This window comes from Ahaetulla prasina, chromosome 7 (assembly GCF_028640845.1).
Source record: "Ahaetulla prasina isolate Xishuangbanna chromosome 7, ASM2864084v1, whole genome shotgun sequence".
NCBI lineage: Eukaryota > Metazoa > Chordata > Lepidosauria > Squamata > Colubridae > Ahaetulla > Ahaetulla prasina.
Window position 1 is genome coordinate 63,617,543 of NC_080545.1, and position 72,089 is coordinate 63,689,631.

General features: G+C 38.0%; 1 protein-coding gene across 2 annotated transcripts; it reads left to right on the top strand.

Annotated features, from left to right (window-relative positions):
- Positions 1-1,727: 1,727 nt before the first annotated feature.
- On the top strand, positions 1,728-41,240 carry EMP1 (epithelial membrane protein 1). 2 transcript variants are annotated; one of them, XM_058189533.1, is made up of 5 exons: positions 1,728-1,969; positions 29,431-29,550; positions 37,829-37,934; positions 38,038-38,178; positions 39,308-41,240. In XM_058189533.1, exons 2-5 carry the CDS (start codon positions 29,473-29,475, stop codon positions 39,460-39,462), a joined length of 480 nt encoding a protein of 159 aa, XP_058045516.1. In that variant the 5' UTR covers positions 1,728-1,969; positions 29,431-29,472; the 3' UTR covers positions 39,463-41,240. The 2 variants fall into 2 exon arrangements, with proteins under 2 accessions (XP_058045516.1, XP_058045515.1); XM_058189532.1 differs by lacking the exon at positions 1,728-1,969 and adding an exon at positions 7,049-7,336.
- The last annotated feature ends 30,849 nt before the right edge of the window (positions 41,241-72,089 follow it).

Here is a 72,089-nt window from a genome sequence, read left to right on the forward strand (position 1 = left end):
CAAGATATAGCAGGGAGATTCTCTAGGTCATGCTTTTTTCTATCCAACCATGTCTAAGAAATTTTGCTTGGTGGTTCGAGGGGTTGATTCTCATGGAGTTGCAGAAGCTGCTTAAGACCTAGTTATAGACTTGGGAGAGGAACATGTTTTAAGACAAGAAACCTCTCAGAATCCTATAAAATGTGGACAGTTTGCCAAATATCTCTGTGCAGTGATTCCCTCATGGTAATCCTCAGACAGAAATCAGTTACTACCATGTTTCCTCAATAACGAGACCTAGGGCTTACTTTTGGGGAAACACCATTTCAGTGTGATCAGCCCAGCTGAGTGCCCTGCCTCCCCAGCTTGCGTACAAGAGGCGGCAAGCGTGCAGGGACTGATGGTATCCGATGGCAACTGCACCCCACTGGTCCCTTGGTTGGCACACTCTGGGGCTGCACAACCCATGCAGCACAGGAGAGTTGATTCCCTGTCCAAGCAGCAGACGAAGGCAGAGGCACGGGGGGGGGGGGGAGGCGATCCGGACATGCTGTGTGGGATGCAGGAAATCAGTGAGTCGGTGGGCCAGAACAGGAGGCCAGCTGCGGGAAGTTTGTCTTCACACAGCAGCAGACAGATGCAGAGGCATGGGGCAAAAGGCAGGTGATCCTGATGTGCCGCATGGGCCACAGGTAAACTGAGAGACGTGAAGACAAGCCTCTTACAGCCATCTGCCCACTGGAGCCCATCGACTCTTGACTTTCCCACAGCCTACATGGTGCGTCAGGATCTCTGCCTTCCCTCCCCCACCCTATCTCTGCCTCCACCTTCTGCTTGGACAGGTAATCAACTCACCTGCGCTAAAGGGGCTGCAGCTGATGCCGGACACTGGTGGCCTGTGGACACTCACTTTCTACTGTGCTGGCCACACCCACCCCTTCACTAGGGCTTATTTTGAGGGGTAGGGCTTATATTAGGTGCACGCTTAAAAATCAGGCTAGGGCTTATTTTTAGGAAACACGGTAGGTCCTGGCAATGTTTTCTTTTTCAAGACAAAGAATGGGATGCAAACATATTTTATAGCATTTCTGCAACTCCTTAAGGAAAATGCATCTTTTCCCAAGACTTAGGGCAGCTATAGAGAACAGTTGTATTAACCTGGGAAATAATACAAGGGCTTTAAAAGAGTTGTTATGTTCACACTTTTGCATATTACAAAATACTTCTTTGCCTTCAAATCTGAAATGCTTCACAGTATACTTACAGTACATAAAATGATATAGATATGATGGTAAACTTACTTTTGGCTTGGAAAGAACAAGTCATTGGGGGTAGGAGGGATGTAACACATTCCACACTACAAAACTGGAACACTCTGTCTCCATCCCCCTAGAGTATCAATGAAGCCTCTTATATGTAGCCCTGCTGGTTTGTGCATGACAAATTCAATTTATTACAATGTTCTGAAGGACATCACATGTTTCTGTAGAATTTCTGTAGAATGCCATAGATATCACATGGATGTCTTCAGATGTTGTGCATATACAATAATAAAATAGTATTTCAATTTCCAGTGATCCTATCCTAAAAGCCTTTGTGTTTCAGTCTTTCTGAACTTCTGTAAACAAGTTGACTGTTTGCAACAGTTCCAAAGCATCATCAGATAGTTATTGAACATCTTGTCCGTTTAGCTGCTATTTCCCCAGTTTTAAAAGCACAACCACGAGGACTCAATTTTCATACAAAGTATAGAGAGAGCAGAAGGAAGCAGAGATTTGGTCTTTCTTCAAGACCCTTATTTTCCCATCCCACCTCCATCTTTTTCCAGACCCACATTTACTTCAGAACAGTTGCTGAGAGAGACTGAAAGATGTGGCAAAGGAACAATAAATAGTTCTTTCCTCTCTACTGTTCTCTGGAAATTATAATCTCCAGACCCTGCTCAGCAAAAGAAGAAAAGAAGGTTCGGATGATACGTGATGAAAATAAGGTAGAATGTATCATTTTATGATGCATATGTACTCATCTCTCCCCTTAATTTATGTAACTGTGATGAAATGAAGATATAACGAGTCATACAGCATTCAGGCAAATATATATTAGTGTATGGCAAGCTGTAACTCGAGTGGCCTGTTACCCTGGATGTGAAGGGCACAGCTTGTATTTTCTGTAACTATATTGATTTTCCTATCAAGTAGCTTGTATTCATGTAACCATGCTGCCACTTACTGCCTCCTGTATTTTAGAGTTAAATAATGAGGGCAGGTTTCATATAGTGTGAGCACACCTTCTTGGGGAAGAGAGTTGAAAAGTTGAACTCCTTCAACGGGTGTCTGGGAGAAGCTAATCAAATTAAATGAAGTTAATGAAAGGTTTGCATACATTTATCTGCCCAAGGTTTAAACTAATTCTAGGAACAATTAGGAACTGAGACACTGTTTGATTCAGTGGTTAAGATACCAGGCTAGAAATCAGGAGTCTGTGTCTTTTAGTCCTGCCTTAGGCTGGGTGACTTCGGGCCAGTCATTTTCTCACAGCCAAACTCACCTCACAGGGTTGTTGTTATGGGGAAAATAGGAGAAGGAAGGTGTATTAGGTATGTTCTCCACCTTGAATTATTTATATAAGTAATAAAAGTGGGATAAAAAATAAATAAATGAGTAAAAACAATTGCCAGCTGTATAGAGGAATTTCTAGTGTTAAGACCTAGTGTTGAATCAGATATTCAGAAAAAGATAGAAAAGGCTTTATGGCTTATCGCCCTTTCTTTCTTTTTTTAAATAATTGTTGTTGTAGAAATTTTCAACAGAATAAAAACAATACAAATTTTGAACTGAAAAGAAGAAAATAGGAAAAAGTAACAAGAAAATGAAAAGAAACATAGTAAAAGAAATAGAAAAGGAACAAAAAGAAAAAAGTAATACTGTAAGGAAGTGGCTTCCAATTTTCTTAACAGCAGTTGTATTTTACTCTCTCTTTCTAAGGTTATATCATATTTTCCTGCTTTTCATAATCTACTGTGTCTTACCATCAAATCCATAAGTCATTGGTTATGGACTGTACTGTAACAACCATCCGATGGAAAAGTGAAAGTCAGTAATGAACAGTGGCTCCTCCTTGCTGATTCCTTACCTTGCAGTTCAAATCTTAATACTACCTCAAGGATGAAAGGGATCCGAGCTGGTTAGACATCCTAATTGGAAGATGATGATGATGATGATATTATTATTATTATTATTATTATTATTATTATTATTATTATTATTATTATTATTATTATTATTATTATTATTTACTTTATTCATTAAACCTGAAACTCAGTCAACTGAGTTTTTTGAACATTCAAAAGTGCATCACAAATACCACTGACTGATGCTAATGGTTGATACGGGTTGCTGCCAGCATCCTAGGTATCAACCAAGTACCTTCTTAAAATGTACGGTGTTCCAAGTAACGCCGTTTTTTGCAGTTCCGCTGGTCTTATTACAGGAAGCTGCAATTTGTTGATGTATCTTATAAAATTCTTGGACATGGTACCAAGTGCCCCAGTGACAATGGGCATCACTGTTACATGTTTCATCCATAGCCGTATAGTTTCAATGGCCAGATCGCGATAGTTCATGATTATTTCCAGTTCTTTTTATTATTATTAGTATTACTGTTACTGTTACTGTTATTGTTACTGTTACCGTTACTATTACTATTATTATATACTTTATTCATTAAATATAAAACGCAGTCAACTGAAGATTTAAAGATGTGTCATAAATACATTGACTCGTGCTAATAATTGATACGGATTGCTGCTAGTGTCCTAGGTATCAACCAAGTATCTTCTTAAAATATATGATGTTCCGAGTAGTGCAGTTTTTTGCAGTTCCGCTGGTGTTATTGCAGGAAGCTGCAATTTCTTGATGTGTTTTGTAAAATTCTTGGACATGGTACCAAATGCCCCAATGACAGTGGGTATCATGGTTACATGTTTCTTCCATAGCCTTGTAGTTTCGATGGTCATTATTATTCGATGGCTAATAATAATAATAACAATTATCATTATTATTATTTATCTTTATTCATTAAACATGAAACTCAGTCAACTGAACATTCAAAAAGGCATCAGAAATACCATTGACTGGTGCTGATGGTTGATACGGGTTGCTGCCAGTGTCCTAGGTATATTATTATTATTATTATTATTATTATTATTATTATTATTATTATTATTATTATTATTATTATTATTAGTAGTAGTAGTAGTAGTAGTAGTAGTAGTAGTAATAGTAGAATTTTATTGGAAAATTGTGCAGACTGAACTGAATAATTGGTAATGACCATGGTAAGTTATTACTGGACTTTGAAATGCACATTCTAGTCTAAGATTTTAGGATGGACTGTTTCAAGTAGTTTTAATCATAAGTGAAAGAACCCCCAACAAGCCATCATTACAGGTATATATCTATATATGACAGGTACTGGAAATACCTCCCAGGAGCAGCTGAAGGCAGCTCCTTGAGAGTCAGACAATACATCTCAAACTAATCCTGCAAAGACTGCAGACATAACCCTTGTAACAGACATATAAGGGTCTAGTAACAATGCTTAGTATAGTCACCAGCATTAATGAGGCATGACATCTAAAATAATTGTAATGTATAAAAAACCCCTTCACTTATTAACAATTGTAGCTTTATGTGGTTGAATTGGACCTAGCTGTTCTGGGAACCCTACTACTTTTTGTCCCAAACTTCAAAATGTCCTTGGTCCTCGTGCAACAACACAGGAAAACCTCCTGAAGGTGCTAGTTCACTCTGAATCATTTACAAGCACTGTTTGCTACTACTATGTTATAATTTTGTTTCATTTGACTTTGAAAAAACAAAGGTGAATCAATATAAGGCAGCTTGGTTGTTCTGAGGATCTAGAATTCTATCCGTTTGATGTTTATATGATATCTTTTGTCAGGGGTGAAATCCAGCAGGTTCTGACAGGTTCTGGAGAACTAGTAGCAGAAATTTTGAGCAGTTCAGAGGACTGGCAAATACCACCTCTGGCTGGCCCCAGAGTGGGGTGGGAGTGGAGATTTGGCAATATCCTTCCCCCAGAAGTGGGGAGGGAATGGACATTTTGAAGTATCCTTTCACTGCCATGCCCACCAAGCCACGCCTACCACGCCACACCACGCCCAACAAGCCACGCTCACAGAACCGGTAGTAAACAATTTTTCACCACTGTCTTTTGTGACTTTCTGCTATGGGGCTCTTTAGAAGATAAACAATTAAAAAAATATAAATTAAAAAGAAACAATCCACTGAAATATCTGAGAATTCCAAATCATAGCCTTTGGAAAGTGGATATTGGCATATATGATTGTATTTTGTCTCAGTACAGTAGTTTCTTTTATTTGCATTCTACCTTCCCTCTAGAACTTGCGTTGTCATGGTATCATCACATGACGTATTGCAACTTTCCTCCCCTTCACTAAACTGGATGGGGGCATTGCCAGCATGTGATGTATCCAGCCTAGGGGCCGCGAGTTTGGCAGCCCTACTCTAGAAGCTCAAGGAAACATAGGTAGTATCCTTCCTCCATTTCCCCCCACAAATAACAACCTGGGGGAGTAGATTGGATTAAGAGGTCCAAAGTTACCCAGTGAGTTTTTATGGCTGCAGGCAGACTTGAATTTAGGCTTCCATTTTCATAATTCAGCACATTAACCATTACCTGACATTGGTACGTACTGGCATAACAACAGGGTCATGCCAATATTGCTTATACCATGGTACTCAGTTTTTTTGATGATTGGTATAGGTTGGTCCTCTGTGATTTCTCTAAGGAGATCATCTGTCATTTGTATGAGTTCTCCCTCTGGGCAAGTTTTATGACTGGATGTAAATAGCAAATGAAGATGCAACAGTGATAGTAGAAAGAAATGAGCTTGCTCCTGGAAATGGATTCTTAAAACATGTTTTTTTTTTAATTTACATTTATACCCCGCCCTTCTCCGGACTCAGGGCGGCTTACACTATGTCAAGCAATAGTCTTCATCCTATTTGTATATTATATACAAAGTCAACTTATTGCCCCCAACAATCTGGGTCCTCATTTTACCTACCTTATAAAGGATGGAAGGCTGAGTCAACCTTGGGCCTGGTGGGGCTTGAACCTGCAGTAATTGCAGGCAGCTGTTGTTAATAACAGACTGTCTTACCAGTCTGCGCCACTCAAGGACCCTGTTGCCTAAGGTTCCAAATCTGGAACCACTAGGGAATGATTATGCCCATGGTTTGCCCATGGCCAGATATCAAGTCCACCAAATTCACGCTTTGTATGAGCAAAGGGTCCTTGAGTGGCTCAGACTGCTAAGACAGTCTGTTATTAACAGCAGCTGCTTGCAATTACTGCAGGTTCAAGCCCCACCAGGCCCAAGGTTGACTCAGCCTTTCATCCTTTATAAGGTAGGTAAAATGAGGACCCAGATTGTTGGGGGCAATAAGTTGACTTTGTATATAATATACAAATGGATGAAGACTATTGCTTGACATAGTGTAAGCCGCCCTGAGTCTTTGGAGAAGGGCGGGATATAAATGCAAATAAAAAAAAAATGCCTTCTGAAATTGAAGATATGAGCTGGTGTCACAGTGTTCTCACAGAACTCTATGATGGACACACCCTGAAATTGGAGAACTTGACATTCCAATAAGCCAAGGTTCACCACATTCCATTCCCTCTATACGCCCCCCCCCAGTGCTGGTTTTTAAAAAAATTTTTTTATGAATGGTCAACATTCTCCACACTGAGGCCAAGGAGGGTAGTTTTGGAGCATGACTCATGAGACTATCACCACCCTCTGTACCCAGCAGTTGTGTACTGGATCTTGTTGGCATTTTTGCAACATTTATAGCTGTTAGTGTTTGTTTATCTATTATCATTGGCAACGGGAATTCTTTTTATTCTTAAGCAGACAGAGCTTGAATCTTTGTTCCCTCTTTTATTACTCATCAGGCTGGAAGTCTCCCATTTTTATACAGTCTTCTCTCACTGCTGCTTTTGCTGCACTGAGTCACGAAGAAAGAGACTTTGCAATTGCCAGTTCCCGCCCAACAGCTTCTGGCTCAGATCCAAGAAAACAGGGTGGAGTGGATTAATTTTTTTTTCATTCTCTCTGTAAAGAGAGTCTGATTCATTGAAACTTCTCAAACACAGTTAAAGGACACCACCCAACTGAATATCCCAATACAACAGCTGGGAAAACTTATAACCCCACCAGCTGGGGCACTCCCTACAGTGCATCTCTGGTTTTCGAGGCAGTAGGAGGACAAGCAGAAGAAGCTCTCATCACAGAAGTCCTTTCACTGAGGTAAGTCTGCTTTTCCACAACTCTGACTGCCAATTTCTTCTCTGCCTTTGCGAGATCCCATTTTCACATTGAGCTTGGAACAGATTGACTTTCCTCTCATCCACAGGCACGCTTAGGGTTTCCAGTGGATTTTTCAGTTTTGATTGCTCATGCACGTACTTTAGCAGCTCCACTCCTCTTGCAGGCATCTCAGACAAAAGAAAAGGAAGTTGCAGAGGCTGCTGTTCCTTGCCAAAAGTAAAGCCTGCATGTGGAGAAGAGAGAGTCTAAGGTGCAACTTTTGCATTTACAAATTTCTCTTGTGAGGAAAACACAACGTGTAACGGAAGGAAGCAGAAACAGCTACAGTGAAGAGTCCAATTAATTTCTTCTGGGAACGAGCCCTTTTCTTTAATACAGGAATAAAGAAGAAAGGGGTTGTGGACTGTAACATGTTTTCCAACCTTACTGTGATTAGATAACTTGATTTTATTAATAGGTCTGCTCTGGCATTGGTTCCCCCCCAAAAAAAACCTTAAGCAAAGTAATTTACTCTAAGAAAATTCCCAGTGTAAGGATGGATGTTAAAGATGACTGTAATTTAAGAAATTAGAGAAGGTCAAAATGGAAATGAGAGGAGGAGATGCACCTAGATTTGAGTGACTTCATTGATTACAAAAGTTTTGGAGAGGTGAACCTATAGACTGATATAATTTTTAACTGCTAGTAATTTCTCTTAATTATTTTCTCCAGGAATGACCCAGGCCTTAATTGCTTCAGTTTTAGATTATAAACCTAATGTTCTATGCAGGATGCTTTGGAAAATGTTTGTAAACTTCAGCAAGTTAGAAACACTGCTGTCTGTGCACTTTCCAAATCACGTTACAAATGGTCTCAGATCAACTGCACTGGCTTCCAGTTTGTTTCTAGTCTTGAATTAAGGAAGTGCTGGATCTAATCTACAAAGACATAAAATATGACTGAGAAGTAGAATATCTGGACTTTCTCCCAGCTGAATTAGGTTTCTCCTAATTGCCACTCATTATCAGAAATCCCACCAGTGGATTACATTTGTAGGCAGTTGAGACAGGGGTTCCTTAGAATAATACACATGTAGTAACACTCTAGAGGACCTTTGCTCTTCTTCATTAAACTTTATATAGATTTACATAGGTTGTAATGCTTTAGTAATCATGTAATGACCTATTACATTTTTACTAATGTTCATGGCTACTGTTACTTTATTATTATGTGTTATTTGTTTTACTTAATTTTTCATATATTTCATACCCTTAGCTGTATATTGGGCAGAGAAGCAAGTTATGAATATTATCAAATAAAACATATATGTTGTTTAGATGAGTGGTTTAAGATTAATAAACAGGCATTATAGATGTATTATTTGAATGTGGATTATGCCATGTATATATGATGTTTCATAATGTTGATGCTATTATGGCTGTAAGCAATTTGCTTGCAACTCAGCTTGATGCTGTCCTTGCCTAATATCAGCTTTAAAGAACAGTGTCTAATTAATGCTATTCACTGATCAACATGTAGGCAGTTAAGCAATATGAAATTTCTAATCATTCAACAATAGCATAGATCAATAATCTCTGATGAAGATTAGATGTTACTCTGCAGAGATGTCTTAATAGATACTGCTTTGCATTTTTGCCCTGAAGACAGCCACATTCCAAGGAGAGATTGAAAAAAAAGACACTTCTAAGACTGCATTGAAGTTTGTTGAAAAGATGTTTTCCTAAGTTAAGAGGCACAAAGGTCCTCTTAATAATAATATATGTGTGGGTGTACATGAATATGTTGCTTAAAGAAGCTTAGATACTGTGTTTGGTGGAAAACAGTTTCCCCTAGGTGTGGCCTGTTTCAGCATGTTTCAAATGAGGTGATTTTGTGTGTGTGTGTGAATAGGTAATAAAGGGGATAAAAACACTCCACCTGATTTGGATGAAGAACTTGTTCATCTCCTCTTATGGCAATGACATTAGTCCTATTCTGTGTTCTGCTTCTGGAGTCCATTCATGTTAAAAAAGATGCCTGGGAGAAGTTGAAATGGGAGAGTTCCAGGATTATGGAGCTCACACTGAAATGTGGTTTACTTCCAGATATGATAGTGGTGCAGAATCATGGCATAAAAGACCTTATGAAACTTCTGCAGTAATGACCTACCATCTCCTATCAATTCACAGCATTAGCAGCTGTTTATTGAAAAGACTAGTGTCATATCAACTGCATTAATATTCCATTTATGAAATTGATAGACTTATCTCCATTTTTTCAATGGTTCATTCTGCAGATTGCAGAATGCAAGTCTTTCTGAGAGACTTTTCAGACCTGATGCTCATATACATATGTGAGTATGCATTAATGGGCTATATGGTCGACCACAACGGTCTCTTTTTTTCAAGTGAACATGTACACATTTAGGTTGTCTATATCAGGGGTCTCCAACCCTGGCAACTTTAAGACTTGTGGACTTCAACTCCCAGAGTTGAATTCTGGGAGCTGAAGTCCTCAAGTCTTAAAGTTGCCAAGGTTGGAGACCTCTGATCTGTATTAATGGGCCATCATGTGAAAATACCTTATTTATTAAAAGTGAGGCTATTGGCAGGCAAATAGCTGTAGTTTCTGTCCTCCCACTTAATTTCCTGCTCCTTTCCATTTTGCTGCCTATTTTAAAAAGGAATACCAGATGGACTTATTGGCTAAAGAGATTCTCAACACTGAGGATTTAAAAAACAAAAAACAAAAACCCTAAGTTAGGTCATGAGTTAAGCACTTTATGTTACAGTGCCCAAGATCACTAGTTTATATGCTATTCATGAAAGACATGATGGCCAGTACTTCACATTAATAGAAAGCATAACATTGAAATAACAGCCATGCCAAAAAGTTTCAGATGACTCAATTTATGTAGTTGTGGGAAGGGAATAATATTCTTGCTCAAGGAAAATCATATGGCAGGGTGTGGGACACGTGCATGTCCTAGGATGCTGCTAATTAGATAGAGCATTGCTGGATGAGGCCACATGTTCAGTTCATCCAGTATCCAATTTCCGATAGTGGCAAGAATGGGATGGGTACAAGCCAGGCTATAGGCTATCAGATTTGCTTTTCGATGTCTGGTATACAGAAGTATCAATTTAACACAGGATCAATTTAACTTTCATAGCAGATGGCTACTGATTTGAATGAACAATGTTAGGTGAGGGTAACATGATATCGTTGTGCAATCTCATATGAGGGTCAGGGTACTGCCCCCAAAGTTACAATTTTGAAAAAAAAAATCCCAGGGAAGGTTGCTAGTTCCCGTGGATGCTCAGATGTGATTCTCAAACATTAGTTTTTCTGCTACCCTTTAAGCTTTTCAATGGCTAATGAAAAAATAAATAACCACCAATATTTATGGTTAGGGCATGTGGTCCTATGTGGCTGTTAATGTTACAATGGCTTTATTGTTATTTAAAAAAAAATTTTTAAGCAGCTTTAAAAGACCAGCTGTAAAGTGGGACATAATATATTCACACACAGAGAGAGACAGACAGAGAGAGAGGGAGAGAGAGAGAGAGAGAAATTGCTCAGTGTAGATTGGTAGATAGATATTCTTCCATTTCCCAGGCTAGGGCTGAGTGAAAGTAACTGAAATTATCCACCTACCTTCTGTGCCTAAAGGAAGACTAGAGCCTGTTCTCCCCACTCCTTGGGTATGGTTATGTTCCATAACTTTCAATGAAAATGCCTTCATTCTGCAGCGGATTGATTTATCTGTCTGTCTGTCATTGGTTGACCCCATGAAAGGGAGATGAGTATGAACTGGAGAATAGACTACCATTTGAACAGGCCACCATTTGAAATCTATTAAAATACTTATATTAATATAACGATAAATATCAAAATATTTAAAACAAATGGGGAAAAACTTTGAGGGCTTCAGGAAGATATACCATAAATACAAAAGGTGATTAGGTGGACAGCAGTCTGAGAAGGAAAAAACATATTGTTCAAAAAGGTTACATGCATATGAGAAGGACTTGTGCTTTGATTAATATGCTTAGTAAACCAATCAGCTCAAGTCTTTGGCAGGATAGATAGTCTAATTCTCTCCAGAAGAGAAAATCGCACCTCTCGTAAGAGAGAATGTTGTGTTACAAAGCTTGGTTGAAGTACTTTATAACTTTGAGGAGTTATATTTTTCTGTATGGATCTGTATCCTAGGAACCATAATGGTTCCAGACTTTATACTTCTGAATCCAGATCTTCAGCCTCTGGAGCATTGACAGCTATTTGGGTTCCTTTTTCCAAGAACCAATGTGTTTATTGAACAGAAAGATTGCTAGAAAAAAGAAATTTAATTTAGCCCAGCATATGTGAAACCCCAATGGCTGCTTCTGGCTTGTGGAACCCAAAGGCAACCTCGATGCAACTTCAGAGTCCCTCTAAAACTCACTATCAAATTGCAATTCTTTAGGTCAGCAAAGCTGGCTGGGGAATTCTGGGAGTTGAAGTCTGCCAGGCTTAAAGTTGCTAAGGTTGGAGACCCCTGCTTTAGGTGACTGAAGTAGAAAACGATCACTTACACAATAAGCAGTCATGATGTCTACATTTAATTAATTTAATGTTAATTGATTTCAGTTTAATAAAATCAAATATCATACTTGCTTTGGTTCTGCCAGGCTTAGCCCACTTTTTTTGTATCTAGTCTTCACCATGCCTTTTAAAGGTCTTTGGTTTTACAAATGTAGCACCCTGCTGAGTCAAAGAATTAGAGTCAAATGTTTGAGGTTGTTTCTTTGCTTTCTAGGCAGAATTCAAAGAGGCAGAGCAGAAATCGTCTTCTGCCATCGGGAACAAAGCAACCTCTCAAAACTATCTTTAAGGAAGGGGCTTTCCTACAAATGTGCAGTTCTACTTGCAGAGGAGAAGGGACTCTGGAGGGCTGCTCCCCTCATATTGTATTCGCATAATACCGAAAACCATTGTTAGTTGAAGAGCATTTTATATTTGCACGTTTTGCTTTGTTTTTAGCAGATAGTTCAAAACCTAAAGCAAAAGCAGAAAGAACAGAGATGTTCAATGTAGCGTCTCCTCCTAAACAGGACCCTTGGTTGAGTCCAAGCCACATCATGTACAATGTCTCAAGACCCAATGAGCACTCTGAAGCTTTCCATCTGAAATAACAGAAAGGTTTTATTCAATCTCAGATGGGATAAAATAGTCCTTATTTTAAGTGTTGGCCAGCGAGAACTCTTTTTTCATAATGCCTTTGGATTCTGGAGAGGTTTTTAAAACGCAAAGAAGGCAGGGCTGAATTTTCAGGAAGCAATTTGGGTAAAAGGGTAAAAAGAATTTTAAAATAAACAATGTATCTTTACTGATTAGGTCACCATAACTAGATAACCACTAGAAGGCTGCAAAGGTGAGGAAAATGCCAATACTTTTCCTGCAGTTTAGTTATTGTCTTGGTGGATTCTTACAGTTCAAATATGGTAGCCATATAGTTCAGCATTCTACCATTTTGCAAACCACCACACTGCAGCTATACTTTTTTAAATCTGCTGTCAGTTATAGCTCAGGAAGAAAATCTATCAGAACACCACTCCGGTTCTGTTTTGCGTTCAATATTCTTGTACTGGAGGGGAAAAATGAAACATTCAAGTAGGGTTAACCCCAACTGTGGTGCTACAGTTTGGAATGTGAAAGAAGAATAATCTCATGGCTGATATTTGGGGGGACTAAAACCAAGGTCATCCACATCCCCAAGACTTACATTGTTCAATTTTAAGTAGAAAATGGCATGATGTGGCCATGCGGCCATCCTAGTTCATGGCTACATTTGTGGATGCTTTGGCTCTTGCATTCTCAGATGCTACCACTCCTTGTTCTCCTCCATTCCACATCCTTATTGTAATAGACTTAGGAATTCTCCAGAGTGTTTGCATGAATTATAGGTAGACACACCTTTTGATAAAAGAGAATGGAAAGAAGAAACCTTTTTTCCATCTTAGAAACACAGGAGCAGTCAGTTTGAGAAGAGTTGCAAAGGAAATGTTGGAGTTCAATGTTCACATGTGTGACGTGTTCATTTTGAGGTGAGAAATCCAGCTAGAAGGGAGATAGACTTAAGTAAGAGTAGAAGCAAAACCAAGACAAGAGAAATAATTATTTACACAAGGAGCAAAATGTTATCTTTTGTAATAAAAGTTGATACATATTGATAATCATAGTATTTACATGAGCTAATTTTGAACTCTTTAACACTTCCTTATACATCCAAATCAGTCTCTTCAACTTACACATATTTCCTTCTTTTCATTATATATTTAGGGTAAAATAAAGATTTGAACTTTGTGTTGAAAATGGTTGTGGGTGGTATGATTTTTCTAGATAAACTAGGACACTGTTTATTATTTTAGATCAGGGTCTAGCAAGGTCTTTCCAGTTCTGTTTTCTGGACTGTCATTTTTACATTTTTTATACCGACTTCTACTACTCACCTCTGTCTGCCAAAGATAAAAAATGTATACCTGAAAAATATACTGTGGCGCCTTTCTGCAGGTGATGCTGATTAGACAGGGAAAAGCAGCATTTGGCAACCTGTTTTAAGCATTTTAATGCCATGTTTGTTCTTGCAAAAAGCATTTGAAGGGCTTTTGACTATGCTTTAAAACTGCTTGATATTCAGCAATTAGCAGTAGTTTTCCTGACATGACTAGAAATATTGCCACTTTCTATTTATTGCAGAGGAACTCATTAAATCAAGCATAACTGCAGGCAGTGAAGACTTCAAGGAAACTAAGCAGGAGTGTGTATTGGGAAGGGGGAAGAGGTGGTGGGCTAATTGGTAAATAATTCCTCTGCTTTTTTTTCTCATGCTATATACATATACAGTGCCTAAGCCAAATTCCTGATTGCATATAATGTATAAGACTATATTAATGGGAAATTATCTGTGTATGACTAATAAAGGTGAGATTGGCCCAACGCTGCTGGCTTTCCAGAAGATCCTCAATTTTGTGATCATTAGTTTGAATTTTGATTGTATATGCCACTCAGAGTCACCTGCTAGTGAGATGGGCAGCGACATAAATGCAATCAATAAATTCAATAAATAAAGTCTGCAGAACTTGTCTAACTGTATTTCATCAAGCTACTAAAAAGTTGGTAGATCTTAGTTGTTGGTCATATGTGGCATTTCTTATAAACTACCAGGCAATTCCTTGCAACCTCTGAAAATCTACTCATATTTTTATGTGTTTTTAACACATTGGAATGCATGAGAAAAAAAGTTTTCAGATGACAAAATATGCATGTTTTATTTCACTTCCAGAGGTAGAATGAATACTGTACATGTAGATACTTGTATGGGGATTAAAGCCAAGAATCACATTGCCTGTTTCAGCATGAACTTTATTATAGCTCTAAGAGATTACACACTTTAGAGTTCTAAGTGGAACCAACCTTATTATCCTAACATACTAAAAAAAATCATAAGAAGAATTTGAAGCAGGACAAAACCATTCCTTCTGAGAAGCACTAAGAGCTCTGGATCTACCCAGTGCTAAATTGCTTTGCTTTATTCACATTATTCAGCACTCACTGCAACAGCCATGCTAGTTAATATAATAGTTGTATTACACGTGTTGGGACTGGAGCTGAGAGAGAGTGGCTTGCCTAAGGCTACCCAGGTGAATTTATGGTTATAGTCAATTGTGAAAACAAGATTGCTGGATCAAATAAATGTTCTCTTCTCCATTGAAGCAGTTTCATCCTTACTTTATTTCCCATTTCCTCAACAACAACAACAAATGTTTTGATCATTTTTTATTAAATTGTGGAAGAGGTACCTGGAGTGGCCTCTGGATTGAAATACAGGATATAAGATGAAAAAAATAGCTACTTTCCATAAGTAGTTGTCCTACATTGTTCTTTTAGTGATATGTAACAAATGCATATAAATGCATTTCATTTGGGTCCCACATTTAATATTTCCAGTTTAGGAAAAATATATTGATGTAGTAGTTGAAAGAAGGGCTAGAACAAGTGCAATCCCTGTTTATTTTGCTCAAACAAAAACCTACAGAGTTCAGGGGTGAATTTTAGACAGCCTGGCCACTGTCAATATTTTTCTAAGCTCCTTCGTCATTAATATCCTAAGCTTCTTAAAAACATGCAATGAGACAGAAGCATTGACCTAATGCATTTTTAAAAGAAGTTGTAATAATTCCACTTGTGTTTTATTTCCTCATTTTTGGGGAATATAAGAACACTTATTGCATTAGTACAATATACTAAAGAACACTTATAGCATTAGTACAACCAGTATACACTTCCTAGTTTATTTATTTATATATGCTGTGGTTGGATAATAATAACAACAACAATAATCGTACATTTTAAGAAGGTACTTGGTTGATACCTAGGATGCTGGCAGCAACCCGTATCAACCATTAGCACCAGTCAATGATATTTGTGATACATTTTTAAATGTTCAGTTGACTGAGTTTTATGTTTAATGAATAAAAGAGATAATAATAATAATCGCCATAAGAAATACTTCATGCTCTCAGGCATCAACCATTACTCCCACACAGGAGAGGACAACTGTAACATCAGACCCAGAAGATCCACTGAAAAAGCCAGATCTTGATTGCTTTTGAAAGCCCTAAAAGTTGGGACTAATTTGACTTCAGGGGAATACTATTCCAGAAAAGGAGGACAGCCCTTGATGTGGTCTGACCTCATGTAGCCCCTGATAAGGCCTGATCTCATGCTTCCGTCATATTGACCATCAATTGTGTTGTAAATGTTGTACCTTGATGAACGTATCTTTTCTTTTATGTACACTGAGAGCATATGCACCAAGACAAATTCCTTGTGTGTCCAATCACACTTGGCCAATAAAAATTCTGTTCTATTCTATCTATGATATGCCCTATGGGCTGGAACCTAGAAGGCACCATGTCTTCCAGATCTTAATCAATGAGCAATTGGGAGTAAGGCTTCTTCTGGTCTTGCGCAAGAATGGGAGGCAATGTTCCTATAGATGTAGTTGAACTCCAAGAGCTCTAGCAAACATAAGAAAATTAGAATTTCTACAAGGACCACAATTTCCCAATTCCTTATGTAGCGTGTGAGGCAGAATATTTGTTATCAGAATTGCCGTAGGTTTCCACAAACTACAAAAGTAATATATCATATTAGTTCATAACCTGGATTTTTAGTGGTGCACACAAACCATAATGGGACACAAATGCAAAGTCATACACATGAGGAATTGTTAGTGTTGTTACTTAAAGAGAAGCTCACCTGTCCTTTTCAAAGGAATACTTATTCAGCAGTACCAAGTGTGTAAGTAATTCCCAAATTCATTTTTGCAATTCTGAGGGGCCTCTGCTAAAAGCTGACACCATAGTTTCCTATTTATTTATTTTTACTGGAAATGCAAGAAAACTATAATACAATCTAAAATAGACATATCATAAGAAAACCCTTCAAACTGCCCTAAATTAAATCCATCCTCATGTATGATACTATTTATTAACTTAGTGGTTCTGAGTGGCTCCTTCCCATGCTAAATGTGACCTGTTTGCACATCCATGCGATAACAAGTTATGTCTCTCAGAATAAAGTGTAACACTCTTTTCTAAGTATCTATCCTGTTCCCTATCAGTACATTAAAGTCCAGCCCTATAATCTGTCTTAATGTTTCATCCTTTTTTTCTGCTCTGATTTTCCTCCCTCCCTCCCTCCCTCCCTCCCTCCCAGAAAGTGTCAAGAGCTCTAAAGCCTTTGGCTATATGTAAACCAGAAGAAAATCAGAATTCAATAGCAGCTTTTGCAAAAGCACTGGATGTGAATGATGCACCAACTTAATTATGTCCTGCTCTATAAAACTGGAGATTTTATTTACTTAGCTCTTTGTTTGTCTGTTTGTTTATTACCATCCATCTCAACCCCATTGACTCATTTTATGCTTTGAAAATGGGGAGGAAAGATCTCTGTGTGGCTTTTATCCATGATAGCCCCCCCACCTTTCTTGTTCCCTGCTTCTTCCTTCTTGTTCCTTCATTCCTGCACGTCTGGAATAAAAGTGGGTGGGACCAAAGAGATACAGTATTTTCCTCCCTAGTTGCTCTTGGCTACCTTCCAGCCTCAGGCAGCCGCCTGCACCTCTCCCTTCTGGAGATTCTTGCATGACTTAATGCTCGACGGTTGTCACTTTCTGAGCAAATGTCAGCTGTATTTATTACTCTTCAGCAGAGTCATCCATTCTCCAAATGAATCACAGCCACGAGGAAAGCAAGATGCTGCTCATGTTTTCCATCCCTCTAACCACGCAAGCAAAAGCAGAGTTATTCTTGCCAGGAATACTTTTCTAAGTGTTGATTGGTGCTTTTCCAGGCTTGCTCACTGAGGGTTTCCACTGCTCAGGTGGTTCATGGGCTTTCCTTCACCAAAACCTTTCCTAAAAAAAACTAGTCAACACATGCTTAGTTGGCTTACTGGCATATCCAATTACCATATTGTTCATCATGCACACGTTTGTGTACTCCTGAGCCGTTAGTATATCCTCAGACTATTATATATAAACAATGAGTATATATTTAACTGTTTTTATTTACCGTTCATAAATAAAATGTCCTAAAAGTAGTATGCACAATATTGATACCCTTTTGCCTTTCTTTTAAAGCAGAGGTCTTCAAACTTGGCAACTTTAAAAATTGTGGACTTCAACTCCCAGAAGAGAATTCTGGGAGTTAAAGTCCACAAGTCTTAAAGCTGCCAAGTTTGAAGACCTCTGCTTTAAAGTATTGAACTTGCTACGTCAGGATGAAGTGTCAAAATGGAGTGTACAAGTTCTTGTAGTAGCCCATTTGTGGCTTTTCAAGTGGGAACCACAGGGTCAGATATGGCCAGAGCCTGTTGGAATTATGATTTTACTTCACTGCCTTCTGCTTTTGGATTAATACATTCCCACAATTTAGCAAGTTGCTGAAATGGGAATAGAATTGATGATTTTTAAAATGAATTACTGAATTGCATAAACATGTTCATGTTAGAATCATCAGAGGATAATGATTTTTCCACTACATATTCTAGACCGAATTCATGATTTATTTATATGTGGGTGGCTGATAAAACTGGTCGATTACTTCACACACAAGGAAGAATAAATGTGATTAATATGCTGGTCAGAAGCTTTATTTGCAATTATTTTTATGTTACCTATTCAGTCTTTATTCAAAGTCAGGTTACATGACCACCTAGCCTAGTATTCTTCCTTGTTGCTAGTAGCATTCCAGGGTCAGAGATAGATAAGTCTTCTCCTCTCATCTGCTGTCTGTCTTCTGTCCCTGGAGATCCCAGAATGTGGAATCTCCTGCATGCAAATCAGGTTCTAATACTAATCTGTCACTCTGCTGTACTCTTCTGTTGCTCAGAAGAATATGCTAACATGAATATAAATTCCTCCAAAATAAAGTAAAAATAACAATCCCTTAATTACAGTGTTGAGTTGCTGGAACCTACTTTAGTGATCAGGTAGTATATGTATTTTGTCAGAAACATGATTACAACAAAAAGCTACATACTTCAACCTCTTTTCTTTCTTTTCAGAAAGATGGTGGCTTTGTATGACTTAAATGAACTAGGACTCCCAAATAGAGTTAGCCTGATTTCAGTTAGCTCAATGGCATATTTTATTTAGGGCGGCACTCAGCACTTGATGTATCACAAATCTTACCATGTATTTGCTTTTGATTCATCACTTTAATTTCCAAATGTCCTAGTACTTGATTTGCTCTGTTACTCATCCGGTTGACAAAGAGCTAACTTTTGGCCAGTGAATCACATTTATGAGGAAGGCAGAAGCAAATGCCAGGGGAAGGGGCTTCCTGACAAGAAGTACTGTTACCGCCATTTCTTCACTATGAAATACAAAATTGTAGAGGCCTGTAGTTAGTGTGCAACATAAAATGTTCACTTCTCCTTCTCTGTCAAATCCTGGTTAGTCAACCATAAATCTTCCTTCCTTCCTTCCTTCCTTCCTTCCTTCCTTCCTTCCTTCCTTCCTTCCTTCCTTCCTTCCTTCCTTCCTCCCTCCCTCCCTTCCTCCCTCCCTTCCTCCCTCCCTCTGTCCTTTTACTGCCATGCCTATTTTCTCTTCCTTACCACTACTTCTTTCTATTTATGTATGATGAGTGTAAAGGGATATTTACAATGGCACATCAAGGGTAGACAATAAGGGAATGCTGCTGAAGATGTGGAGTTGGGTCATTGCTGCTCAAAACCTAGTGGTGCTCCTGAGGCCTCACAATGTGACTGGCAAGTGAAGGCACTTCTAGGTGAAGACACTCTGGATGTCGAATAGGCTAGAATCTGCCACCAGCTATTCAGAAAACTATCCACAAGCAGAAGGATGGGTGAATTACAAGAGGAACAACCTTGCGAGTAACAGCTTTTGGGTGGTTGGCTTCATCCAAGCTAATACCTTTCTTTCCATCACTGTGCGAATAGAGAATCCCCACTTTGCTTCTTCTCACAATGCAATAGAATCAGGAAGGGTAACTTTCGGAATTTTGAGAGCATGTCCTTGGAAGTCTTATCCATCAGAAAATGAATAACTGGCTAGTTAGAAATAAGACATTTATTGCAAGGTGAATCAATTAGGGTGTTCCCGGCCAGCCCCTATTTATAGTTCACTTTGTATGTGTTTGTGGGTGGGTGGGGTTAGTGGGAAGGGAGATGAAGAATACTTTAAAATAAAGCCCTCTCCTTTACTTTATACCCCCTGGAAGCTTATAATTTATTAAATTCATATGCTACCTGTCTCACTGTCCTGAGTGATACTGGGCGGCTTACAATAACCTTAGAGGTATTGTTGAAAATAAGTATGATACCAGAAAATGGAACATTACTTTGTAGACTCCAGTTCAATTTTGAAGCTCAAAGAAAATTTGTGTATATGTATGTCTGGGAGGGAAAAAAAGATTCCCTAGAAACTACGCCTTACAACATGGTTTCCATTGATCAGAAGTGCTGTAGACTAGTGAGGGCACTTCTGTCTGAACGGTGAAAAGCATTTTGTTCCCAGGTAAAATAATTTTCCCCACCCCCTTCCTCCCACTGAAATGAGACAACTCTTAGGTACATATAATTATGTCTCTAAGAGGAATCCCTGCCTATGAGCAACTGCCAAAATGATGGCTGTTTTGAACTTTGCAAACACTCCTATGCCTTCTGCATCTATGCATCTTCCAGAGTTTTATGAATACCTTGAAGCCTTTCCTTGCTACCAGAAAGGCAGGGATGAGTTTTGCCACTGCTGTGGAAATGACATTTTTCCCTTTGTCTTGCAACTATTTTCTCTAGCCCATGGTCTAGAGAAATCTTCCTGCATATCATGAAATACTACGGTGGCAGGGCAACATCTGCTCACTTGATAGTGGGAGACAAGGTTTTCTTCTATTATTATTTTGTCTCTTCACCCATGGAAAACTTGGGTGAAAGAAGCAAGTAGCTCTAGATAAGTTATTGTATGCATTGTGGGCATTTTAAAAAAAATCATGCCTCAAGTGGACTTTTAACATTATCATGCTTTCATTAGATTAACTTTCATCCTTGTCTTTCCATGTATGTCATCAAAATATGAATTATATCTATTATTTAATAAATTATTGTCTTTCTTTTGGGTAAGGAGATTTTGAAAACATGTTAAGAAAAGAAATCTACTTCTATAAAATTAAAACTGTCACATAGCTCACAGAGTTGGTCAGGAAAGAATAGTGGAATGGAGGGCACTCACATAAATAACTGAAGAACTGCTGCATCTTTTCATTACTTTAATACAATGTTTTTCAAACTTGGCAACTTTATATTGTGTGGACTTCAAGTCCCGGAATTCCCTAGCCATCATGTTGGAAGTTGAAGTCCACACATCTTAAAATTGCCAAGTTTAAAAATACTGTTTCAATAGCAATAGTAGGTGTGTAATCAGCAAAGGTATATGATCTTAGTGGAGGAATTCCAAATTGGCCATCGAAGGGTGAACTAATTAGGATAGCAAAACTTTCCATCACAAGCTTATACTGAAGAAACTTACACTGAAGAAATATATTTAAAGGCAGAGATGGAAACACTTCAAAATTGTGGAATCTGCTTTGTACTGGAGCCCCAATATCTATCAAACCATAGCCTCGTATAAACAACATATGCTTAACATTAAGAGAATTCTGAGTCCAAAAAACTGTTTTGAATACCAGAATTTACTGGAGCTTGCAGCAAATTCCAATGCTTATTATCTCAAGCTTTATTCATGTCAGCAGTAAAATTTAAGGCATGAAGCCGATTGGTTGGTTTCTGCTATTGTTAAGCAACTGGGAGCATGATATCCTTATAGAACTATTGCAAATCACATCTATTGATAAATTCTGATCTAAATTCTGTTCCTAACTGGTTTAGTAGCTGTGCAAATCAAAGAATGACTACGCATCTCTTGTACTAGAGAATATAATTTATTCCTTTTTCTTCAGTCTACCCTTTCTATATGAGCATGGAAAATGCAAAACTTGCTAGGATTTCAGAAACCTTGCATTTCCAAGTGTTCCCTGAAGCATGTTATCAACCCTCTTTATGGGAAATAGACAAATGTAAGTAAATATTATGTAGGATAAACGTATAGTTCCTCATTGAAACATGAAAATTTAAGTTGGTGATTCCTGAAGTTTAAAAAAAATAATCAGCAGATGACTAGAGCCAGAGATGGGTTTCAGCTGGTTCTGATCAGTTCTGGAGAACCGGTAGGGGAAAATTTGAGTAGTTTGGAGAACCGGTAGTAAAAATTCTGACTGGTCCCACCCCCATCTATTCCCTGCCTCCCAAGTCCCAGCTGATCAGGAAGAAATGGGGATTTTGCAGTATCCTTCCCTGGAGTGGGATGGAAATGGAGATTTTACAAAATCCTTCCCCTGCCACGCCCACCAAGCCATGCTATGCCCACCAAGCCACACCCACAGAACCGGTAGTAAAATTTTTTTGAAACCCACCACTGATTAGAGCATAGCAATTCCATTAGCCTCATACTGCTGATATCCTCCCTTGATGAAGTTCTGCAAGCGGCTACCCAGATCTGACCTCCTTTGTGGTAGCCAACTGCCTTTGGAATAATCTTTCCAATGAGGTATGCCTGTTGTCATCTTTATTCTCTTTTTTGTGTCAGATATACCAGAAGTGGTAGGGTAGAAATGTTTTCCAATAAATAAAGACAAACTAGATAGTTACAGGAAAGTTTTGCATCATAGGGACAAACAACAGACAAAATGCAAAGGTGTTTTTCGTCATATATTCCCTTTTCTGGGGGTAGGGTCTATTCAAGAGTTCTTCTCTGTGAATACTGTAGGAGTTGTTAGCAATGTTTCTTAGAAAAGAAAAATGCCAACAGATTCATGATTTTGTTTTCACAGAATCAATCTTTGTGGTTTGAAATACCGAATATAATGTTCTCTAGAAAATAAGCTACATTAAACTTGTCATTCCATAATTAAATATAGATCGTCCACTCCTAATATCACGTTGGAATTCACAGAACAGGAGTGGATTTCAGCCATAATTACTGAGGAATAGAACTACCAATTAAGTTAATCAACAACTTCCTTGCCCTGAAGAATCACCATTTTGGGATAAGTACCTCTTGGTTGGACGGCTTTGGCTTCTGGGCATTTATAAAAGGAATAGCTTTACCTGAAGTTATTAAATGAAAATGCATGTTTATGATGTCATCTTCTGCCATCACTGTAAGCCTCCCATTTATTACACTATACTGGGGGAAAGGAAGGTAATGGAGCTGTAAGGCCAAAGCAATAGCAGGAAAATACCGGTTTTAAGTACAGCTAGTGTTCAACATGCGAGACCAGCAGAAAGGGATTTAGGGGAAAAAGGCTTTGAGAATATATTCACAGAAGAAAATACCTGGATTAGAGCACAAAACATGTCATTTCTGACTCTTGCTTCTATAATTTTGAGTGTTCTGTTTGGTTACTAATTTTGATGAAGGACAGCTAGAGAAGAAATGATAAAATTGAATAGACCTAGTAAAAATAATACCTTGTTCCAAAACAGGTTAAATAAATTTTGAAAACTGTTCTCTCATGCATGCAGGCCTGCAATTAGATGAAGAAAAGCAGATGGGGGATGGTAGAATAAATGAGTAACACATGTGATTCTATACATTTCTATGATTAAGGTTTCCATGACATGCATTATTAAAGAAAATCTGCATTATTATATATTTTTATCATCACAGCTATTCTGTGATAAAAATATCATCAAAACAGCGTTTCTAACGTTCTGATCACAGGCACAATGCCTGCTGGCAACAAAAATGGCACTAATACAGCTTTCTTCTCCACTTATTAAAGTTGCTTTCTTAACCATCTGTATCTAAGAATAAACCCTACTGGAAATAACAGAACTTATTTCTGCATAACGCATAGAGCTGCATAGCTAACAAATCGGAATGGATATCAGCATTTATTTGCCACAGTGATTTGCAGCAGGAACCTAATACCATGAAACATCTAGCCTAACATTCTCTACCATCACTGGTGATAGTATTCTATGATTTCATAAAATAAATTTTCCCATCCCTGCTAGGAGATAGCAGGAATTGTATTTGTAACCTTGGTAAGCAAAATAAGTTGTCTACCTCTGAATAGACCAACAGGAATTTCTGACTCCCAACTTTTAGGGACATAGAAGCAACAACTAGTCTTTTGTTCTACTTGTTGAGTTACAAAGGAGGTAAAAGCAGCTCATAGTTGTTTCCTAAAACTGCACATTTATTTTAAATCTCTGTCATGAGTTATTGTTCATCTCTTTGTCGCAATGATACCTATAAAGTTCTAGCATTAATGCATTTCCATGATCAAGTAGTTCCACTTGCCTGTTTTGTATTCATGTTACTTATCAAGAATAATCAAGATGGATATTTGTACTTTCCTGTTCATTTTTTTAGTCTGTAGCTCATGAGATCCAGTTGCAAATTTGCTCCACCCCTTAAGTGATTAATTTGCAAGTGTCTCCACAGAGCCAGCCTCTTATTCGCAGCTGTTTTTAGTCTGAGGGTAATGTTGCATAACAGCCTAAACTGCTAATCTGCCATGCCACTCCCAGCTGTTTCTTAAGACAGAAATTCTTCTTTTGTTGTTGTTAGTTGCAAAGTCATGTCCAACCTATCGCGACCCCATGGACAACGTTTCTCCAGGCCTTCCTGTCCTCTACCATCCTCTGGAGTCCAAGTGCTCCTTATTGAATTGCAATCCTATAAAATAGCATGGAGCTTACGTCATTTCTAGGGCCATGATGGCAAACCTATGGCTCGCATGCCAGAGATGGCATGCAGAACCCACTTTGTGGGCATGCATGCCGTTGCCAGCTGGTCTTCACAGGCACTGCAGCACTGGAAAACGGCCTGAAAAACGACCATAAAACAGGTCATTTTTCAGGCCATTTTCAAGTCATTTTTTGGACCAAAAACAGCTGGGAAAACAACCCAAAAAAGGGCTTGAAAATGGCCTGAAAAATGGCCTGAAAACAGCCAAAAAACAGACATGTGTGCACCAGCCAGCTGGTCTCCAGGTTTCCGGTGGTCTGGTGCACACAAAACTCAGCTGGCCAGTGCGCATGCATGTGATGGAAACCCGAAGACCAGCTGGCCGGTGTGCGCATGTGCACCGGCCAGCTGGGCTTGCATTTCCGGCATTCCCACACATGCCCACACATGCACATGCACACACGTTCCGGTTTTGGCACTCAGTGGTGAAAAGGTTCACCATCACTGTTCTAGGGGTAATATGATAATATATCTGGTGATTCTCTATTTGTTGGTATGGCAGAGATGTGAGGTAGACCAGAAGTTAAGCATCATCAGAGATGAAAAAAAGTGCTAATGTAGTATCTTGGGAGCAGGAAGGATATGTATAGCTATCCCCTTATTTTTTTAAAAAACCCATGAGGCCAGAGATTCCAACACTGTCATGCAGGGTTTAGCATTTGCTTCTATACTGCTGCAGAATCACAGATGATTAAGATGTTGAGCTTTTTTCACTTCCTAACAAAAACACACTGCAGCACCATTAAGAAATCCCACAGATAATCACTAGTTGTTCAGTCAGGAAAGAATGGGAACATGAATCAACTTAATTACAAATAAATGACAGCTTTCTTCAGAAATGTACTGAGACAGATTTATTGTATTAAAAAGAATTGGGTGGGTCCCACATTACAAAGTCTGGATTGTTCTTGTGCAGAAAACTCCACAGTAACATCATTGATCCCTCTTCTCCAACAACAGGTCTTCCTAAATGTCACTGCATCCAGTCTGATAGTAGCCTAGCATGTTCTCATGCAGATGCCAGCCATACTCTTGTAGAATAAGCTTGTCATCTGGAAATAACCAATGCAGGCTGTACATGGGGAGACTGCTTGCTAGAGTGGTCACATACTCATCTCCTAATGGAGTAGCAAGGGTGGTAATAGGCACCTTTTTAAAAAACCACGATCCTGTTGCAACTACCATGCATTGGCTGCCAGTTTGTTGCCTTTAAAGCCCTCAGGTTTTTCTGATATATGAAACCAATTTCTATTTCACCTTGAGTCTTTCTGAAGAACACATGGAGAAGGCTGAGTCTACAACAAGAGTGAAGGCTTTCATGGAACTGGCCATCGGTTCTGTGGAATACTTTGCCTTTTGAAGTCCAAATTATTTTTTCTTTAGGTATTTCCCATTTGTAAGATATTCTGGCAGGTTTTTGTCTTGTTGAACTGATAAAAAAGAACAGGACAAGATATATTTCTATCACAAGTAAAATCAGGAAGAACAGTTTATCCTAGCTGTGGGAAATTCAAACAAAAGCTTACAATGCATGTTAAAATGGATGTGTCCACGTAGTCCTAAAAACTCCATATCTCATTTAATTGTGGTGACAAGGAATCATGGGAGTTAGGGTCAAAAGCACCTGGAGGTGTATAAAGCATATACATATGAAGATATTGCCATCACAAATGGAATTTATTGGACTAAGGGTGGTGGTGGGAAGAGAATCATGCTTCCAGAATAATCCCATTTATTCTAATGTTGCAACATCATGCTACATTTCCTATCTTCCTTGAAGTTTGCCTTGACTTCACCCACTATTCTGCAGAATGTGATCCAGGGGCATGTTCCAAATCCCGTTGCTACTGGTTCACTCACGTGCCTGGGGCACTTCTGCACATGCACTGAAGCGTGCAGGCAGGTGGGTGGAACCTCCCAATCTGGTGCGAACTGGTAGCAACCCACCACTGATGTGATCCCAAGCACAATACTTTGCTAACTGTAATTCTGAGAGTTTCATAATGACATAAATCGATCAACAAATGCCAACAACCACTCCATGGTTGACATTAATTCTCATTCAGCTTACATGGCTGGGTTTTTTGGACGATCGGGTCATTACTGAAATGAAAGATGGTATTTCTCTGATGAGCACTGTTTTGCTCAGAGCAAAACCATAGATCTTTTCTTATTCCTACTTTATGTACAGAGATAGAAAAGCATTATATGAACTTAGATAGAAAATGAAGTATTTAGATGGGATCACATCTAAACAGAACAAATCACATCAGAGTGTGCAACCTTTTTTTCTGGCAAGGCTGTCCTGGGTCTTTGAAAAGTGTGCTTGGAACTGCCTTGCAAAAAATTGCAGTTGAAATCAGGGCAAAGCTTAATTTTAATTGGAATTTACATTTAATTAAAATTAAGTACAGTTAATATATAATTTAATTTATTTTTTTATTTACATGGCTGCCTATCTTAAGCAACTCTTAAGCAATAACATGATACTTTGTAATGCATAACTTACTAGTCATACAGCAAATATTTCCCTTTTATCATTTTAACAGTTGCAATTTGGAAAATTTTTTAAAGTCCTTAGGTACTATTCTCAAGACATTCAAAAGACACATGTGACTTGGCCTTCATGCAACTCTGCTTTACATTAGCCATCTCATATTGATAGACCTTATATCAGCGGTAAAATGTAAAATTTGTTACTACCGGTTCTGTGGGCGTGGCTTGGTGGGGGGTTGGTGGGCGTGGTCTTTTTTTTTTTACTTTTAAAGGCATTTTTTCTACAACCTCTTCGGCTCTTTTTTTCTACAACCTCTTCGATCCCAGCTGAGCTGCACAATCATCAGAAGCTTTTTTTTTTTTTACTTTTAAAAGCATTTTTCTGGCTGAAGAAAAAAATGCTTTTAAAAGTAACCACCCACCCTCTGATGATCGTGCATCTCAGTTGGGCATGGGGGGCGGGGTTTAGGAATTTTTGTTACCTGTTCTCCGAACCATCCGCCACCATCGTTACCAGATTGGGCAATCCGGTCCGAACTGGGAACATTTTATCCCTGCCTTATATCATGCATTAAACCAATTTTTTTTGACTTGCAAATTATTATTTGGTATGCTTGTGTATCATAGACTACTGAATCTGCATATCCGGATTGACAGGTCATTGTCTCTTTAGGGAGGATCAGAGCTTTTAAACTGAGTAAGCAATAACTTATTTGCTTTCTCCAAAGACCCTGGAAGTATAGCATGTGCCTGGAATAAAGAACTAGACCAGGAGAAAAGCCCCCACCACTAAAAAGGAAATAAAATCCTTTGTTGAATTTACAGTATAGTAATGAAAATAAAAGCAGGTGGATGAGCCCCTTCCAGGATTATCTCAAGTTTGTTTATTTGTTTCTTTATTTATAAATTTTATAGGCTGCCCCACCTTACCTCAAGGTAAGAGTACTGCTTGCGGTACTTTTCCTTGTTTATGCCTGTGTTACCTTGGTTGCCAGCATGCCAGCATGCTGGCTGGGGAATTCTGGGAGATGAAGTCCTAATGTTGCCAAGGTTAATTTAGAGGGAGCAAGGCAGAGCAAAAGTTGGCAAATGCAAAGCCAATGAGGCAGGGCAAAGTTTGAAACTGGGTGAGATCTGAAATTAAAACAAGGTCTCATGGGAACACATCTTGTCCATCTCTGCTTTAAATGAAGGATGGGATAAAATGTAGTAAATAGTAATAGTAAAGAAATAGTAAAGAAATAGGATTTAAACTAAAATGAATGTAATAAAGGTTTACACACCTATACATTTTCATAGATTTATTTATTTATTTAGGCTCCTTTTTCAAATATGTATGACTTTTATTCAGTGTTTCACTAACTTCTCAAAATAATTAAACTGAAGATTTTCTAGTACAATAGAAAATGTACAATAGTTCATTTATTGACCATTGAAAGTTACTATGGCATTGAAAAATGTAACCTGAGACCATTTTTCACAGTTGCAACCAGAGGTGGTATTCAGCAGGTTCTGACCAGTTCTGGAGAACCAGTAGCGGAAATTTTGAGTAGTTCGGAAAACTGGTAAATACCACCTCTGACTGGCCCCGCCCCCATCTATTCTCTGCCTCCTGAGTCCCAGCTGATTGGGAGGGAATGGAGATTTTACAGTATCCTTCCCCTGCCACGTCCACCAAGCCATGCCACGCCCACCAAGCCACACCCACAGAACCGGTAGTAAAAAAATTTGAATCCCACCACTGGTTGCCACCTTTGCAGCTTCCCCATGATCATATGATCAAAATTCAGATGCTTGGCAACTGACTTCTATTTATGACCGTTGCTGTGTCCAAGGTCATGCCACCACCTTTTGCGACCTTCTGAGAAGCAAAGTCAATAGGGAAGCCAGAGTCACTTAACAACTGGGTTATTAACTTACCAGCTGCACAGAGTCGTTTAACAACCATGGCAAGAAATGTTGTAAAATGGGGCACAACTCACTTAACAAATGTCTCATTTAACAACAGAAATGTTGGGCTCAATCATGGTCATAAGCTGACGGTGGTTGTAAGTCAACCTGTGTTTGCAGATCCAACTTACTGCATTTTGTCACAGATCAGATTTTTAAAAATATGTCCTTCGTTGCCTGCATAGAACTAATATGGAACCATCCTCTTACATTCAGTGTTTGCTTTTTAGATTAACCAAGATCTATTTCTCTCCCAAAGAATTCTCTGCATCTGAGGTCATTCCTGAAGTGAAGAGCCAAGATGTTGGTACTATTGGCTGGAATTTTTGTGGTTCATATTGCCACTGTCATCATGCTCTTTGTCTCCACTATTGCTAACGTAAGTAAAACCTCCTCAATGTTTCTGATCTGCCGTAGCAGCCATAAACTGTTAGTCTCCTCAATTTGGTTCAGATCCATGGCAAGCAATGCCTTTGCAGCCAGAAGCTTCTCTGGGGGCATCTGACAGTTGTGGGCACCATGATAGTGACAGGATGGAAGTATAAGAGTGGGTGATCAAGAATTTTTAATCCTGCTTCTATTTCTATGGGGCAAGGGAGAGAGAAAGAGCACAAGAATTTTGAAAAAAAGACAAATGTCTGAGTCTTACTGGAAGTTTTGCATGTACAGTTTACTTATTACCTGGCTATAAAACAGTAAAAATCCTATCACTGTAATAAGGCAGAGTAGGCTAAAGTTAGAGATCTTGTTGAGCCATGTGGTCTAAGCCAGGGATCTCCAACCTTGGCAACTTTAAGGCTGGAGGACTACAACTCCCAGAATTCCCCAGCCAGCTTTGCTTGCTGGGGAATTCTGGGAGTTGAAGTCCACCAGCCTTAAAGTTGCCAAGGTTGGAGACCCCTGGTCTAAGCTGCTAGTCACTTCATTTTCAGACTGAGCCCAGTACATATTCCTCTGATTTGATTTGTTCTGGTTAGATGTGATCCCATCTAATAGTGTTAGACTTCAACTTCTCCTTTCCTGCTGCCTAAGAATCTGGGACTTACACTGATTTCAGATATCACACTAAACTATGGATCTTTTAAACTACATTTTATTAAATAAACAACAGTTGGCTAGTTTACACTATAATGAGCCTTTAACCATGGTAGCAAACTACAATGCCTGTGATCACACAAGACATGTTAAGACAAAACCAAATAAATCACATTACAGTTTTGGGTGTTGTGTAGACCAAATAGAATTGACAGTATTTGGAGAGTAGCAGACATGGGAAAGACGGGTCACTACGTTCTTGATTTACACGTTCTTAAAAGCCAGTTCATCAACCATATATTTATGCTGAACTACTTTCCAAAAACAAATTACCTCCAGAAAAAGACAACAGAAAACTCCTCTGGTTTATTTATGTGGGTTAAAGTGTCTAAATCTGGTTGTTCAAAATTACAAAAGAAGTAACGCCCTAAGGCTTGGCGTATTCCCAATTTATTAACTGAAACAAAACAGTAATTCAAAACAGCCTAAAGGCGTGAAATAGAGATCATTCCATTCTCTTATCCTGATCCTGAAAACACCTGGACCCAGCCCACTCAGAAACAAGTTGAGTGAGTTAGGACATACTAGTTATAAGATGCTTTGCTCTCCCACCTGCCAGACAGTCTGTTGTATAATTACAAGGTCTTCCCCAGCTTGTCTGTTTTGGAATCATAAAACATTCTCATGAACTCTTTGGCAAAGCCAAACTCAATGGCGTAGAGAGGGATATCATTTGGCAGGATTCTTGGTTTGTATGACAAATCTAGCTTGGTTCCTTCCTGTCCATGCTGAAACACTGTGTCCTCTCCCACTTTCAAAATTACAGGTTTCTGGAACTTGACAAATACAGAGAGCGGCAGAGACAAAAGCACAATAACACCTAGGAACAAAGGATGTATTTTACACATTTCTGTGTTGTCTTTTCTAAAACTAAATTAATAAATGTGGTTGAATTAATGCAAAAGAAAAATATAAACCAGTATTGACAATGTTCTTTTAAATAGCTAGCTATATATTTCATCAGCCATCCACATTCTGATGTTTTCCAGATGTGTTGAGCATTAAAATCATTAAAATAGGTTCTTATGACTACATGAACATTAGCACTGAGTGGAGCATGCTAGTATCTCTCTTTCTCTATTCAAAAACATAGAAATAAATCATGGGTATCAAACCCGCCGTGTCATGTTGCCATGATGTTTCATGACGTTTTCCCCATACGCAGAGCTGAGGTAGCCGTGGCGCATCTGGCCTGTGGGCCGGCAGTTTGACACCCCTGAACTATGTGGAAAATCTAAATAATAAGTGAAAACAGATTTAATTCTTCCTCTCAAAGCTTTAACTTTTATTTCACCATCTCCTATCAAACTGTGACAAGCAGATTAGCACCATTCTTTTCCAATATTAATACGGAAATGTCTTTTCTGCATTAAAAAATCAGTGACAAAAGCAACGATATGGTAAATTAACTCATTTTGATTAACTGAAGCCTTTTAAAATCTTGAGTTTATGACTGATTAGGTCAGCTTACATTCACATACACTATTAATATTATACTGTATAATGAATCTGCATAGCTATTTTTCTTTTGACTGTGTCATGTACCTATTTTACTTGCCCTCTGTGATAATTAAAAACCAATAGAATTAAGCTTGCACTTGCTGGCTAGATTAGCACTTCATGGAATCTGTTTTGCTGCATCTTACACTGAGCAAGAGAGGTTAAACTAACTGACCTCTGAGGTGCTTTCCAACTCTATAATTTTGTGATACTATGACTGGGAATTACCTGTAGCTGAACAGAATTCAAAGTTCAGGAATGTTGGCTGAGCATCCTGGAAGTTCAAGTCCACATATCTTAAAGTTGCCATGGTTGAGAAAAATTGGTCTAACCCCTTTGCAAGATCCCACATAAAGTAAATTTGTTCCTTCCGCTTTTCCAAAATGTTGGGCTTGAAAGCCTTGTTCCTAGAGCATCACATATATCAACCAAGAATCAGAAGAGAAGGAAGTCTAGATGTCAGGATTGGACACATAACTTTCTTCTGATCAGTATTTCTTTCAATAATTAAATACAACATTCCAGGAAATGGCGCAGATAAGGCATTTTTAATGTAAAAAAGATAGATCAAGTTTTTGGCATTTATTTATGCATTGAATAAATTAAGCACAATCATGCATCCCACCCTGTAAATGCCAAAAGGATTTTTTTTTCATTCTGTGTGAAAAAGACAGGCCCCCCTACCACACCCTTGGTCAGGAAGCAAAGAATTTCTCAAAAGTAGGCTTGAGATAATGCACCCATTAAATTCTGTAGTACTTGGCATTTTGGGCCACATTGTAGAAATTCCTCTGAACAAAATTTGTATGCATTTTAAGATTTGTTTAATTCATTATTATGATTGACAAAAGATAAGAGGTTCAAAGAAATGTCAAGAATATCAACAGTAACAGGATGAGCCACTGTATATAAACAGAGAGCAAACTCCACTTTCTTCAAGCTCTGAGAATTTTACCTAGTTGGCTAATGAAACGTTTGCAAAATAAAACAAAAACAAAAAACCACACACACACACAAACACACAAACATCCAAGTTCAGGGAACACCAAGGACTCTACAAATATCAAAAATGCTAAAATGTCAAGGATGAGCAATAGGCAATAAGGACCTGTCTGTATGAAATTTGGTCACAAAGTAGCCTTTTTTTAACACTGCTTGAAGAATTGAAACTACTTAGTTTAGTATTTAGATACAGTTCACTAAAAACAAAGTTCACATGGACACACATATGCACACATACATAGACAGGCACAGATACACAAATCAGAAAGAGTCTATTAGCACTTTTCAAATTAACACATTTCGTTTACAAGGCATAGGCCTTTGGGAACTATATTGGACTAAGGCTGGTGATATTTGATACTCTCTGTCTTATGTCTTTTAATAAAATGTGTTAGTCTGGAAAGTGATCCCAGAGTTGTCCTGATTTTTGTCTACCATAGACTAGCATGGCTCTTCTTCTACAACAGATATAAAAAATTAACTCAGCACATGCTAGAGGCTTTTCCAATATTTATGATTCCCCTTGGTGACTGTGTGAATAGGTTTTGAGGTCTAATGCTTTTTTTCTAATTGAGCAGGAATTGCCTTGCGGACTCTCTTTTCTCTTTCTCTTTCTCTTTCTCCCTCCCTCCCCCCTCCCTCCCTCACCTTCCCCTTCCTCTCTCTTATATTAATAACCTTTCATGTTTAAGTTGATCAATACTTCAAAAGAACCAGGGTTAAAAGTGAAGCAACATGATCTTATTTGGTTTCCTCCTGATGTGCTAAAACTTCCACAAGCCAAAGTCTATATAGCTGGTAATGTGGCATGAAGTCCAGTAATGATCAGGTTGTGAAGATAAATTTAAGATGGTTTTAGTTTTGCTAATATCAATAAAAAACAAGCAATCAAATTATTTTTCCTTTACAAAAGACAAAAGAATCCCCCAATTATTGTTATTCCTTTTATAGACTATTATGAATATTTCAGTAAAGTTAATGTACGGTTGATTTGATATTGTTGGAGACATTAGCTCTAAACTACATAATTTCTGTTATGTTCTCTTAATTAGACTAATCTCAATAAGCTTGCAATAAGGATAGCCCTCAGGAGATAAGCAAATAAGAGGGAACAGTTTTTTCCCAATTATTTATTTTATAATGGTTCAACAGCGTGGTTGAGCAATTCTGGGGGTAATGGGGAAGTACTTGTGGCTTTTAAAAAACTTCTGGTAAAAGATTCAAAATTCAAGATTCTTTTTCCACCACTTCCTTTGGAAAAGAAAACAGTGTACTAAAAAAATCAGCTGTGGACTGATTTTCAATGACCCACACCCAACGCATGAATAAGTATACTTATTAGGAAAGAAGCCTCATTGGATTTCACAGCATTGACTCTGGACAGCTAGCTGGGGAACAGTAGAAGTGAACTAAGCAGGAAGACAGTGGAATGTGTTACTAATTGTTGCTTTGGCCACATTTACATTTACATATCAACTGGCTCCTTTGCTTTAGTTTATGATGACATCTGCTGGATACTTCTATCTGAAGCAGCCTACTTATTTTATACACACTCATACACACCCATGGCACACAAGCCAACACACTATTGAACAAAAACAGGAAAGTTATTCAGAAGCCAAAAAACTCAGGAAATGATAATAACTTCTTTGTTTTCTCAGCACTCTGTTGTTCCAGTATTTGGCATCTATCTCCCCTCATCATAAATCCATGAAAATAGAATAAAGAGAGAGATTTAGGAATATCTTTGTTATATGCATTCCAGATTCTCATGACTCTCATTTGAATATGGAAGATAGCAAATGTACAGTTAGATTTCTCCCCAAGGATTTCCTGCAAAATATTTTATGAAGTAAGAGGTCAGAACAAAAATGGACTGTCCTTTACTCTGCTTTTCCATGTTTTTCCCCAGATTTTCTTAGACCAAATGGGCCCCTATCAACTGTGTGGGTATCATTGAAGTACTTAGCCTAATTACCTTTTTGTATAAATAATGTATAGATTTTTAAAAAAAGCTCAGGAATACTCAGTTACATTCATCTGGATAGGTTTTATAAGGCATAAAACCCAAGGAACCATTTTCATGTTGTAAGTTATAAGAATTCACTGCTGCCCCTCCTATACTCTTTCATAAAGTAATATTAAAATCTATATCTTAGAGTAGGCTCTGAAAAATTGGTGCCCATATATCTGATTAACTTTTGTTTTTAAAGTTGCACCTAAGAATTGGGCAGCCTCCAAAATCATAAGGAAATTATATAAAGAAATAAACAACTGTATTTTCATTTGTTTCAATGGCTCTCCTCTAAATAAATCTGCTCTAAATGGGTCTCTATTCTGCTCACTATAACCTAGAAGCATAGAAAATATAGTTCAGCCTAAGGGGTCAATATATAAATGAAATGGTGGCTAATATATCAGATTACATTAAAAACATTTTTGAGATACAAATGCATTGAAAAGCAAATAACTCTGACCCTGCTTAGCTCACAGAGAAAATCCAGTTGAAGGACTACAATATTCATGATATCAGAAGTATGACCCTTTCCACCACATTCTCCAGGCATCTGGCATCTAATGATTCTTAAAGGATACTTGTTAATAAATTATTTGCACTTTTTAAAATCTGGGAATGTGGCTGCATAGTAATTGAGAACTCTCAAAACAATAAGGAAGACCCTTCATGGAACAGCCAGTCTGGCTTCTGGTATTAAGGCAACCACAATGGGAACAGTTCATTTGTGGTGGTGGCGGGGCAGTGAAAACAGACAAGGGAGGGGCAAAGTTTCATGTGATTTGCATTACAATTTTTGTGGTTTTGAGTCCCTCTCTTGTCTATGCCCATGAATGGGAGTGTTTCAACCTTCTTTATGATTTATAAATACATTGTGTAACAAGCAGAGTAAATGCAGCAAGCTTTAAGATATATTATTGCAAGAGATGATGAGGCAAACCTTGTTTTATTTAATTCAGTGTCTGTAATTAAAATAGACTTTTCTGAATTGACCATCTTTTATGTCATTCAATTCATGCCTTCCTGAATTTGCTGTTCTAAATTTCACTGAATTGATAATCTTAGTTATTAGATTCCAGTTCTTCAATAAAAAGTCCAGGGGCCATCAGAGAATGTCTGTTTTAGCACAACATCTGGTAAAATCTAAACTCAAGAATTTCTGTTTTCTTTTTTGAAAAATATATTCCTACGTTTCTGACTTGCTGAGGAAGTAGATCCAAACCCTGTGAATAGACGGCTGAGGAGTATGTGAACAGATAAGCTAGCTCTCCTGAAATAATCTCTAGGAAGGGATCATACCTAGGGGAACAGTAGTAGTTTTCATGCAGTTGGTCCTCTATTTGGGTCCCAATTAGACCATTCTCTAATTGAAAAGGATCAAGTACAAGATGATGTAAGAGGCTTCTGCTTCAAGCCATTGAGACTTATTGTCAGAACAGAAAATACTGAACACTCGATGAAGAAATAGGTCAACTAGTACAAGGTAGTTCTTCATACCTAGTGTACAAAGATAAGCACCATCAGTTGGAGCAACCATCACCATGTGATACAGTTTTCAAAGTTCAGTATATGATTGTATTAAGGTGCTGAAAGTCAAAGCTAATTCATTGTTGTTACCTAGGACAAAGCAGTAAATATGTCTTCCTATCACAAGCCGAGAAGTCCAAATCCCAAGAGAGATAAATATGATAATAGATATCACTTTAAATGCTTCAAGAGAGATGTAGATATTTCAGGAAGGCATAGCTATTGGTGACTAGTAGCCTGAGTGGCTTTAAACTGTCTCCAGAATAAATGCAGCATACTGTACTTTAGACACTAGCCTCTGGGAAACAACAATGAAAAGAACTGTCTCATAAATTTCTCAGATGAAACAGACATGACACTGTGTGATACAGTGCTGGAGTAAATAGCCCTTTGGTTTAATCTAGCTGGCAGTTTTTAGTTCCAATGTTCTCATTTTATACCCACTGAGTTTTCTTTCCCCCAGTTTCTGTATCTTAGATCAGGATTGGTTTCAAACATTTCCAAATTTACTACAACAGCAGCAATCCCAACACCACTTTGCAAGTAGTTTGAGCGTAACAAGATTTTTTTAAATAAATATTTTATCAATAGCTATTTCACTTGTTGGAAACCAATCTCCTCTCTTCCCCTTCCCCAAGAATAAAGGGAACTCAAAATGGATTTTCTAGATGAGCTTCCAATTGGGACATGCCAATTACAGTATTTCCTGAGCAACAATAACTATTGAATGAAGCAAATACTGTACATTGTAATGAACAAGGACATACATTCAATTTCGCAGTTACTAAGATTGTTGGCCATGCAGGTAACACGGCCAGAGAAATGATTGAAACCTGGGAAATGGACCCTTGTCAGTCAACAGGAGTGCTGATTTACCACCATCTTATCAGTACTTAGGAGCAAGGACCTGGCAACACAAAGAAAGAACAGCCAATACCCAACCATCAACACACCAATCAACCAATAGAAAGGCACCACATAAATATGATGCATAGAATAGCCCAAGGCACACATTATAGTAGAGAGAAGTTCCCTGAGGATGGGCTCCAGAGTGAAAACTTGTAAGACTAATCCTCTGGTCTCAGTGACCAACCCAGATTGGATCCTGCAACAACAACTATTTTCATAAATAACTTGTTTTTCTATTCAGATAAATCATTCTACTATACATCCCTACTAAATTAATGTTAAATTTCACATCAATAATTGCCTTCCATTTTGACTCTGTTTTCTAAGTTTATATTATCTTAAACATATCAAATTTTGCATTATAGTATGTGTATTCAAACAATCACATATTATTGTATGTGCATTGCTGAAAAAACACTCTAGTATCAGTTATATCTCAGCATAATCCAAATTGTCTTTTGGTGCAAAAACATCAGCCTTTGTGGAAAACCTAGTAATTATTGATGACAGTTTTGCAAAAGTTCAGCTAAACTGGCTTCCAGTTTTAGCTTGATGTCAGTTCCTGAAGGGAAGTAATCCAAATAGAAAAGCTTCTTCTGCTTTATTTTAGGTCTGGATGGTAACAACCATGTCTCAGAAAACAAACTCCTCAGGGCTTTGGAAGCAATGTACAGAAAGCAGTTGCCGGGACCTCATTGTTGACAATGATGACTTGGGTAATATACTGTTTATTTTCATCTATGGATATTGCTTTAATGGTATATTGCTATACATTGAACTCCTGTGTTCCTTTCTCTCTATCTTGCCTTGTGTCTTTAGCTTCCCTCAGGGCTGTGCAGGCCTTCATGATCCTGGCCATCATCTTTTCCTTCATCTCTTTGGTCATGTTTGTGGTACAGCTCTTCACCATGGAGAAGGGAAAACGCTTCTACATGACTGGAGCCATTATGCTGATTTGCTGTAAGGAAAACCATTGTCTATAGTAGCAAACTGGAAATTAGTCCAAAATACTGGAGAAGGGTGGTATATAGTGATGATATGTAAACACAACAAAATAACAGAGTTGGAAGAGACCTTGGAGGTCTTTTAGTCCAACCCCCTATTCAAGTAGAAACCCTATCTAATACTATGTGAAGTACTATTATCTAGTACTTCATATAGTTTTATTGCATCCAGGAGGCATATCGTTCATTGCTTAAACAATAAAATATTTATCAGAAATAAGAAAATAGAAAACCAAAATTTAAACATAAAGTCTTCTTTCTTTGATAGCTGTTAAGGTACCAGGAAAAATTCCACGTGGAGGGTATTTTATAATTGTGAAGGCTACTGATGAAAAGGGTCTTTCATCATGGTTACCTTCTATACTTTTTTTTCGTTTGGGGAACTTGGACAAGGGCCCCCAATGTTAAAAATGGGGGGAAAAACCACATTCACTATATGTGGAAAGAGATACTATCTTCATTGACAGGCTACAGAAACAGTTACATTACTACAGGTATCAGAGGCCTACTATAGAGAAGAAAATATAATAATTCCAAGGCATTCAGATAAACATAAGAGACTATACAGTAGAAGTATTCTATATTGAGCCAGAGACCATCTTTTTTAGATCAACTCAAGATTACAAAGAAGCATGCAGGTATTGGAGTTTTCAAGAACTTTTTATCAGGCATGGTGATAAGGAAGAGAAAAAAAGACAGAAAAATGGGCAAGAGCAAATAATGTGTTCAGCGTTCAGGATATCAGTCATGGCTCTATATGGAATGACTGCAGACATGCAACTGAGTGCTATCAGTATTACTGTTAAGTTTTGAATTTGATTTTTTTTAAAAAAATCCATCTGATAAGGTAATCATAAATCATGTGCCTCAAAACAAAATATATTTTTATTTTATAATATCAAAGCATTTGGTTTTTTTTTCAATATTTTCAATATTCAATTAAAGAGAGTTAATTTCTTAATTAAAGAGAGTTAGTCTTTTCACTGTGAAATCTACATTTGTTTGGATAAACTAAAGATTTAAAGTATCTTTCAAATTTTACTTTATTTTATTATTTATTTGGTTGGTTGCTTTTGTTTTCACAGGGCTGTTTATTTTGATTGCTGCCTCGATCTATACTGCCCGATTTTCTCACTATTATGAAGACAGTCACCACGGATATTCCTTTATACTTGCCTGGATCTGCTTTTGCTTTAGCTTCTTTATTGGGATCCTGTATCTTATACTCAGGAAAAAATGAGAGTTGTCAGGGTAAAATAGAGAGGGAAGATTAGAAATTGGGGGGCTTGTGGGAGGGTTGTGAACTCACTTTGCTATGAGAAGTTTGCCAAAAATAATGAATACAGTACTCACCTAACATGCCGAAGCACAGAAAACTCACCAAGAGAGAATTGCTATAGACTCTCTCCTGTTATGAATTTAAGACCATGAAGATGGTTGAAGAATCTTCAGCTTAGAGAGGTGATATCTCTCAGACTCCATTCAAAGCCCTCAGTGTTCTCCTTCACTGACAGCTGAAAAGATAGAAATAAATAAGTTGTTCAATTTCCTTCTTGATCCTTCAGCAGCATGACATATCACCAATGAACACTACCCACCCATTTCTAGTAATCCAAGGAGGTATCATGAAACGAGACACTAGAAGTATCAACCTCCCTTCCAAATTAAACAGTGTTAGAGCTGGCTACATTATAAAGTAAAATGAAGTCCTTGTCTCAGGCATCTGATGCTAAAAGATAGCAATGAAGTACTAGGTGACAGAACTGTAGTTACTTCTCAAACTAAGCATCTCCTAAGTCATCTAACTGTTCCATAACCAGTTCCATTTATCACTGTGCCTATTTGGAATGGGGGAGATGTTACTTCATTGTGCATCTCATTTTTTTCATACAAAAATTCCTTGGAATTAAAAGATACAAAATGTGAAAAATCAACCTGTTTTAATATTATCTAAATTGTATCCTTTAAATTTAATGTTTTAAAATATTTAAATTCCGCTCTTTGTTGTCATGTAAAGAAATAGTGCTGTTGTTGAAGAAGATAGAAGGCAGTAGCCATTGGGGAATGAAAAAGACGTGAATGGTAAAGGAAGATGGGAGAAGGTGGAGAAAGGCAAACAATATTCCTAATTATAAAGCATGTCATCAAGATATGCAACTTTCCAGCAAAACTTGATATGTCCATCTTACAAAGCTGCACTATGAAGATAGAACTGTTGGGTCCATAAAGTTTGTGTTCTTCAAGCTGTCAATCCTTGAGGCATTCAACTCTGGCTCATGTGATCTCATCTCCCAGCATCAAATTAGATAAAATTAGATTTTCTCATTTCATTGAATAGAATGGGGGATGGGGTGGAACATCGTTAAAGTGGGGCTTTCAATATTGGAACTTGCATTTAAACTATAATATATAATGTATGTCAGAAGCAGACCTTAATATTGCATTGGTCAAGAAAGAAATTATTTGTACTATAAAACAGAGTTCCTGAGTCAGAATTCTGTGATAATAGAAACAACGCTTCTGTTTTGTGTGCGTCTGTGTGTGCCCATCTTAACTGCCCCCTCTGTTTTTATTGCATATAGTTCATCTCCCAAGGAATAAGAAGACCGGTTAATTAAATTTTGCAAATAGAGGGCCAAGTAGAAAATTGCTATATTAAAGTGGAAAAACTTCTTATTACACCGTAGTTACCATTTGCCTTCCTACCACATAGATCAGTTCAAAATAATAGAAACTATGCTTAGGAAGTAGCTAATACTCTCTCTGCTTTATTGTACTTGAGTGATATGAAAAATGAGGAGGGCTTCAGGGTTGCAAGTTTGGTATAAACAGTATTCTCTTTCTTGCTTTCTTCATTATACTGTTTTTACATGTATCTGCTAGATTATGTTCTGTCATACTTGCCATTTCTCAACATTTATTTTATGTGCAGCCATTGTAAATATTTTGATACAAGTGTCCCTAGAAGAAGGGATATATAAAATAAAGTAAAATAAAAATAAAATTCCGTTTCTCAGACATGTGAGTCTTATTGATTTTCCAGCAGCATATATCACTAGCACTTCTTCCCCTGAAGGAAAAATGAGGACAATCTAGTATTTTCAGGATAACCAGCTTGGCAGAGGCTGAGGTAAAATTGCTGCTATGCAGCTAAAATGGTGATACACAGGTTATTTCTGGAGCCTAGCTTTATGTAAAGGCATTCGTATTCAATATTTATGAAACAGGGTACCCCGTACCAGTTGAGATCTCACAAAGGATCATTGCCAGCCCTTTTTGGTGAGCAGATCTTGAATAGGAAACACCATCATGTTTCTAGCCAGGTTTTGGTAACAGCATGGTCATCTGCCTCCACTATCATGGTGGGGTGAGGTTTTATTGCCTATAGATGGAACATGGCCTCCAACAAACAGTCCAGGTTGTGCTGAATCAACTGCAATAAATACCTTACCAGAAACATTTTTGAAACTATGTCAAAAGTTAGCCGCTTGATATGAGAGTAAAGAGTGACCACTAATTTGCCTTTTTGAATGGGATCATTCTAGAAAGCTAGGAGTGTTGACATAGCTGACTGGCAAACTTATTTTCTTCATTACTGACTGCAGTGAGATGCCGGGAATCATTGGAAAAGTTTGGGCCCTTCTGGACAGATAACAATGATTATGACCTCCTTGCTACATTCTACCCAATTTAGCAGAATCATCTAAAGCAGGCAGCTACACAGGTATAATACCACAGAGACAGACAGCTCAGAGAAAAAAATCGTCTTTTTGTGCAGGTGAGAGCCACTTGTAGCCTTGCCATCACCTGTTCTTAAATGCAGTAAATGTTTGGCCAGTGACATTTGGCCTAGCACACATCTTCTTGGAACTTTTTAATAAAGCTTGCTTTCACAAGTAACTTTAAAATAAGGCTTGATTTAAATAGGTCAATAAAATTTAAGGCATTCAGAGTGCTGAGTGGAAATTCAAGTTAAATTGGAACAGCTAGCACAGAATGTAAGATTCCATTTGTTGGTATAAGGGTAAAGTTAGAGAGTAGATCACACAAATACAAGGGTGTCTAGAGGGAGTGAGGGAAAAGAAAGTCAAGATGACAGAAGCAATCAAAGCTTTGCCTGTTTCTTTTGTCTGTTGGACATGTGTTTCACATAAGACATAGATGGAGCTTTGATCACACCATGTCAGTTGCTTTTTTTAGTTTTTTGACCATACCCTGAGGTCACACTTGGACAGATCGAAGGATTTTAATAGTTTATGGATTTGATGAAAAGGTAGAAACACACACAAAACGAACCAAGCACAAGAAGCCAGAGCAACGGAATGGTCTCGCTTCTCTTTTTCTCAGAAAATAGAATGAGCAGTTAAGCAAGAAAACCATGGGTAGACAGTGGGGAAAAAATATGTTCAAAGAGCAGAAAAGCAAAGGGACATTCTTCTCCCAAATATTTTTAACAAGGAGAATTTGTGGAAATGATAAGGCTCAATTATTTAATCATGCCAATGACAGAGAGACCATCATGCCTCTCACTCCATGTCATTCCAAATAAGAACGAAACAGAAAAGCAAATATTCTGTAACAACCTGGAAGCTGGAGGCCCTCAGATTTCATTCATTTCACTGAAGTCAGTCCAATTGTGGGACAAGTCGATTAAATCTTCATTAAAGCAAATAATTTTCTTGTGCATTTCCATAAAGTAATACTATTCTCTTAATTTACTATATTAATTTGCAACCATAGCAACTAACCCCTCTGTACATAATAGATATTCCCTCAAATTTGTATTGTGTGATATGGAAACTTGTAGGTTTCTAGGTTACCTGGATATTAGGACAAAATGGAAATGCACTCTGGCTAGATGCTAAAAGCACTGAAAGAGGAAAACAAATCTGCTGAAATGATATATTTAAGGTGAATAAATGTATTTAATCACCTTAGAGATGTGTAAAACTATTTTCCATTGGCTGGATAGAATTCCTGTAAGTTATAAACTTAAGGCTCATTATTCTACCACACAATGGATTTGCTGTGGAAGAGCATGACTCTTCAGTGCTATGTAAAGAAGAATAGATCTGCAAATGTAATTCCTGTTATCTTTCTTACTTCAAAGTGGAGGGGGGGGAGACTCTGCAGAATTATTGATAACCTATTTTCCTAAGCATTTCTAAAGTAGGATTTTGTTTTTCCTTGTCTGCATACCTTTCATGTGCAACCTATAATAGAATTTTTTTTTTTTTTACATTTATATCCTGCCCTTCTCTGAAGACTCAGGGCGGCTTACATTGTGTAAGGCAATAGTCTCATTCTATTTGTATATTTATATACAAAGTCAACTTATTGCCCCCCCAACAATCTGGGTCCTCATTTTACCTACCTTATAAAGGATGGAAGGCTGAGTCAACCTTGGGCCTGGTGGGACTAGAACCTGCAGTAATTGCAGGCAGCTGTGTTTAATAACAGGCTTCTTACAGCCTGAACCACACCGCGGCCCAAAAAATTGCATTTTTTTTGTACTTAGTTCTTTATTTTTTACACTTTTCTTAGTAACTCCTCCTAATATGTTTGTGGGAGCCATCCTCAAAGCGGGCCCTCAACATCTCCAGGAATAGGCCTGCGTCTGCTAACTGCACCATAAAATTTTGAAGTTTGGGAGTTCATATAAGTTCTAAATCTTACTTTATATTCCTGGCTGGTGTGGAATTAATTCTAATGGATCAGGCCAAGTCTCAATTCATACTAGAACCTATATTGTTGTAGCACATAAAATGTGCCTTAGTTCTACAGCTAGTATCTAATGCAGATTTACTAGATGAAAATAATTTAAAATCATTGTAATTACTTACATGTGACTAATAATAGACAATAATATGAAGTTTTCATGATGACTTTAACCTGTGGTCTATTTGGCTAAATGCCTGGTAATCCATCACAAAAGGAAAGGAGAAAAACTTGTATGTGTGTATATACCTGAATATATTACGAGAAACTCTAGAGCAGGGTCACCAAGCTTTCGAACCTCAGGGACCAATAAATTCATAATTATAAATCCTGTGGACCACTAATGTGATCTGTCTAATGAACAGCTGGGTGGGCGTGGCTAGGTGGTCATGTGACTGTGTGAGCATGGCCAACTAGATATCATTCATGTCAAGGAGCGCCTTGCCAGCCTCTACTTGCCCCTTCCCTCCCAGCCACTCCTTGCCTGCCCACCGGGGCTCCTTAGGGCCCCAACAGGAAGCAGTTGTTGGAGCTAAGCAGTCGCCATGAGAAAGAGTTGGCAAAACAGCTGGCTCAGTTCAGATTAGGTCTGACTGAGAAGGAGGCTCAGGAGAAGCACTTCACTGAGAACTATGAGCATAGGTTTTCCAAGCAGAGGGAAGACCTGCGGGAGTGGAACGCCAGGTACCGGCGCCTGGAAGCTCAGCAGGCTGAGATGGTCAGCCAGTTCCAGGCTATAATGCAGACCCATTGGAACAAGGGCCTCCAGCTCTTCACCGTTAGTGGCATTTCCCTCCAGCCTTCACCCAAAGGCCCACACCAGGAGGCTGAAGCAGACCCCAAGTCAGAATTTCTCTCCCCTCTGACCCACATAAAATGACCCCAAAGGGGGAGACTCTCTGCAACAACACAAACATTCATTGCATATATCCGACCCAGGGGGCCATAGTTTGAGGACTCCTGATTTAGTGCAATATAAAAAATGCAAATAATTTTTCTGTGGACCACCAAAATTTTCTCACGGATCACCAGTAGTCCATGGACCACCAGTTGGTGACCACTGCTCTAGAGGATGGGCTCTGTCAATAGAATATTAAAGATGACTGAAAGTTAAAAACAGAGAATGAAAGACTTTGCTATATGCTGTGTGATACATGAGATGGCTGTAATAGAAAAAAAAATGTTGCCTTCAGATTTAAGTTGCTTAAAAAACTTGTTTAAAATTTTAGTTGTTTAAAAAAGGGTACATGATTCCTTCCTTTCCTGGCACTATATCATGCCAAGTAGTTCCAAGGGCATACAAAACTCTCACAAAATTCATTTATGATATAGTATTTTTGGAGGTAGCATTGAGCAGTGAAGCAGCTCTGCTGTTATGACTGGTAGTATCACTGGCAAATAAAACAAACAAACCAGTTTAACAACAGTCCCCCTGCATTATCAAAATAATGCCCTTTTTAACATAGTATTTATGAAAATCTAATAATCTTCTAGGAAATCCCATCAGATGTTTCAATCTGCAAAACATCTCATATACCAATCTTCAGGAGGCTTTTTGATGAAGGATGAGAATTGCGCAAATGAAGTTACCAATGATCTTTGAGACACAAAGGAAGTATCAGCATGGAGGCATGGCAGCATGTTTCAGCGCTTCTTCCTCTAAAAATGAAGTATTTGCACGATACATAAAAAGGTAGACTGTCAGATAAAAGATTAGAGTGTAGGCTTCTCCTTGCCATGTATGCTTTAAATATTCTGGAAATAATTTACTGAAAGGAGCATCTGACATTCAGTACCTCCACAAACAGTCTGAAGTAGTGATTTTTAAGTGAAATATCCAATAGAACTGGATTTAATTTTTGTACTAAGAATTGGAAGACAGATATGGAAAGCAGTCATTTAAAATTTAGTCCAATATAGGTCATTATTGTTTTAATGGGAATTAGGGCGATAGTATGCTAGATAATCATGATGATATAATGAAGTCCAGTGCTTCATTGTAAACATTTACACATGGAAAAAAATAATAATAGAAGAATGGAGAGCATTTTACTTCAGGTATGAACTAGCCCTTTGGGAGAAAATACTACTTCTTTTGAATCCAACCCATTTATTGCTACTACATGGAGCTCCCTCTCCTATTAAAATCTAGACGATTACAGTAGCTAATATTGGCAATATTAAGGAAAGCTAGTGCCTGGCTACCAGTACCCCCAAGTTCTTCATTCCTGCCCCAGCCTTCTTTCTAATCGATATGGGCAAGCATCCCATCTTTGGTGCCTTGTTGCTCTATGTGATAAAACATACAATTGCTGCTTTCCTCTCAGTTTAAATAACAGTGGCACATTTTGAGCTAGGGAGCTCTGTAAAACTCCTGCAGTGACCACTCATCTGCTACTGCTCCCATTATTTCATTTTTGAAGCAAGAGAAATTTGCAAAGCTGCTTCTACCTCAGCAAAGAGATTAGAGTAACCCACAGAAATTGGACTGGTTAATAGAGAGAATGGGATTCTGTGATCATTTTATGACTAAGTTGCAACAGCAGCTTTGAGAGAATGAATTGGACTGGAGAAGATATGCACAAAAATGCAATGCAAACAGAAAAAAAAATAAGCGAGATGAAAAGTCTAAAAATCTTGCCAGCAAATGGTAATGCTATATTTTTCTCACCGAGAAGTGGAATAATTGGCAGCCTCATAGAATATAAGAATCTGATTGTACTGTTTCAGACTGTTTGTGGAGGAAACAAACAGTCAAATGCTCCTTTCAGTAAATTATTTCCAGAATATTCAAAGCACACATGGCAAGGAGAAGTTTATAGTCTAATCTTTTCTCTGACAGTCTTCCTTTTTCTATATCATGCAGATACTTCATTTTTTTTAGGTGAAGAAGCACTGAAACGTGCTGTCATGCCTCCATGCTGGAATCGTTTAAGCTAGGGCCAAGCACATCTGTGAGGTCTTAGCACTGCATTGGTTCCCAACCTTTCAACATGATCCAAAAACCCTTCAAAAATTTGCCAACAGATGATAAGGTTGAATATGACAATGGATAATTATTAAAAAGACAGAAGAAAATCATCTGAAGACAACCTTGATATATCTAGCTATCTGTCAACTGTCTGATTAAGAGGTCACAGGTGCTTCAGTCTGTTATGGCTGAATACATAGCAAATTTATTAATACACACCTATTCTGCCAGTGGTCTATTTTTGAAAATAGATCTAGCATTCTTCTGAAAGTAGCATTCTTCTTGAAAGTAGCATCATAGGACTGAAGAAGAGGTAAGCATATTCAGGTCAAAAGTGCCCATACAGCAGATACAAAAGCCCTGTCCCATTCTACCAGAATAATGGAAACAGAAAAAGGACAATCATCCTGTTGTGACCCAGGTTCCCGGACTCGGACTCCTGGAGGAGGATGATTCAGAGAGCGAGGAGGAGGAGCTGGCAAGGCCTGCTTCCCCTGGGCCCTCTCCCTCCCTGGCACCAACCCAGGAGGAGGAGGAGGGGCTGACAAGGCCTGATTCCCCCGGGCCTTCTTCTGATTTGGCAACGCCCCAAGAACAATCTTGGCTCGATGCGAGACTGAGCAGACGTGACCGGCGCGTGCAGCAGAGGAGGCTTTGGGACCGGCTCAGGGAATGATGAGTCACGGAGTGACACCCACAAGGGCTATAGTAATAGTAATAATAATAGTAATAGTAATAGTAATAATTTAATTTCTATACCGCCCTTCTCCCAAAGGACTCAGGGCGGTTTACAGCCAAAAATAAAACCAACAATTGTACAATACAATACAATTAAAACCAATATTAAAAAAATTTATTAAATTTGGCCCATAATTAAAATACATTAAAAAACCCTAAAACCCCAATTAAAATTAATATAATTATGCCAGTCCTGCGCGGAAGAATAGATACGTCTTCAGCTCGCGGTGAAAAGTCCGGAGGTCAAGAAGTTGTCGAAGTCCTGGGGGAAGCTCGTTCCAGAGGGTAGGAGCCACCACAGAGAAGGCCTTCCCCCTGGGGGCCGCCAGCTGGCATTGTTTGGCTGATGGCACCCTGAGGAGGTCCTCTCTATGGGAGCGCATGGGTCAGTGGGAGGCAAATGATAACAGTAGGCGGTCCCGTAAATAGCCCGGTCCTAAGCCATGGAGCGCTTTAAAGGTGGTAACCAGCACCTTGAAGTGCACCCGGAAGACCACAGGTAGCCAGTGCAGCTTGCGCAGGAGAGGTGTTATATGGGAGCCATGAGTGGCTCCCTCTATCACCTGCGCAGCTGCATCCTGGACCAGCTGGAGCCTCTGAGTGCTCTTCAAGGGGAGCCCCATGTAGAGAGCATTGCAGTAGTTCAGGTGAGAAGTGACAAGGGCATGAGTGACCGTGCATAAGTCATCCCGATCTAGAAAGGGGCACAACTGGCGGATCAGGCGGATCTGATAGAAAGCCCTCCTGGAGACGGTCGTCAAATGTTCTTCAAAAGACAACCGCCCATCCAGGAGCACGCCTAAGTTGCGCACCCTCTCCATCGGGGCCAATGACTCGCCCCCAACAGTCAGCTACGGCTGCAGCTGATTGTATCGGGATGCCGGCATCCACAGCCACTCCGTCTTGGAGGGGTTGAGCTTGAGCCTGTTTCTCCCCATCCAGACCTGCACAGCCTCCAGACACCGGGACAACACATTGACAGCTTCGTTGGGGTGGTTTGGGGTGGAAATGTACAGCTGAGTGTCATCAGCGTACAGCTGGTACCTCACCCCAAAACCACTGATGATCTCACCCAGCGGCTTCATATAGATGTTGAACAGGAGAGGCAAGAGAACCGACCCCTGTGGCACCCCACACATGAGGCGCCTCGCGGTCGATCTCTGCCCCCCTGCCAACACCGTCTGCGACTGGTTGGAGAGATAGGAGGAGAACCACCAAAGAACGGTGCCTCCCACTCCTAAACTCCCCAGCCGACGCAGCAGGATACCATGGTCGATGGTATCAAAAGCCGCTGAGAGATCTAAAAGGACCAGGGCAGAGGAATAACTCCTGTCCCGAGCCCTCCAGAGATCATCAACCAATGCGACCAAAGCCGTCTCCGTGCTGTACCCAGGCTGGAAGCCGGACTGGAACGAGTCCAGATAGACAGATTCATCCAGATTCTGGGGCAACTGACATGTCACCACACTCTCAACAACCTTCGCCACAAAGCGAAGGTTGGAGACGGGACAATAATTTCCCAAAACAGCTGGGTCCAGGGAGGGCTTCTTGAGGAGGGGCCGCAATACTGCCTCCTTCAAGGCGGTAAGCACAACACCCCCCATCAAAGAAGCGTTAATAATCCCCTATAAAGCAGGAGGTGGAGCTTCCTGGCTTTTTGTGTTGGACAAAGCAGTTAATTTGCACGGGCAAACTGTTTTCTGGAAGTAAGAATCTGTTTGTGAGTGAATCGTGCTTTATCTATAATGTTCTGGTTATCGCCAGGGATTTTGGCAGGCGTGTGGGGAGATGTGGCCAGAACAACTCTGTGCCAGAAGGAATCCAGCCAAGTGTAAATAAACTTTAAGAAGGCCTTTGACTGATTTTTTTTGGAAGTGTTTGGAGGGGGAAACAGAACACATCCAAATTTCAGTTTATGTTTAAAATTTGCTTTAAAGGAGGTACATGTTTCATAAGTAACAGAACCAGTAACACAAAACTAGGAGAATCTGGAACTTTTTCTTGGTTGAAATCAATAATCTCTGCAACAGAGCACGATACTTTCCGAAATGGTAATAAGGCCTTACAGTGATTCCTTATATATTTAGATTCAATATTCTTTATTTTAGCTCTGTTTTTAAAATATAGATGTAGTATTTGCTAGACCTCTGTGTTCAAAACAGGTTTAGTATTCTTTCAAAAGAGAACTAAATGCATGAAAATAAGGAGTCTGTGTAAGTCCAGGCAATTAAGATTGAAACGGTTAACATTGAGTTTAAATCTATTGTTTGCTCTTGTATTGTTATGATTGAAGCTGAAATAGTCTTCAACAGGAAGGATATTTCAATAGATGATTCTATGAGTTAAACACAGGTCCTGTTGAAGGCGGCGGAGTTCTAAGTTTTTTAAATTCAAGATTTCAAGTCTTAAAGTCTTAAAGTTGCCACGGTTGGAGACCCCTGCTCTAAAGATCTAAATTTCTGAAGTCTTATTTCCATATCAATGTTTTTTTTTCTTTATGCTCTGGGCATAAACGTATGTCAGGACATGGGTTCTGTTGATTTTAAGCAATGCTATTAGAAATCAGGTGAAGGTTAGCAACAGATTTCCACTGATCTATTATGTTTGGGCTTAATTTGACCAGTTAAAGTCAATGGATTATATATTGACTGCAAATTATAGAAGCCAAGATGCTATATTCCCTGCCCTGCCCTGCCCTGCATGACAAATGCATTGCTAATGATCTTGAGAAGTACCAAACTTATGTGGTTTGATGGACTTGAAATGATACTAATTTGTGGTGATAGTACATATTCCTATGAGAATAAACAAAGCAAAGCAGGAATCTTCAGATCATTCTCCATTCTGTTATAACACATACTACAGCATGACATCTGTTGCAATGCAAGTACTTTAGGCAATGTAGAACTATATGATAAAGGTGGATATTCAATTAAGAATACACTTTGGCTGGATTAAGCAAGGTATAGGTCTTTCCCATACTTCAAAAGAACAACAACTTTTATAAATCTAGGAGGCCACAAGATATGTATGTATGTATGAGTAAATATTTTTTAATTCACTGACCATGTGAATTAATGTGTTTTAAAGCACATTAAAAATAAAAATAAAGTAAAAGCAAAACAAGGAAAATTATTACAATTGGTGGTGAGTTTATCAGTAAATAATAAAATATCTGCCTCATTTTACTGGCAGTATAATAAAATTTAGCTAGGTAGAAGGAGACAAGGCCAAAGTATCAGTACTCCCCTAACATATCTATGAGTAGAAATTTCCCACAATTTACATACTGGAATCTTTGTGCTATGAAAATGCATATATAACATTCTTCTCTTCTCTTCTCTTCTCTTCTCTTCTCTTCTCTTCTCTTCTCTTCTCTTCTCTTCTCTTCTCTTCTCTTCTCTCCTCTCCTCTCCTCTCCTCTCCTCTCCTCTCCTCTCCTCTCCTCTCCCTTACCCTACCCTACCCTACCCTACCCTACCCTACCCTACCCTACCCTACCCTACCCTACCCTATCCTATCCTATCCTATCCTATCCTATCCTATCCTATCCTATCATTCTAGTTAAATGGTTATCCATAACATAATAGCTAGACAGGGCCATGCAGATCCAACATCCAGGGCCAAATGTTAGCTCCAAAGAAAAGTTAAGACAAACAAAGTACTTTAGTGCTTAAAATGTCAGACTCTGACAAACACATTGAACATTGAACATCAAATCTCAAATATGTTATGGGTGATTTGTCCTACCATCAAACCAATTTACTTTGTAGAACTGTTGTAAAGCTAAAAAAGTGGAGAAAAACATGTATTCTTCTATGAATTTCTTGGAGATAAGGTACATTTAATATACACTGGTACCTCAGTACCTGTGGTAACTGGTTTTGGTAGACACTAAGAGTTCTAAAAACGATAAGTGCCAAATAAACCACATGACTTACTACACGACCCTTTGTTTTGGCTGGGAAGTACTTCCTCTCTATCCCTTTTCCTATGTCAGTGACCTTCCCAGCATGGCCGACTTCCTATCCATCATCTGTGGTCATCCCCTTTTTCCTATCGTAGCCTGTTGAAAACCAAACAAATGAGTACCAGGACAACATTTTCACATCAAAATGTGTCAAGTACTTAATTCAACAAGTTTTAAAGCAGTCAAATACTGAGGTGCCGCTGTATAAACAAACATTATTTCTTTTGTAGAGAAATTGATCCCTCCTTTTTCTTTTCCACTGGTCTTGTCTCTTTTCTAATTCCTGACTAAAGCAAGCGGACAAGGAATCCAGAACCAAAGTGTTACTCTGCTCCTTCTTTGTTTGTTTCCAAAGCACCAGAGGGCAGGACAAAAAAAAAATGAATGGAAACTAATCAAGGAGAGAAGCAACCTGGAATTAAGGAGAAGCTTCCTAACAGGGAGAACAATTAACCAGTGGAACAGCTTGCACTCAGAAGTTGCGGGTGCTTCATTACTGGAGGTTTTTAAGAAGAGACTGGATAGTCATTTGTCTGAAATGATATAGGGTCTCCTGCTTGAGCAGGGGGCTGGTCTAGAAGACCTCAACCCCTTCCAGCTCTATTCTGATTGATTTCAGACAAGTGGCTGTCCATTCTCTTCTTAAAAACCTCCAGTGTTATAGCACCCACAACTTCTGGAGGCAAGTCATTCCATTGATTAATTGTTCTAACAGGAAATTTCTCCTTAGTTCTAGGTTGGTTCTTTCTTTGATTAGTTTCCATCTTTGCTTCTTGTACTGCCTTGAGGGGCTTTGGAGAATAGGTTGACTTCTTCATCTTTGAGGCAGCCCTTTAGATTTTGGAACACTGCTGTCATATCACCCCTAGTCCTTCTTTTCATTAAACTAGACATACTCAAACATTTGGACAACGTTTTGAAATATTCATTATTTTTGATGCTCAATTTGCTACTGGATAAAATTAAATATAAAATTAATTTTTATTGCTCCATTGGGATCTAAACTGAAATGCAGAATTCATGGTCACTTGCAACTGTTCAGAAATTCCACTTCAGTTCTTCCAGATTAACGTTGCCAAAGTTCCCCAGCACCAAAGTACCTTTTCTCTCCCAACCTACTCACTGCACTTTTGCTCTTCACTTTCTACTGCATGTTCCATCTCCCTCACATCTTCTTGCTGCTTTTCCAGCCTTCCCCCTTCTGCATCATATTGATTTTTCACACCTCTAGTTATTTCTGCTGTTTACTTGAGATCCATTCCCCATATAGAATGTGGGCCCTGGTCCAGCCTGTTGCTCTGTTAATAATGTGCTGTTCAGCCCAACAGATGTTGAGAATTGTTGTGACTGGAAAGAAATCCTATTCCAAAAGTTTTTGACACAGAAAGAATATATGAAAAATGGGATGATCTTTCAATCCACTACCTGGATTGATTTGATTGCAAAATCAAATACTAAGGAACTATCAGTAATCATGTGGGCTTTTTATCTGAGGGAAGGGAATCTTCATTTTCTATTTGTCCTTTTCTCATCAGCTTCTCAATTAACAGCATTGATTAGAACTGATTTGAATATCCCCAATATGATATTTGGGATGCACACCAAACCACTGAATTACTTTCCTTACATACCTCTATGTAGATAAAAGATAGAGCAGGCAAGAGGATCATGTCCCAAGACACCACCCATTGAATTGGCCTAGGACCCAGTCTTTCTTCCTATACATCCACTGACTGGAATCATGAATTCAGGAAAACGTTGAATCATCTACTATTAGCCCCTGCAGGCTATTCAGGAAAATACTGTTAGGAATAGTATCAAATATCACAAAGAAATTCAACAAACTAAGTCATACGCTCCTTATCTAAAAATTACTTCAAATCAAAGAATAATCAACAGGATTCCTGCATCATATCCACATCTGAACCCTAATTTTAAAAGATCCAAATAATATGCTTCTTCAGAGTCCTTTGGAGTTGTTGGTCCACCAGTCTTCTCAATAACTTTCCATAGAAAGGGAAGTTTGGCTTGGAATATTGGTAGTGTTAGTTAGTGTTCAATGTAGCTGGGTTTAAAGCCAGCTGTTCTTGAAGGTCAATAAAATTTGCCCTTCCTGGAATGAAGCCTTCACAATAGCCCAGATCTAGCCTAATGTTTCATTAGTGGGGCAGAAGTCTTCCCAGATAACCTTGAAGAGATTACCTCCAGGACCCTATTGGACTCTGTCCAATCACCTTCTAATTTTGAGAGAATATAAATTTTATCTAAAAATGCTCACTAACATCTCATAGAGAAGTCTGACATCAGCTGTTCTGGCATGTTCTTCTCTAAAAGGATCCAGGTTAGTTTAAAAAAGAACCACTAGATGGCAGTCCAAGGATGCAATAAGTAATTCTGCTCTCAGAGAGCTGGGGTGGATAAGGGACCTCTCATGCCTGTGCATCCAGTTCTCTTACTCTTCAGGGCCTTTCCCCAAGGTTTTTCCCCCTCTGTTAAACCTATTGATGGAAGGAAGATTATCACTTTCTTCCTCCTTAAGTAAACTTTTGGATAGAGATGGATTCCTTAGGAGAAAAGATGATAGTGGCAGCATTATAGTGACCATTTTGCCCAGCAGTGGTGGGAAAATTGTGAGTGGAGCTTAGATAGGTCCTTGTGATCCATCAAATGCACATATGCATCTGTATTACCCCATTGCAAGGCTATTGAAAAAGAAGCTAGCTCTGCAGTAGCTAGCATTGTTGTACTAGCCTTGCCCTACTTATATGAGACTTTTGACATCACATGGCTATCTAAAAGGGGTGGAGCTTGTGCATGACACATCTGATGTGACACATCTGTCATCATTTTGGTGGAAGCAGCTGGAGCTGCAGATGTTCTTGAGCTAGCTCATGGGATCTGCTGATCACAAATATCACAAGTATAATAGAGTTTTTAGAGACTTTTCACAAAAGTCTTGACTTCATATTGTATTTTTATTTTTAAAGCTGGTCAACAGCAGCAAGGATTAACATTACAAGCAAAATCCAAAAGACTCTCCAAAAGGCTTATCAAAAAACTTCCTCTCACATTAACTTCTGCAGCACCTCAATGTCCTACCATACAAATGTTGCCTTTAAAATCTCTGCTCTGTTATAACATAACATAACATAACATAACATAACATAACATAACATAACATAACATAACATAACATAACATAACATAACATAACATAACATAACATAACATAACATAACATAACATAACATAACATAACATAACAACAGAGTTGGAAGGGACCTTGGAGGCCTTCTAGTCCAACCCCCTGCCCAGGCAGGAAACCCTACACCATCTCAGTCAGATGGTTATCCAACATTTTCTTAAAAATTTCCAGTGTTGGAGCATTCACAACTTCTGCAGGCAAGTCGTCCCACTTATTAATTGTTCTAACTGTCAGGAAATTTCTCCTTAGTTCTAAGTTGCTTCTTTCTTTGATCAGTTTCCACCCATTGCTTCTTGTTCTACCCTCAGGTGCTTTGGAGAACAGCCGACTCCCTCTTCTTTGTGGCAACCCCTGAGATATTGGAACACAGCTATCATGTCTCCCCTAGTCCTTCTTTTTATTAAACTAGACATACCCAGTTCCTGCAACCGTTCTTCATATGTTTTAGCCTCCAGTCCCCTAATCATCTTTGTTGCTCTTCTCTGCACTCTTTCTAGAGTCTCAACATCTTTTTTACATCGTGGCGACCAAAACTGGATGCAATATTCCAAGTGTGGCCTTACCAAGGCATTATAAAGTGGCACTAACACTTCACGTGATCTTGATTCTATTCCTCTGTTTATGCAGCCCAGAACTGTGTTGGCTTTTTTAGCAGCTGCTGCACACTGCTAGCTCATATCTAAATGGTTATCCACTAGGACTCCAAGATCCCTCTCACAGGTACTACTATTGAGTAAGGTACCACATATACGTACGGGTGCATTTTGTTTTTTTGGCCTAAATGTAGAACCTTACTTTTTTCACTGTTGAATTTCATTTTGTTAGATAGCGCCCAATGTTCAAGTCTGTCAAGATCTTTCTGTAACTTGAGCCTATCTTCTGGAGTGTTGGCTATTCCTGCCAGCTTGGTGTCATCTGCAAATTTGATGAGTTCCCCATCTATCCCCTCGTCCAAGTCATTGATGAAGATGTTGAAGAGTTTGAAGAGTTTATTTGCTACCTCTAAAATTATCTCAATGGATATGATTTATCCTCACATCTCTATATCAGTGGATTATTAATCATCTCTAGGGAATTTAAATGATCTGTCAAATCTTTATTATCATGTGACAGATTAAGAATTGAATCTGAGAGATTAAAAATTTGCAAGACTTTATTCCAATAAAGGGGATCAGCCACTTCTAACCCTTGATGTGGTAGATTATATCTCTATCAGCCATTATGCAAGAATTAGTAGTGCTGGAATGTGGGAGTTCAGTCCAACTAATCTAGAAATATATAAAGTTGTAGAGACTCATAAAATCAATGAGGAACATCATATCTTTGAAACTGTCTTTTGGAATAAGTGTTTATTTAACATATCAGGGTCTTTGTGACTTAGAGTACTTAAAATATGGTGATATAACTGTTAGAGGCATCCACTAGGCAAAAGATGTGCGATCGTTGAAAATGAATTAATCCCTTAATATGAAAATGGGACATTTAAATAGGTTGCAGTAAACAAGGGGAAACAGTCTCAGAGAGTTCCATAATCTGGTAATCGATTGTCCAGAAGTTGGCATGGCTAAATGGTTAAATGAAAGTGAATTCTTGTTTCAATCTTCAGTTTCCAAGTAATTCATAGAATTAAAGGCCTGGAAAAGGCTTTGTATGCTAAACAACACAGAGATGGGGAGATGGAAGCCAGATGCAATTATAAAGAGTGAGAGAGAGATGAGAAAGAATGTAAATGTGTATATGTTCTTGTTCTCTCTCTCTCTCTCTCTCTCTCTCATTTCTCTTTCATTTAAAAAGCACTTTTGTTATCTTAAACTTTTTTTGTAAATTTAGTATTTAGTATTTATTAGATTTTTATACCGCCCTTCTCCCGGAGGACTCAGGATGGTTCACAGCCATAATAAAAACAATGAACAATATACAGATAAAAACAAAGATTAAAAAACTTATTATATGATTGGCAAAAATTTTAAACAGTATACCGTTAAAAACCCCCTAAAATTTATATCAAATATGAATATTAAAATTAAACTCTTTAAAATTATAAAATTTAAAATTTCTAAGCCAGTCCCGCGCGCATAAACAAATACGTCTTCAGCTCGCGGCGAAAGGTCCAAAGGTCAGGTAGTTGGAAACAGTTTTATTTCTAGTATTCTTTAAAAACTGAAGGAAAAACAACTCTTGTAAATTTAATAAAATGTATAAATTAGCAATAGATTCCAATTTCTCTTCTCTCTATCATCTATCGACTATTATTTCCGGCATTGAAAAGAAAGCCACAGAGTGAGAATTTAAGAACTCCTGGCAAGAGTACACTCATCAGCTCTTGAGGCAATCATTATAATTTCAACATAGAAATTATAAAGGGACGAATCAGCATACAGGGAAGAAGTCCAGAAGGTATCCATATAGTGTTCAAAAAACTACTTACATCTAGCAAGACAAAGGAGATGGTGCTAGATTTCCAGACGCACAGAGAGGAACCTGCCCCACTGTATATTGAGGGGGACTGTGTGGAGAGGGTTTCCTCCTTTAAATTCTTGGGAGTGCTCATTAGTCAAGATCTCACCTGGAAAAACAACACGTCCCTGGTGGTTAGTAAGATTCAAGAGACTTCATTTCCTCAGAGTCCTGTGGAAAAAAATCAGGTGGAACAAAGGCTGATGACCTCTTTCTATCGGTCTATGATAAAAAGTGTCCTCACATACTGTATAATAGTATGATATGCTGGTCTAACTGCTGCGTACAGGAAGGCACTACAGAGAATGATCAATCTGGCACAAGAAACCATCGGTTGCCCTTTAACACCACTAGATGACATCGCCAGGTCTCGCTGTTTCAGCAGAGTAAGGAAGATACTTAGGGATGATTCACACCCTGGCCAGTGTCTCTTTTCGCTTCTACCATCGGGCAGAAGACATTGAAGCATAGCCAGCCGGACAAACAGGTTTAAAAACAGCTTCTACCCATGGGCTGTCAGACTCTTATACACAATCACAATCACTCCACGCAGATACAAAAACACATGACTAGTCTTCCCCCCCCCCAATTACTTGTATAGGGATTATTCTCTATACTATTTATATTGTTGTATATTTTTTGTTACGGATTGCACCAGGGAGGCTAAACCAATTTTGTTGTATATATGATGTACAATGACAATAAAGGCTATACTATATACATACCTGTTCAGTTTTTTTAAAGAAAACATTCCCAGCAGGAATTTATCCCACCCCAGTATCAAGACTGCTTCCCATCTATGATGTGTTGGCTGGATATCAGATTATTTGGACTGGGATCTGTAACACTATCAAAACTGCAGTAAGCATGCTTAGGAGACATCAGTGAAATAAGCTCTATTTAGAAGCCTGCATGAATTTATACACGAGCAATATTTCTTTTATTATCATTATTTTTACTGATAACATTTTTCTGCTTTTCATTGATGAACAGTCCTGGCCATGTATAAGTGGGAAACTGGAATTGTATTTCATTAGCATTTCAAAGCTAAAAGACTATTTTCTGAGGAACTATTTGTCTTGTACAAAGGGAAGGCAAAAATGAAGAGTTAAGTGGGAAGCTTGTATTGTACAAAGCTAGATAATTTAAACAGCCTCCAAATTTGCCTTTTCAAAGCATAAATTAATTACTTCTAACCCCATCTGTCTTAAATAATAATCTGTTCCACAAATGATAGACTAATTCCTAATTAAGATATGCTAATGAGACTGACCACATATCACTCAAAACTTGAGTCTGATAAAAAAATTCTTGCTGTTCCCTGGTTATCTTACTTTTCCACTGCTAAACTTTGCACTAGATTTCTCTCTCTCTCTAGTTTGATAGCACCATGATGTATTCACTAATGATTAATTTATGCTAATGGCCTTTCATCTCTGCAGATGTCAGCATTGAAGAGCTCACACACGATATCCTTCAAATTCTAATTGCACTATGTTACTTAAAGGAACAATGTGTCTTTCCCTCTCACCCCATCTGGGTTTATGAAGAAAGTTTTCCATGTCTTCCTATATTTTCAGTTAATTTTACAAATTTGAATTTTACAAATTATATGTCCTTTGTTCCTCTGACTCCTGTAGATCAGATTTTTTTTTCTGGTCTGGAATGCTTCAGAATTTCTAGCAATGAGGTACTAGGTCCTCAATGCTAGTTCCAACCTTTCTGGAGAGCAGCTGCTAATGAAGTTGCCCATTTCATCAAATGCGCAGAGCATAAAAAACAGGACATGACGTCCAGGCAGGTGGGCAGACCCTCCTGCCACCTCCGCTACTGGTTCGTCCGAACCGGATAGAACTGGCTGAATACCACCACTGATATTCACCCTGCATAATAACCAAAAGCTGCTTTCTGCCCAGTCAGATTATTTGTCTATTTAATAAATATAAATGTTTCTTATCAGCAGAGATTTTTCAGGTTGCCTACTGCTTTTTTACCTAGCTGTACTGGGAATTCAGTGTGACTTTCTGCTTTTAGTGTATTTCTCTAAATACTGAATTCTAATCAGGAAATGGTGTTAGTGTACCTTCAAAAAAGTGCCTACCTAAAACCTCAGATTATAAACAAAGCAGGATATTTTTATCTGTTTCAGCATATGCTATGCTCATGAATGTCTAATTAATGTCACCAATAATAATGTCTAGGAAAAAATGAAATAAAATATATGGTACAATAATTGCTTAAAAAGACTAACAAATTTGAGTTGAGTTGAGTTGAACCTTATCCCTGGACACTTCCTAATTATCTTCCTGGATACTTTCATGTAGCCGTCTTGGCAGCATACGGAAGTGTTTTGTCACTTCAAGAGTTTGGGGACTTTTTTTCCCTACTTCCTAATCTAGTCTATAGCTCTGAAAATACTTGGTGGTCTTTGATTCAAATACAAACCAGATTTATGAGTTTTTCCCTTTAAGACACACTTTAAAGAAAGCCAATTTTGTATATTATTAAGACAGTCCCAAATTAAGTTCTGAATACTTCAGTGGTAAAACAACAGTGAGGGAAACACATTATCCCTATTAAACACATGTAACATACTCTTTATAAGGAAGTCTATATATTATTCATACAGATTTATTTGACTAAAATGTTCCCTGAATCCTATCTTTCAGAAACTTCAAAATGACAAAGAAAGCTGCGACTGTCCAGAGTCCCATTTGACTTTATTTCCTATTTATCACCATTTTTAAAGGGATTATGGTTAATGGAAAAATAATTTTGTTAAAATAAAATTTCCCCAATATTTTCAAACAAACTTATGATAGCAAGAGTTTACAAGCATTTAAATTCTATATATTTATCTATTATTATTATTATTATTATCTGATATTAATCAAGGAAGTTAACAGTGAATTAGATCTATCAATAGCATATGGACGAATCCTATAGAGATTTGGTTTTCAGATTCATTTTCATTTCCTAACAAAACAGTGGTGAAAGTGTGTGTGTGTGTGTGTGTGTGTGTGTGTGTGTGTCTAGCGGAGAGGTTAAACAGCCTATGACAAGTTTGAAGGGTGCGAAAAACGCAATGGTGCTACTTTCAAAATGAAAAATGATTATTTTGAGGATTTAGTTCTAGTTTGATCTAAAAGCCTGCAGTTAAAAACTGTATGTCAGGCTTGGAAGCCATATTTTTCGTTGGGCCTTCAGGCCTCCCACATATACTACTGTGGGAAACTGGGAGGGGGGAATTGTATGGAGCAAGGTTGATATAATTCAAGGACATCTTGCCCTGAACCTGGGCGGCTGGACCTGGGAGGCATCTCCAGTTGGAAGGGTGCTTGGATTGGACCATATGATGGACATGTGGCTGTTGGGCAGAGGCTTGAACTTTCCTTTGGGTGGAGAAATCCTGGAATCGGGTTTCCCCAGATGTGCCAATATGATATCTCTAATAAAGTGTAACTTTGAGGAAACTCAAGCCTCAGAGTTTTCTTTCATTGGGGGTGTTACTTGGAAACTGACACTGTAGTTTTTTAATAAAAATCTGTTAATTGTATGTTTTCTTTGTGATTGGAGTCTTATAGTGATGTATAACAAGTTTGGTAGATATATACCATTGATGATATCAATGCTTGAACAGAAACACAGGATTTGAAAATAGACCATTTTGAACTGTATAGCACAGTAAAAAATCAGCCCAGGAAATATTTTACTACATTTTATAACTATTTTATGATAACTTTTATATCAATAAGTATTCTATAAAATTTGCCAAATTTCAATTTCATGGGAGTCATAGGTCCCAGATTTTAGGCACATTTGGTAAGTTAGCCCATTTGAAGAAACTTGGTTCAAAATATTTTGCCCTATCATGCACCATTTCATCCAGTTAAAGGTTACAGGAATCAGAACTTTAGTAGTATATAGATATTGCATTGAAAAAATCCAATTAAGAATGCTAAAAAAGAAGAGTTATTAAAAGAAGGGAAAATAATAGAAGGGTCTAGATAAACTATTAATCCTGCTTACTTCTGGAAAATATACATTAATCCAAATATAAAAGATTAGTATATGGAGGGAAGATGAAATGAAACAAGAACAAACAAAATGCAACATGAAGGGGAAAACAGCATAATTCTGTTCTGAAATAATGTTTTCTAAGGGGCAGTTTGAAGGTTATTCTTTAGAAGTTGAATTAAGCAAGTTAAAATAACAAATTTTCATTTGTCTGCTCCATTTTGGTCTTTGATTCTCCTGAAAATGATGGATCCTTTGTACTTAAACAAGAATGGATATGCTATTTTGGAAACAGAAAAGGTTGTTGTTGGTGATGGATTACAGAGATTAAATGTCTTTAGGCCATTTACTAAAGCATCAACAATGGAAGGATTCAGAAAATCAGTTGTAGCAACTTTAAGTTATCTGGCAAACTATTGCCTCTGGATTTAAAGTCTTCTTCCTTGGAGAGTGGCCAGAAATTAGACATTTTCTGAAAATTATTTAAATTAATATTTCTTGCCTTTGAAGTGGCCCTTTACAAACATCCTTAAGTAAGGTATACTTCTAGCTTCTTGTGATCATGTGGAACTCAAGCTCTTTGAATTCAGATTTGAGACTGTTTTGGCTAACTTGGAATGGGGATGGATGTGAATTCATAAAGATTTTAAGACAAGTTAGGAAATTAAATCAGGTTGCTTAACTAATCATTAAAAAGCAATTTTCTTTACCCACTTTTTTTTTTACTATCCCAAAGATTTATTAGCCCTCTGCTGAGTAAAACAACTTACTTGCCAATATAATTGTCAGCACATTAATGCCAAAACCAGAGCTTTGTAATGGCAATAATTTGCTGTAATCTTACTGGGTTCTTTTAAACTGACATTAGTTGATTGTATCTAATTTTTAATTAAATTCCCCAAATGGCAATTCTTCAATTTTACTTTCTTAAATTGGAAATCTCTGAATGTTATCCCACGCACCTATGGGTATAATCATAATTGTTTTTGGCAATGCTCAAATGAAGCATTCATCTTATTTCACAATCAGCCCTCCAAGAGGTTAGTCATGATATAAATCAGGCTTCTGTACTGTAGTTGTGCTTTCCTTTCTGCCATAAAGAACATTTCCTTTAGAAGCTCAGAATAAACAGGACACTCACAAATACCTATTTTCTCTACCATTATAGCTTCATTTAGATGACAGTTTGGTAACACCTAGCACTACTGTCACAGAAATACTGTAATGAGAAATGACAAACTGTGGCACACATGAAACAGAGCAAAGAACAGCAGAATATACATAGTGAATCTAGCCAGTGTCTCAAGAGATCATCCCTGGTTTCCAGTTCAGTTGTCTAATTTTTTATCCATAATCTTTGTTTTTGAGTACAATATATACCATCATGTGCATAGCTGACATGTGAAGAACATGGGAGCTAAAGTCGTACAGTTAAAATTCTAAGACTCTGGATGTAATAGTCTTATATGTCTTCTGTTTCCACTGCTCTTCCACACTTAAAATTTGTCATGAGTTAGATAAAAACAAACAAAATAGGTTGCCAACACTATTTAGAAAAGAAATACTATGAACTTATGCAGTTTTATAGCTGCTTTTATGGTAATCCTATTAAAATTAAAACCATTAAAATTTTTAAAATGCCATTAAAATAAAAAAGCAATCAGATGGAGTTTTTCCTATTGTCCTGATGCTAAATATATTAGGTAATATATTAGGGAATATGTAAAAAAAAAGTCTAGGATAGAAAACATTGTATAAGGTTCTTGGTTAAAAAATTATTTATGGTCTAAGACTATAAAGAATGAGTGGCATAGGAATAGAGTTAAAGTGCTAATGTGGGTTCAAATATTTGAAATTGTAGGAAAATTATCCAAGAATAAATGAATGTAGACTATCTGTTCTGTGACACCTTTATTTTGTAAATATGCTAACCAAAAAACATTCTTACAAGCATTGTCTTGCCTCCTGCCGGAGTCTATTATCATCCTCAAAATGAAGTTAGAACGGTATTTATTTTATTGTTAATTTTAACTTGTTCTAAAGCTTTTATATCCTGCCTAAATCTGGTAGTAGCCTTAAGTGCTCACCAGAATAGTAAGGTGAACTATAAATCAATTAAATTAAATTCCAGATAATTGACAATGAATTAATGAGAAACCTGATATCAATAAAGTTAGAAGGTTTATTTCATAGTTACCTTTTATTGATAAGTATGAAATTCAAGAAGTAAGTGAATTGCATCTTGTGAATAGGGCTGCTAACTAGGAATTCTGAATCTGAAATCTCAACAGATTTGGAAGATACGACATTATAAAAGGCTACTAATTTTATTCCACACCCTCTTTGGGTGGCGGAAGCAAAATAAAATATGATTTGAACTATAAACTAGTTTTTGAAATCTGTTTTCAGAAGATAAAACACTTAATCAATTATGGCAATAAATATTATTTATTGCCATAACTATATATTAACTATAGTTATGCCATAACTATATATATCTATATATATTAAATATTAACAGAAACCTAGTTGCTACTTCAGGTAACATCAGAACTTCACAGATTTGACATGACTAGTTAAATTGCTTTACATAGAGAAGACAAAAGTCACATAAATACAGAAGATATGCCTACTGAAGGAATAAATAAAGGAACTTTATATTAAAACCTAGACTTTTACCACTTCAAATCAACAGCTGTACTTTGCCTAATTTTAACAGTCAGAAATTGCTTCATCTTTAGGAAACATTTCTGTTTACCATGAGAAGTGTTGAATCTTACCTAGCCAAATTCAACCCTTATAAAAGAAGATGTATTTGTCCTTGAAAATGAATAAAATATATATGTACATTTAGATTAGAAGTCATTATTGATTAGAAGTCAAATTAAGGAAAATTGGTATGACAAGACTAGACAGTCACAGAATATCTGTTCATCTTTCTAGATTCATTCATTCATTCATTCATTCATTCATTCATTCATACACACACACACACACACACACACACACACACACACACACACACACACACAATTTTTGAAGTTGTAAAAAGAACCAAATGTTTTGCTGTGCAGTATGTTGTTCTTAAGCTAAGACCTTATGCTTCTAGTTAAAAAATTAATACCTCGATAAGCAAAATAAGTATTCTGTTAAATTATATTTCAGTTACAACAAGAGAGGAAAGAATTCCTGTAGGAAAAGAAGATCTCATCAAACAAAGCTGATGAGTTCCAGGAAGTAACAGAAAATCAAACATGGTGGCTCTTAAAAAAACCAGCAGGATTATACTAAACACATTGAACAATCGAAAATGTTAGTGATTGCCATTGAGAAAGTTCAGATATGCAGCTATCGTATACCCTTGACTGAAGATCGGTACACTACTTCTATCTGGGATGATCGTCCTCTTCAGGGGGGGTTTTTCAAAACCCGTCACTACCAGTTCGCTCGTGAGTGCTCGTGCACTTGCACACACACACAATGCTTCTACTGATCTGGGGGGAAATGGTAGCAACTCACCACTGGTTCTCTTCCACTGAGCATGCAGCTTCGGGAGGGATGCACATGGAATGGTGAGGGAGGAAGGGGACACCCGTCTAGCCAGCCAGATCAGCCAAATCAACCCTGGCGATTAATGGGGTGACAGATGTCGCAGCCAGATTGCCCTCACATCCAGTTCAGCTATGCAAATAATGGCCTGTGGATTTCCTTACACAATATGATATACTCTATTTTACAGTAGTAAGTAAATTCTATACAAATTAGTAAAAATATACAATATACAAATAGTAAATTCTATACAAGGTATATACTTGAGAAGTCCCTATTATCTATCAAGTCATACAAGTTGCCAGAAAAAGGAAGGAAATTATGTTAGAAATCTTCAAAATTAATCAAATTTAATTTTTCAGAACTATTTACTATTTACATGAAGCTTAAATGCTAATAACTAACAAAATGTTAGACAGAACTGTAAAATGCAACTGATAAAAACTACAAAGTGCTTCTCAAACATTTCCCCAAACATTTCAGATATTTTGAGCTATGATTTTAATCATCTAGAAGTTTACTGTGCTTTTTGGGGCTGATGGGAATTGTCATATAAAACATCTAGAAATTAGAATCTCTATCTCTTAATCATTCAATCAGATGAACATAGGAATTCACCTCAATCCTCCTAGATTTGGTCCAATTTAAAAAGTGTATATACCGTCAATAATCACACAATTTTGTTTGGTTCTAGAAAAAGTCAAGCTAAATCACACTGCTCAAATTGATTTGAGCCCAAGCCCGAAGCAAAATGCATGCGTTCCATTACCTAACATGGGAAAACACAAATAACGGTAGTATTTAAAAAAAACATTTTACCACAAGGGATGCCATTTGCTTGTGTAATAGACCTACATAAATATAACTGTCAGATTTCAAACAAATAGGTGCAGGATGGTTGTGCAAAATACTCTATAGAAACAGGAAGGTAATATAAAGACTGATTAATCTCACCACAAACCCACACAGGGACTTTATTTGAAAGGCAGTATCTTTGAAACTTTACAGGGTTGATAGACATCATTTTGATAAGGAGCCAGATTCAGAGAAATATGTGTAGGGGGAGTGGGAGTCTGACTTTTTTTAAAAAATTGATTTTTTTTAAAAAAACAGGAACTTGTGTGTAACTTTTGTCTTTGGATAGAATTACTGGTAAAAAATATGAGTTACAGGCACGGAATTCCTCCAAAGCATAAAACTTTGTGTGAAGCATTGCTTCTGATGTCAGTCATTTGATTGCATTCCCTTTCCATCTTAGCATTTTCATGGAAATATGAACTCTAAATATAGCATTAAAAAAAAAAGAAATAGCACTATACCCTCACCCCTATCAGCAGTACTGAGATCCAGTTAGGTGTAGAGATTAAAGTATCAGGCTAGGAACTGACAGACAAGTTATAGGAAGGAAGCAATGGCAAACGACTTCTCAGAAAAAAAAAAAAATTGCCAAGAAACTTTAGGAACTTGGCCAGGCAATCACCAGGACTCAAAACTGATATTATATATTCAACACTAGTGTGTTTTCCTACGATCAATTCAATGAAATTAAACATAAGTAATCCCTCTCTCATTGTAGCCTTTCAACAGAATATTGACAGAATATGGGATTAATTGATTAATTTGTCATAGGGATAAATTGAAGTAGGGAGGACTGTATGCTGTCTTGAACTCCTGAAAGAAAGACGAATACATTATCATTAGGAATCTCCTCCAGAAAAGTCAGATGCCATTACAATCTACCTGTACACGTCGCCAAGAATAGAAGGTGTTGGCAGCAAAGATGTAACTTTCTCAGTTTTCCTAGAGTCTTGGAGTTCATAATATCACTATGATGATCAAGGAAGTATAAAACCCTTTATGTTTAAAAACCACAACCATCTTAGAATTTTCTAAAAGACCCAGTCCGATTATAGAAAATGAATCTTGTAATAATCTTGTAATCATGCACTCCCAGAAATATGGACAAGTTTGATGTGAACAGTGATCTGACTATTAAATAAGAGTTGATGGCAACTAGTGGTTAAATTAACAGGATGTAATAATAACTCAGCGGCATTCTAGGGCCATTAAGAGAAACAAGTATCTGTTAATTTGGAAAGGCAAGAAAAATGGCTGTAGAGTTTAAATCTGGATAACAAATTTATATAATTTGGGATTCTTTGCACTTCAGTAAGCAAACTGTAAGTTGTGTAAAATATTTTATTCTTGTCTGCAATAAAGATTCTACTATAGTCCAGTCATGTCTGAGTATCTTCTGCCAAGAGAAATCAATTGCTGAATAAAGGGAATAATGTTTGGTGAGGTAAGATTTTCTACTGAATCCTGGTGTTAAAGTCATAATAATCAATCCTGTTTTAAAATAAAATTTAAAAAAGTTTGAATCTTTAAGAGGACATTCTATTTTAAATGTTGGATGTCCTAAATTCTTGTGTATCAAATTTAACTTAGTTAAGGTATTTTGCTTATTGATGTTTGAACACTCTGCTGCTAAGAAAAAGCAAACAAAAGATGTATATGCAAATGCACAGTTTTGTACAGTTTAACCTATTTTGGATTACTGTCTTTTCTGATTTGTATTTCTTCCATTAAGCTTGCATATCATAATGTATGGTACTCTTTTGATAATTCCACAATTTCTATTGCCTGCGTTTATTTCCCACTAGATGGAGCTCAAGAACATGTTGAATAATTCCTGTATTTTGTATAACGATTAAACCTGTAGGATTCTGTAATGACTCTTTGCGCAGTGCTATTTTAAATTATTACTGCTGACAGTGTATCAAGTATATCCATGTGGGTACACACATGCTAATGCAAACAATAGCCAGACTTTTCTCTTTAATTTGGATTATATTTCAAGGGGATTAACAGACTACGCTCAATTCCACATCAAGGCTCCATCCCATAGACTAGCATTATACCTTCCAGAAAATTTCGGACTGTTGACAAAATAAGCATAAAATCATCCCCCCAAATGGCTGGCATTTCCAACTCATTCTAGTGATAGAGCATTTTCTTCGTGACTCATCTGCTTTGGTGTTAAACTTGGGCTAGTTTTTCCACTTTCCTTTTATTTCTTTTCTATATGATAACAGCATTTTGTGCAATGGACATGGCAAAAAATATCTTGGGAAATGGACACAGAAGCAAAAAAGGGCTGCTTCCGATAATAACAAGCCACATTTCTATCTCATCCATTATTTTCCAACAACAGTATTGCAAGCATTCATGTCCTGTCTTTGGTTTGATGTGCTGGAACTAATTCAGACCATTTTACTTTCCCTGCAGTCTCCTGAAAACAGACCTGGAACTTCCTAGGGGAAACTCCATCTGCTTCCAGTTCTGGATTGTGTCATGTCATAATTATTCCTAAGCATGCCTCATTTAGTCTGATATGTACCAGACTGAAAAAAAGATTTGCTGGTGTAAGCAAACATCTTGGACTGCTGGAACATTCAGGCAAGTTGAGTGAATGTGTGAACTGGACCTTAACAGAGACACTATTACATGTTACCAGACAGTTGTGCTGCAAGAATGGAGTATCATGACTAAGTGTATAGGAAAACAGTCAAACATAAGCACCTGACTAATGTAAGCAAAACTATTTAGTTGGTTATTTGGCTTGGAGGCCAAACAGCTTTCTAGAGAAAGTTACACTCCTTGAGCTATTTGAGTGCCACAAAATTATATGCTTATAGAATAGAATTTTATTGGCCAAGTGTGATTGGACACACAAGGAATTTGTTTTGGTGCATATGCTCTTAGTGTACATAAAAGAAAAGAAAAAGAAAAAAAATACCTTCATCAAACGTATTTAGCCACACTCAGGAAGTCAGTAGCATGAACTGTGATTATTAATGTAGTTGGTGTGGCTTCCATGGTAAATGTTATTGATGGTTATGGTTCTGTCCCAGTGCCTGGAGAATATGACTTCTTTGTCAACAATATTGAACAAATCAGGCCATGGTTATTAAACACCAAAAACATCTGCCATGAATGATTAGAAACTGTATGGACAAAACATCTGAAATAGAATTGCAACACCACCTGAAGTAGAATCCTTGCTCTACAATGTCCATATATACAGTCAAGATGTTGCAATGGGCTGGACAAATGCGTTACTCTTATCATTAACAAGGGAAAAACAGTGAATACTGAAAGAATCAAGATGCCCTATGGAAATAATATCAAGAGTCTGAATGAAGAAAATCAATACTTGGGCATCTTTTAAAGTGACAATATCAAGCACATGGAATTTAAGAAGGAATTAGTAGTGAATACATCAGAAGAGTGAAGATGTTAAAATCCAAGCTCAGTGGCAGACAACCTATGAAGGCCATTAACACCTAGGTAATTCCAGTCATTAAATATCTAGCTGCAACAATGGACTGGGATCAAGCTAAAGAAGAAGCTATGAATAGGAAGAGGAGAAAAATAATTACAATGAATCATGCCCTAATTTCATGCAGCAACTTTGCCAAGGAGGATAAATGGGCATGGAACATTGCAAGTATACCAGATAGTTGAAGAAGAAGCAAATGGCACAGAAAGTATATCTGAAGGACAATGAAGAAGAAGCACTGAATTTAGTATATCATGAAGGCTTACAGAATGCCAGAGACCAAATTGGCTTGTAAGAAAGAAGAATAGGCAAAGTATTACCCAAAGATTATATAAACAACTAGCTGGCAAAGCAAAGAACAGCAAGATCTGGTAATGACTGAGAGATGAAAAGTTGAAGAAAGAAACCAGGGGGCTAATTCTGGCTACAAAAGACCAAGCCTTAGAACCTTGCAGAGTGCATGGTTATATAAATGTTTTAAATAAACAAACAACAAATGTATATTATTATTATTATTATTATTATTATTATTATTATTATTATTATTATTATTATTATTATTATTATTATTATTATTATTATTATTTCGATTTTTATACCGCCCTTCTCCCGAAGGACTCAGGGCGGTGTACAGCCAAAATAAAACAAACAATACAATATACAATTAAAACCCGAATTTAAAAACTTATTACACCATTGGCCTAAGACTTTAAAACATATAAAACTAAAAAACCCATTAAAATTCATAATAAAAATTTAAAAACCCAATAAAAACCCAATAAAATTTAAGCCAGCCCCGCGCGAATAAATAGATGGGTTTTCAATTCGCGGCGAAAGGTCCGAAGGTCAGGTATTTGGCGTAAACCAGGGGGAAGTTCGTTCCAGAGAGTAGGAGCCCCCACAGAGAAGGATCTTCCCCTGGGGGCCGCCAGCCGATATTGTTTGGCGGACGGCACCCTGAGAAGTCCCTCTCTGTGTGAGCGTACGGGTCGGTGGGAGGCATGCGGTAATAGTAGGCGGTCCTGTAAGTACCCAGGCCCTAAGCCATGGAGAGCTTTAAAGGTAGTGACCAAAACCTTAAAGTACACCCGAAAGACCACAGGTAGCCAGTGCAGTCTGCGCAGGAGTGATGTTACATGGGAGCTACGTGAAGCTCCCTCTATCACCCGCGCAGCTGCATTCTGGACTAACTGAAGCCTCCGGGTGCACCTCAAGGGGAGCCCCATGTAGAGAGCATTACAATAATCCAAGCGGGAGGTAACAAGGGCATGAGTGACTGTGCACAAGGCATCCCGATCAAGGAAGGGGCGCAACTGACAAACCAGGCGAACCTGGTGGAAGGCCCTCCTGGAGACGGCTGTCAAATGGTCTTCAAACGACAGCCGTTCATCCAGGAGAACACCCAGGTTGCGCACCCTTTCCTTTGGGGCCAATAACTCACCTCCAACAGTCAGCTGCGGCTGCAGCTGGCTGAATCGGGGTGCCGGCATCCACAGCCACTCCGTTTTGGAGGGATTGAGCTTGAGCCTGTTCCTCCCCATCCAGACCCGTACGGCTTCCAAACACCGGGACAGCACTTCAACAGCTTCGTTGGGGTGGCCCGGGGTGGAAAAGTACAGCTGAGTGTCATCAGCGTACAGCTGGTATCTCACCCCAAAGCCACTGATGATCTCACCCAGCGGCTTCATATAGATGTTGAACAGGAGGGGCGAGAGAATCGACCCCTGTGGCACCCCACAAGTGAGGTGCCTCGCGGCCGACCTCTGCCCCCCTGTCAACACCGTCTGCGACCGGTCAGAGAGATAGGAGGAGAACCACTGATAAACGGTGCCTCCCACTCCCAATCCCTCCAACCGGCACAGGAAGATACCATGGTCGATGGTATCAAAAGCCGCTGAGAGATCTAATAGGACCAAGGCAGAGGAATAACCCCTGTCCCTGGCCCTCCAGAGATCATCCACCAACGCGACCAAAGCTGTCTCCGTGCTGTATCTGGGTCGGAAGCCGGACTGGAACGGGTCTAGATAGACAGCTTCATCCAGGTATTGGGGTACCCCAATATAAAGCCAGAATTAAGCAGACAGCAATAGAGAGCAAAATGCCTTCTCTGCAAAGAAGCTGAAGAAACAACGGCCCACCTTGTTAACTGCTGCAAGAAGATCAGTATAAACAACAGTGTGACAAAGTAACAACAATGGTGCATTAGAATATTTGCAAGAAATGCTACTTGTCTGCAAGCAGAAACTTGTAGGACCTCAAAACAGACAAAGTAATAAAAATCATGCAAGTGTGATGAGCAGAATAGAAATTTGATAGTTAAATAAATAATAGAATAAAAATAAAGAAGCTAAAGTTTTCTGGGACTTTAGCATTCAAACAGACAAGCATCTGCTACACAATACCCCACCCTTAACAATTGTTGATAAGAAAAACAAAATGTCTGGATGGTGGACATTGCAATACCTGGAGACAGTAGAATACAAGAGAAAGAACTGGAGAAAAATCACAATATATAAAGACCCACAAATATAAAAAGAACAACTATAGCAAAATAAAACAAAGGTAGTAGAATAGTAATAGGCACCTTGGGTGCAATTCCAAAACATCTGGAGCACCATTTGAACACCATCAACATTGACAAAATCACCATCAGTCAATTGCTAAAAGGCGGCTTTACTTATTTAAAGACAGCTTATACCTTTAACATTATTTAAACATCTGCCCATCCCAAGTCCTTGGAAAGGATTCAGTAAATGGACAAAAATGCCAAAACCAGTCTAAACATCTGGCTGAGTGTTTGCCCAACCATTTTTATTTTATTTTATTATTTTTTATTTTATTTTATATTTGATTTGATTTGATTTGATTTTTAATCTCACCTTTTTTTATTTTTAGAAACA

What these genes read in the sequence shown, in the direction of transcription:
- EMP1 (XM_058189533.1), top strand. Translation starts at nt 29,473, where the DNA reads ATGTTGGTACTATTGGCTGGAATTTTTGTGGTTCATATTGCCACTGTC. An exon ending in TTGTCTCCACTATTGCTAAC is followed by an intron (nt 29,551 to 37,828) that starts GTAAGTAAAACC and finishes GCTTTATTTTAG; the next exon opens with GTCTGGATGGTAACAACCAT. An exon ending in TGTTGACAATGATGACTTGG is followed by an intron (nt 37,935 to 38,037) that starts GTAATATACTGT and finishes TTGTGTCTTTAG; the next exon opens with CTTCCCTCAGGGCTGTGCAG.